Below are 72,089 nucleotides of genomic sequence, written 5' to 3' on the forward strand. Positions count from 1 at the left end.
ACATAATTATTTGGCAGGCGAAACCTCGAGGACAAACCCTCCAGAATATATTTTTAGGTCACTCTCTTTTCAATGGGTTTTCTATGTGGATCTAGATTTCTAAGGCACTTGCTTGCAGTTCCTATCGCTTCCACTAGATGTCAGCAGTCTTTAGAAATTGGTTGATGTTTTTCCTTTGAGAAATTAAGAAGTTGCCATTTCCTATCTGGGAGGATAGCCTAGTGTACTGTTGTGGTTGGGCGGGCGACCTGAAAGCTCGCTCCACATTGTTTTTGTCTGGTATTGAACACAGTTTATTCCGGCTTAAATTTTATCGATTATTTACGTTTAAAAATACCTAGAGTTTGATTAGGAAAAATGTTAGAAATGTTTGGATCAAGTTTACAGGTAATTTATTAGATACTTTGTCATGTATTTTCTGAATCAAACGCGTCAAATAAATGGACAATTTGGAGATATAACGACGGAATTAACTACTATAGGGTAGGGGGCAGCATTCGGAATTTTGGATGAAAAGCATGCCCAAATTAAACGGCCTGCTACTCCGGCCCAGAAGATATGATATGCATATATGGCAGGTGAAAACCTGAGAAAAATCCATTCAGGAAGTAGTTTTCTATTCAATGCCATTACAGTATCCATTGACTTAGGACTCAAATTGCAGTTCCTATGCCTTCCACTAGATGTCAACAGTCTTTAGAAATTGTTTCAGGCTTGTATTTTGATAAATTAAGGAGTAAGACCAGTCTGAACGAGTGGACCCTACCGTGTCACAGAGCTTTTTCATGCGCAATCCCGAGAGAGTGCCTTTCTTGTTTACCTTTTATATTGACAACGTTATTGTCCGGTTTAAATATTATAGATAATTTAGGTTTAAAACAACTTGAGGATTGAATATGAACATCGTTTGACATGTTTCTATGAACTTTACGGATACAATTTCGATTTTGTTTGACTGCCTGTTTTGACTGCGTTTGAGCCTGTGGACTACTGAAGAAAACACGCGAACAAAACTGAAGTTTTTGGATATAAAGACACTTTATCGAACAAAAGGAACATTTCTTGAGTAAACTAATGTCTTCTGAGTGTCACCATATGAAGATCATCAAAGGTAAGGGTTTCATTTTATCTCTATTTCTGACTTGTGTAACTCTTCTACTTGGCTGGTTACTGATGATTTGTCTGGGCTAAGGTATGCTTTCGCCATAAAGCATATTTTAAATCTGACACCGTGGTTGGATTCACAAGAAGTTAATCTTTTAACACATGTAAAATATGTTTTGTTTTCTGAATTTTTACCATGAGTATTTCTGTATTTGAATTGGGCGCTCTGCAATCTCACTGGATGTTGGCCAGGTGGGATGCTAGCATCCCACATACCCTAGAGAGGTTAATCAAACAAAATGACTATTTGTGATGTTTAATGGACATATTGGAGTGGCAACAGAAGAAAATCTTCAAAGGTAAGGCATGAATTATATAGTTATTTCTGACTTTTGTGTCGTGCCTGGCGGGTTGAAATATGATTTTCATGTGTTTGTTTGATGGGGTGCTGTCCTCAGATAATAGCATGGTTTGCTTTTGCCGTAAAGCCTTTTTGAAATTAATCTTTAAACCGATGTATAACACTTGTATGATTTATGAATTATTATTATGAGTGTTTCTGTTTAAGAATTTGGCGCACTGCTATTTCACTGAGTGTTGTCAGGTCAATCCCGTTAACAGGATTGGCGTGCGAAGGGATCACTAAGAAGTTAATATGTAATAAAAGAACAAATTTAAGACGGAAGGTAGTATGTTCAATACCGGAGATAAATAACAAAGTGCACGCCCTCACAAGACGACAGTCCAAATGAGAGCCACCCTGAAAAACTATAACTACTAACTCATTTTTCAAAAAACAAGACTGAAACCATTTCTAAAGACTGTTGACATCTAGTGGGAGCCATAGGAACTGCAATCTGGGAGGAATTCCTTTGAATATCCCATAGACAAGAATTTGAATGGCCTGCCATATAAGTTCTGTTATACCCACAGACATTATTTTAACATGTTTTAGAAACTTCAGAGTGTTTTCTATCCAATGCTAATTTCTATCCAACGCTAATTATATGCATATCCTAGCTTCTGGGCCTGTCACGGTCATCATAATGAGGAGACCAAGGTGCAGCGTGATAGGGCGTACATAACTCTTTTAATGAAAAGAACAAACACTGAGCAAGACTATACAAAACCACAAAACAAATCGGGAAGCTATATGACTAGAGCAAACAGGCAACTAAACATAGAATAACAACCCACAAACTATCCAAGGAATATGGCTACCTAAATATGGTCCCCAATCAGAGACAACGATAAACAGCTGCCTCTAATTGAGATCCAATCTAGGCAACCATAGACATAAAAACACCTAGACTAGAAAAACCCCATAAACATACAAAACCCCCTAGACAATACCAAAATACACAAACCACCCTGGTCACACCGTGACCTAACCATAAATAAAGAAAACACAGATGACTAAGGTCAGGGCGTGACAGGGCCTGAGTAACAGGCAGTTTACTTTGGGCACGTCAGTCATCAGAACTTCCGAAAACTACCCCCTAGCCTTAAGATGGCGCCAAAGAACATGGCTGATGTATTAGATTCTCCCAACCAATTGTGCTATTTTGTCTTTTTTTTGTGCGTTTTGTCTAACTTATTTTATTATTGTGTACATAATGTTGCTGCTACCATCTTTTATGACTGAAAAGATCTTCTGGACATCAGAAAAGCAATTACTCACCGCGGACTGGAAGAAACTTTTTCCTTTAACGAGTTCTCCGAGTTCTCACCTTTTGGGTGAAGATAATACGCCGGAAAAAGGGCCGCAGATTGGGCATCCTTCTGAAAATCCGGACGCAAGTGAGTAAACTCCCACTGCCTTCCATTCTTCTTGCTTACGTGCAATCATTGAAAAATACAATGGATGACCTACGATTAAGATTATCCTACCAACGGGACATTAAAAATTGTAACATCTTACGTTTCACAGAGACGTGGCTGAACGAAGATACGGACAATATAGAGCTAGCGGGAATTTCCATGCACCGGCAGAACAGAGACGCTACCTCTGGTAAGACGAGGGGTGGGAGGTGTGTATTTTTGTCAACAGTTGCTGCGCGAACTCTCGAGGTCTTGCTCGCCTGAGGTAGAGTACCTTATAATAAGCTGTAGACCACACTATCTACTAAGAGTTCTCATCTGTATTATTCATAGGTGTCTATTTAACACCACAAAATGAAGCTGGCACTAAGACTGCTCTCATCCCACTCTATAAGGCCATAAGCAAATGCTCACCCAGAAGCGGCACTCCTAGTAGCCGGGGACTTTAATGCAGGCAAACTTGGACCACCTTTACTCCACAAACAGAGATGCATACAAAGCTTTCCCCCGCTCTCCATTTGGCAAATCTGATAATAATTGTATTCCTGCATACAAGCAAAAACTAAGCAGGAAGTACCAGTGACTCGCTCACTACGGAAGTGGTCAGATGACGCGGATGCTACACTACAGGACTGTTTTGCTAGCACAGACTGGAATGTTCTAGGATTCATCCAATGGCAATGAGGAATACACCACCTCAGTCATTGGCTTCATCAATAAGCGCATTGTTGACGTCATCCCTACAGTGACTGTACATACATATTCCAACCAGAAGCCATGGATTACAGGCAACATCCGCATAGAGCTAAAGGCTAGAGCTGCCGCTTTCAAGGAGCGGAACACTAATCCGGATGCTTATAAGAAATCCCGCCAAGACCTCAGACAAACCATCAAACAAGCAAAGTGTGAATACAGGATTAAGATTGAATCCTACTACACTGGCTCTAACGCCCGTCGGATGTGGCAGGGCTTGAAAACTATTACAAACTACAAAGGGAAACCCAGACCGAGCTGCCCAGTGACGCAAGCCTACCAGACGAGCTAAATGCCTTTTAAGCTCACTACGGGTCTCCTGGCCCCTCCTGGTCAGCCTCCAGTATTTATGCTGCAGTAGTTTATGTGTCGGGGGGCTGGGGTCAGTTTGTTATATCTGGAGTACTTCTCCTGTCCAATTCGGTGTCCTGTGTGAATCTAAGTGTGCGTTCTCTAATTCTCCTCTTCTCTCTCTCTTTCTCTCTCTCAGAGGACCTGAGCCCTAGGACCATGCCCCAGGACTACCTGACATGATGACTCCTTGCTGTCCCCAGTCCACCTGGCCGTGCTGCTGCTCCAGTTTCAACTGTTCTGCCTTATTATTATTTGACCATGCTGGTCATTTATGAACATTTGAACATCTTGGCCATGTTCTGTTATAATCTCTACCCGGCACAGCCAGAAGAGGACTGGCCACCCCACATAGTCTGGTTCCTCTCTAGGTTTCTTCCTAGGTTTTGGCCTTTCTAGGGAGTTTTTCCTAACAACCGTGCTTCTACACCTGCATTGCTTGCTGTTTGGGGTTTTAGGCTGGGTTTCTGTACAGCACTTTGAGATATCAGCTGATGTATGAAGGGCTATATAAATACATTTGATTTGATTTACGAGGCAAGAAACACTGAAGCATGCATGAGACCACCAGCTGTTCTGGATGACGGTAGCCGATGTGAACAAAACCTTTATTAAACAGGTCAACATTCACAAAGCCTCAGGGCCAGATGGATTACCAGGATGTGTACTCAAGGTATGTGATGAACAAACTGTCAAGCGTTTTCACTGGCATTTTCAACCTCTCCCTGATCGTGTCTGTAATACCTACATGTTTCAAGCAAACCACCATAGTCCCTGTGCCCAAGGAAGCAAAGGTAACCTGCCTAAATTATTACCGCCCTGTGGCACTCACGTCGCTAGCGATGAAGTGCTTTGAAATGCTGGTCATGGCTCACATCAACAGCATCCTCCCGGACACCCTAGACCCACTCCAATCCGCATACCGCCCCAACAGATCCACAGATGACGCAATCTCAATTGCACTCCACAGCTGCATCATCGAAGCATCCTGACCGGCTGCATCACCGCCTAGCATGGCAACTGCTCGGAATCTGACCATAAGGCGCTACAGAGGGTAGCGCAAATGGCCTAGTACATCACTGGTGCCAAGCCTTCTGCCATCCAGGACCTATATAATAGGTGGTGTCAATGGAAATCGCATAAAATTGTCAGTGGCTCCAGTCACCCAAGTCATAGACAGTTTTCTCTGCTACCGCACGGCAAGCGGTACGGAGCGCCAAGTGTAGGACCAAAAAGCTCCTCAACAGCTTCTACCCCCAAGCCAAAAGACTGCTGAACAATTCATAAAATCACCACCGGACAATTTATATTGACCCCCCCCTCCCTTTTGTACACTCACTGTTTGTTACCTATGCATAGTCACTTTGACCCCACCTACATGTAGAGATTGCCTCAACTACCCTGTACCCCGGCACACTGACTCTACAGGGGGTACATATAGCCTCGTTATTGTTAATCTTATTGTGTTACTTTTAGTATTACTTTTTATTTTAGTCTACTTGGTAAACATTTTCTCTTTCCTGAACTGCAGTTAGTTAAGGGCTTGTAAGTAAGCATTTCACGGTAAAGTCTACACTTGTTGTATTCGGTGCATGTGAAAAATAAAGTTTGATTTTATTTAGATGTTGTGTAATGTGACTTACATGACTTCAATTTAGAGCGTGTGCCATCCTTCAGCACAAAATGTCATCCTTGTCACATTCGTTATAAAGATGAGACCAAGGCGCAGCGTGAGTAGAGTTCCACATGTTTTTTAATAAAACCGAAACTCAGCAAAACAAAACAAACAAACGAATGAAACGTGAAGCTATACGAATAGTCAGAAAGGCAACTAAACATAGAACAAGATCCCACAAACACCAAAGGGAAATGGCTACCTAAATATGATCCCCAATCAGAAACAACGATAAACAGCTGCCTCTGATTGGGAACCATATCAGGCCACCATAGACATACAAATCACCTAGACCTACAAAACCCCAGACATACAAAAAACCCTAAACAGTACAAAAACTAGCATACCCAAAATATAAAGAAAACAGAGATATCTCAGGTCAGGGCGTGACAATCCTTTATAAAGCACACATTTATATAATATTCGAAAAGGTTGAGTTATGTGACATTTGACATTGGTGATTGTCACAGCTGTGCCACTTATGAACCCTTTATAAAGCATGAAGGAAGGTGATATATCCTTTGTAACACATTTGTAACACATTTATGTGGTGCTTATGAAGGCATTTAGAAGGCTTTATGAAGCCTTTATTACCTGAACGTCTTTTAAAGTGGGACCCTATAGTATAGGTCATGCTTTAATAAGCAATTTTGTGGTCATAGTGTATTAAGGGACAAAACGTGGTATAGATATTGAGGGGGCTGAATAGTAAACGAGGCTCCGGTGGGGTCTTCCCCGGAAATTCTTCTGACATTTTAAAACGCAATTTCCTACAATTCTACACAGTTTGACATGACTTATTATGCCTCTCTTGAGGGGTATATGGAAGACTTTTTCTGAAAACAGTATAAGTGGAAGGATAAGTGGAAAAATGTGTAGTTTTATAATGCAATTCTACACGTCGTCATGAGTCTGAGAGAATATTTTGCCGTTTTAAAGTCAAATTCCTGCTACACATTTTGCCATTGTAATTAATTCTAGGTCATATTTCATAGAAATCTAGAAACACTGGACAGTTACTTTAAAGGTTGACTCAGTCATGGGGCTTTAAAACTTCTTCAGGATCAGTGTCCCTTCCATGGGACGGTTGAGCAAACATAGGTTAATGCGATTAGCATGAGGTTGTGAGTAACAAGAATATTTCCCAGGAATAGACATATCTGATATTGGCAGAAAGCTTAAATTCTTGTTAAACCTTATAAGTGATCACTGCATCATTATCCAATGTACCATCATGCCAGGTCATTTAACACTTAAAACAATGGATGAATAAGATATTTGGCTACAGAAGTGCTTTATGCATTCTGTATAATCTCATTGAAGTGTGTCAGAGAGAGTTTTAATTGCGCAATTGCATGACATTTCACACTCAGAATTTCTACTGAAATGAGCTTTCCATGGTGCCATCGGTCACACAAAAACTCCCACTCCAATAGTCACTTTCCCTGTGATTGATAGGAAACAAATGCATGCTCAGAAATATTAAATTGCTTCTTGGACTAGGATTCAAGGGCAGACCATGAAAACAACCAGTACAGGTAACCGGTTTTAAGCCCCTGGATTCGGTACGGCACACTTGATAAACTTGATAAATCAGTTCAACTGGAAATAACTGGGCTTGGGGAGAAATACACTAGTGTTGTGCCAAAGTGACTGGATTTTAAATAGATTCATTAAAGGGAATGAATCCAATGGGTCAGGGTCGACTGGCAGTAATTTTGCTGCCTGTTATTGTCAGCAGGAACCCCGCGTAGAGAGCGCGCATGAAGAGCAAGCTTGTTGCTGGAAAGCATGATGCTCTGTGGCTCTGTCCAGCGTGCACAGTGCTGAAAATATATTAAAGGACAACAACAAGGCGTCTCAGCAGAGTTTTCAGTGATGAAGACTTCGAGATGGCAAAAGAAACTCATCCTGTATACCTATTTGAAGAGATGCCTACATGAAAATCCCTTTCAAGACTGCTGCTTCCTCTCGGACCTGCCGTGATTGAACTTCATCTTCTTCTATTAGGAGAAAGGGAGAGTGGATCTTTTTAGGTGCAAGAGCGGCTGTCTGCAGAAATGCCAGCCAACCTCACCGTCTCAAACAACACCGTGCTAGTTCTGGGTGCCGAAATTAACACTGCACAAACCCGGGACACCGACTATAACTTCCCTGCTCTGATATTCGGAATATTGCTAATTGTGGTCATCATTTGTGGAAATTTGCTTGTGTGCCTTAGCGTGTACAGGGAAAAAGCTTTGAAAACTACAACCAACTACTTCATAGTCAGTCTGGCTGTGGCTGATTTGATGTTGGCAGTTTTGGTTTTGCCACTGTTTATATATGTTGAGGTGAGTAATATGTCTCAAAATGGTATGGTACCTCAGTCAAAGCCATGCATTTTATTAAGATTAAAACAATGTGACTTTATGATGATGATTCATATTAATAATATTAGTAGTAGTGATAGTATTAATCATTATAATAATTTATGATATTCATTCGAAAGGGCCAATTAATTGTGATTGGAAGCTATTTCAAATTAGAGCACATAATGCAACATTGTTTATAATGTAATATAACATCTATCAATCCAAATCACAGATTATGACAGAAAAGACCACATGTTATTAACCAATAATATCAATTGTCATTGATATTATGCATATATAATAGTATGCCATATTTACACAATTGGTTATTGTCTAACAACCTATCATCTCTTGGGGCCAGGTTAATTTACATGTGTTGCAGCTGATGCAAGGGTGAACACTGCACAGAATGGATGATGTGAATGCTGGATAAACACAGTTAGCTCATTAATCCAATGGTTTGCTAAGGCATGTGTGCCTAGATTGCTGCTGTTCTCATTTGGCTTGCAAACACCACTGAGTATTTGAGACATGACATCACCAGATCATACTGAATTTTCAACTTCACAAATATTTATACTATTTCTAAGTATTTCAGAAATAATCAGATACGCTTAGATCTACTGTCTATAAGTCATTACTTATAGGGGCGGCAGGGTAGCCTAGTGGTGAGAGCGTTGAACTAGTTACCGGGAAGGTTGCAAGTTCAAAAACCCTGAGCTGACAAGGTACAAATCTGTCGTTCTGCCCCTGAACAGGCAGTTAACCCACTGTTCCGAGGCTTCATTGAAAATAAGAATTTGTTCTTAACTGACTTGCCTAATTAAATAAAGGTAAAATTAAAAAATGTAAAAATGACTGTGGATTGGCAGAATTTCCCAAACCTGTAACTCAATCTAACGCCAACAACCACACAGCTGTAAGTACACTGTAGGCATGAACTGTATTTGACCCCTCGGGGGATGCGTGGGTTGCCTCTCCACTGATGGGACCAAAACCCCCTGCAGCGAGTCATTGCACGGCTGCATCCCCATCCGTTCTGCCACAGCACATGCCTCAACAATCGCAGCACAATACACACATTTGTCCCAGCAGGCAGTCAACACTGGGCCGGGGAAATGAGGCTGACTAGCGCCTCCTCTCAGCCCCTTCCCCCCTCCCTCAGCCAGACAGCCACTGGTAGCCAAGAGACCCAGCATAGGAACAATGGTTTTTCACTGACAGAACATTCCATTCCCAGGGTCACTGTCCCAAGCATCACACTGGGCACCACTATGGCCCCTTCAAGAGTGCTTGATATAGCAACCAACTGGCCAGTAGGAAAGAGACCATGGATGAGTCGATGGATGAAATTGGGGGGTCCTGTTCTAATTCTTTGAGAATGCATCCATCATGCCTCGCATCCCTCCTTTCCTCCTTTCCTTGGGGGGAGTGCTGATTTAACATGACTGGTGTAAGATACAATTTATGCTTGATCCGGAAATGTGGTCCGGAGACTCCGTACGTTGGGTGTGAAGCAATTGCGGAGCCTCCGAAGTCCAAGTCAAGCGCCATACCGCATTGCAGTGCACAACCCAAATTTTGTAACAATGTGGAGGGCTCCATATAACTCCGCATTGACATGATTGGTTGACGGTAGGTGGGGGCGGTACGTCCTGTATAAACACAAACTCACTTGCTAGACAACTTCCTTCACAACAGCTCTGCTTTGCTCAACGATGAGCAAGACTTTGAATGCCCTGATTTCTGCAGAGGCCACATCGCAGTAAATGCTGTTTGACTAATACAGAAACTAGATTGACCATAAATCGGCCTTATGATGGAATCTTCGCTTTCAGTGATTACTTCAAGGACTTAAAGAAGGAAACTTACAGAATTTTTTTTGTGATCACGTGAAAACATGTGACAACATGTTAAAAGCAACATGCAATAACATAAAACTACACATGTGAAAACATGATCTCGTGAAATAAGCGTGACAACATGGGGATGCAATCTTTCAACATGTGATATCATGAAACTTTCACAAGATCATGTCTTCACATGTGCTCAAATGTTGTCTCGTGTAAAGATCTGATAACATGGGGGATGCAAAATTATAACATGATAAAATTAAACTACACATGACAACATTTGAACATGTGAAAGCCCAGGTACCAAATTCAATTTAAAATGTTTCATTTTAAAAAGCATAATTGACATTAATTCAATTTAAACAGTCATGGTCCCCTGGAGGTTTTGCCTAGTTCCCGGTTTGTTTCAGGGTCGCCCCCAAGGATGTTTTTAGGACTTCTCTGAACATTGTATCATGGTCCCCTGGAGGAGGGGAGGAGACCATGACACAACATCCCAAGAATGTCCTAAAAACATCCCTTGGTGTTGTTTTTGTTTAGTTCCCGAACTAAACAAAAACCTCCAGGGGACCATGACACAAGATCCCAATAACGTCCAATAACGTCCAAAATCTCCAGGGAACCATGACACGTTTCGAGAAGGTAGTAGAAACGTCTTTGGGAATGTTACTGGAACAAAATGGAAACTTGACAAAAAAGCTCCAGGGGACCATGACACATCAACCCAAGAACATAACTGGATGAGCATGTTAGGACGTTTGTAAGATGTTTTCAAGACATTTGTTTTACCAGTCGTCAAGAAATCATGTGATGGTCCCAGATGGTCCTAAACCATGATAAGTAATGCAATGGTCTGGGGAGGTTTAAAGTAAGTGCATGCTGTTCAGCAGAAATAATGTAAAAATCTTTAATCAATGACAATATGATTACATTTGACATGATCACTTAGTACTGACTTGTCAATATGACCCCACCTGGGATTTTAACTCACAGCCTCTGCGATTGGGGTACTCTGATTTTCCTGCTTCCCCACAAAGTCCCTTACACATTCATTAACAACAGTGCCTTCAGAAAGTACTCATACCCCGTGACTTCAAAATGCATGAAAATTATATGTTTTATCACCCATTTACACACAACAGCCCATAATGACAGAGTGAAAACATGTTTTTAGATTTACAGAAATATCTCATTTACATAAGTATTCACAACCCTGAGTCAATACATGTTACAATCACTATGGCAGCGAATACTGATTTGAATCTTTCTGGGTAAGTCTCAAAGAGCTTTGCACAACTGCGTTGTACAATATTTGCACATTATTCTTCAAATAATTATTTAAGCTCTGTCAAGTTGGTTGTTGGTCATTGCTAGAAAGTCATTTTCAAGTCTTAACATAGATTTTTAAGACAATTTAAGTCAAAACTGTAACTAGGCCACTCAGAAACATTCAATGTGGTCTTGGTAAGCAACACCAGTGTATATTTGGCCTTGTGTTTTAGGTTATTGTCCTGCTGAAAAGTGAATTTCAGTGTCTCCCAGTGTCTGTTGAAAAGCAGACAACCAGGTTTTCCTCTAGGATTTTGCCTGTGCTTAGCTCTATTCTGTTTCTTTTTATCCTACAAAAATCCATAGTCCTTGCCAATGACAAGCATACACATAACATGATGCAGACACTCCCATGCTTGAAAATATGAAGAGTGTCACTCAGTGATTTATTTTGTTGGATTTGGCCCAAACATAACGCTTTGTATTCAGGACATAAAGTACATTTCTTTTCCACATTTATTGCAGTTTTACTTTAGTGCCTATTTGTGACGTAACTACAATGTTGTTGATCCATCCTGTTTTCTCTTATTACAGCCATTAAACTTTTTAAGTCACCATTAGGCTCATGGTGAAATCCCTGAGTGGTTTCCTTCCTCTATGGAAACCGAGTTAGGAAGGACACCTTTGTCTTTGTAGTAACTGGGTGTATTGATACACCATCCAAAATGGAATTAAAAGCTTCAGCATGCTCAAAGGAATATTCAAAGTCTACTTCTTGTATTTTTACCCATCTACCAATAGGTACCCTTCTTTGTGAGGCATTGAAAAACCTCCCTGGTCTTTGTGGTTGAATCTGTGTTTGAAATTCACTGCTCAACTGACCTTATGTGGGAGATGAGGTAGTCATTCAAAAATCATGTTAAATACTATTATTGCACATAGTGTGTCTATGCAACTTATTATGTGACATGTTAAGAAAAGTTTAGTCCTGGATTTACAGTATTTATTCGCTTGCCACATCAGAGGGGTTGAACACTTAATGACTCAAGACCTTTTAGCATTTCATTTTTAATTCATTTGTAGAAAATTTGAAAAACATAATTCCACCTTGACATTAATGGGATATTGTGTTCATGCCAGTGGCAAAATCTCAATTCAATATATTTTTAATCCAGACTGTATGTAACACTACAGAATGTGGAAAAAGTCAAGGGGTGTGAATACTTTCTGAAGGCACTGTATAATACATCTCTGCACTTAGCAATTAACAGTCAGTTAATAGTCAGTTAATCTGACTATTCTTTCATCATTGATATAATTTACTTATTTGTAGCAATTTGAGGGTTTTCTGTATTTTTAACCAAGCTAAGATTTAGTTTTAAGTCCAAAGTGTCGGAATACAGGTGAAATCAGTCATTGTCACAGACATGGTGGCGTAGCAGGAAGATCGGAATGCCGTAAACCAAGAGATTCAAATCCCAGGTGAGGACATGTTCAATAATAATTGCTGTATAAATTATGGCTGGGCAGTAAACTGTATTTTACTACATAGCAGTAGGCCTATTGATGCAGATAGGACTGTACTGTGCAGCAGGGCACGAGCAAAGAGCTCAGCTTCAAAATGTTAGTGATCCAATTAGAGATAGGCTACCTGAGCCCTGCCCATACACTAGTTATTGATGAAAAAAGGTCATCTACCTAGAAATCGGCACAATTCCCCGTGTGGCGAAACTAAAGACTGCCATTGAATCTATTGAAAATAAACTGAACAAAAATATAAATTCAAAATGTAATAATTTCAAATATTTTACTGAGTTGAAGTTCATATAAGGAAATTAGTCAATTGAAATAAATGCATTAGTCCCTAATCCATGGATGTCACATGACTGGGAATACAGATATGCATCTGCTGGTCACAGATACCTAAAAAGGGTAGGGGTACACACTGTCGTACATGTCGATACAGAGCATCCCAAACATGCTCAATGGGTGACATGTCTGGTGAGTATGCAGGCCATGGAAGAACTGGAAAATGTTCAGCTTCCAGGAATTGTGTACAGATCCTTGCAACATGGGGTTGTGCATTATGTTGAAACCTGAGGTGATGTCAGCGGATGAATGGCACAACAACAGGCCTCATGACCTGGTCATGCTATCCCTGTGCATTCAAATTGCCATTGATAAAATGCAATTGTGTTCATTGTCCGTAGCATATGCCTGCACATACCATAACCCCACCGCCACCATGGGGCACTCTGTTCACAATGTTGCCATCAGCAAACTGCCCGCCCACAAGACGCTTTGCACGCTGTCTGCCATCTGCCTGGTACAGTTGAAACCAGGATTCATCCTTGAAGAGCACATTTCTCCAACATGCCAGTGGCCATTGAAGGTGAGCATTTGCCCACTAAAGTTGATTATGACGTTAACGAGCACGGAGATGAGCTTCTATGAGACTGTATCTGACAGTTTGTGCAGAAATTCTTCTATTGTGCCAATCCAGTTTCATCAGCTGTCCAGGTGGCTGGTCTCAGACGATTCCGCTGGTGAAGAAACTTGAGACATCTGTGGCATTGTGTTATGCCAACCCTGTTAGGTGGATTGATTATCTTGATAAATGAGAAATGCTCAAAATAGATGAAAATGCAGAGAAAGATTTTTGGTTGAAGTTTGATTGATAAAACAATCTGAAGAGAGAGAGACCCATTAAAACAACTTAGAATTTATTTGTTGCCACCCTATGGTCATGCACTACTCTTATAAATAGCTCTTATTATTCAAAACATAAAATAACATCATACTGTCAAAAATTAGAACAATATTGTGATATATTTTGGACATCGTCCAGCCCTAGTATAAATAATAATACACAATGTAATCATGTATGTCAAAGTGAGTCAAATATGCAATTTGAAAACACTCTAAATTAAACACTGTTTGTGTGTTTTCTAACGACTCATTTTAGTTTGCAGGGCATCACAAAAGTGTGCATGTGAAAATTTGAATCCACATTTGAAAGGTTAGGTTCATAAACATGTGAAAATCCATGTGAAGTTTCATGTGAATTGTCATCACCTGAGAAATATTCAAAAAACGCATGCCTTTACATGATATCACATGAGAATTCATGTAATTTTTCACGTGAAATTCATGTGGTTTTTCCGTAATGGGAATGATGGAAGGAGAAATGTGTTTTTACATGTTATTGGAACAGAGCCACATGTTACACGTTACATGACAGTGAACACATGTCCCCAACCTGGCAGCCAAATCAGAGAGAAAGAAGTTATTAATAACAAGACAATTAAAATATGTGATTAGTATACCATTAAAATCATCTAAATTGTGTCAAGGCCAAAACTTGTCATAACTGACATGTGCTCCACGCCTGCAATTTCCAATCAGCCAGAGGGGCTTCACTCTGCTCAGCTCTATGATAGAGCTGCAGCAGCGCTAATGAGGAAATTGATTTCACACACAGCCAATCTGGTGGGTGCAGAACGCTAGCCAAGGGCGAGACCTTGTGGAAGTCATCAGAGGGCAGGGAGGGGCAAAGGGTAGTCAGTAGACCTTGGCTTTATCTCAATTAATCTTTCCGTGATTCCTTGTATCCTATGTCCTTGCCTCCTTCTCAACCATACCGAAGGAGCATATCGAAGGTCATTACCCTATCACATTCTTTCATGTGTTTTGAGAAAGAGATGAGGAGAAAGGCAGCTTGGAATCAAGGAAATATTGAGAAAGAGACAAACGTTATTTTTAAGTTCAGTGATGTTGCCTGTCTGACCGTGTGTGTTTGCTGCTCTGTTTCAGTTCCAGGGTGGTCTGTGGTCACTGAACATGCATGTCTGCGACGGCCTGATGACAATGGACGTGATGCTGTGTACGGCCTCCATATTCAACCTCTGCGCCATCAGCATCGACAGGTTATCAACCTTTAACTCTCTGTTAACATTCGGTCCGACCTCTCAGGTGGTGGTCAAAGAGCTAACATCAAGTGTAACTTATGACAGAAACAGCCCTGCAATACAAGCATGAGTCGATTCATTGATATCCCCCCCATGATGTTTGAGCTAGGTCAAGTTCACTAAAATAATCTATGGATTCCAATTAACTTTCCTACCCTGTGTCCGAATGTTTGAGCCATTGAATACCAATACTAACATGTTCTCTCCCAAAGCACTTTGCTGGGAGTTGTGCTGGCAGCGTTAGCAGCACAAGGGAGGAGACCCCTGCTGCTTTCGCTATCAGCCCAAGTCATAGGTCATAGTGTCTCCTCAACTAGATCGGATTAGGAAAATAACCATATCTCCAGCAATGACCTGTCATCTCTCTCTTCCCCCATCCTTCCTGAAACCAATCAGTGTTAACGGAAAGCACAAATGACGCAGAGAGAGACAAACTTACAAGACATAAAACCTCAGGATAAAATATGTTTCCATTTGATAAACTAGTAGCATTTGCATGGGAACATTAGCTGATATGATTATCCTTTTCATTGCTCACTGTTACGCCTATCATTGACATTAAGATATATAGGGCCTGTTGAGGTATTTGTTGCCTCTGTGTTGCCTGTAGCCAAGAAAACCTCATTAGCATTCACACAAATGGGAATAATATAATTTTTTAAAATAAATTAATGCCTACTTGTCACGCCCTGGTCTTAGTATTTTGTGTTTTCTTTATTAATTTGGTCAGGCCAGGGTGTGACATGGGTTTATTGAGGTGTGTTTTGTCTTGGGGTTTTGTTAGGTATTGGGTTTGTGGCTTAGTGGGGGTATCTAGCATAGTCTATTGCTGTCTGGAGTGGTTCTCAATCAGAGGCAGGTGTTTATCGTTGTCTCTGATTGGGAACCATATTGAGGCAGCCATATTCTTTGAGTGTTTTGTTGGGTGATTGTCCTTAGTGTCCTTTTGTTCCTGTCTCTGTGTTTGTTGTCACCAGATAGGCTGTTTAGGTTTTCATGTTATGTTTGTTGTTTTGTATTGTTCGTGTTTATTCGTTCATTAAACATGTATGAAAATTACCACGACGCATTTTGGTCCGATCCTTGCTACACCTCTTCGTCAGAGGAGGAGTTAGAAGAAAACCGTAACAGAATCACCCACCACAACAGGACCAAGCGGCGTGGTAAACAGCAGCTGCAGCAAAAGCAGCAGCAGGAGAAGGAATGGACATGGGAGGACGAACTGGACGGTAAAGGACCCTGGGTTCAGCCTGGAGAATATCGCCGCCCCAAGGAAGAACTGAAGGTGACGAAAGCGGATTGGCACTGGTATGAAGAGGCAGCACGGCGACGCGGATGGAAGCCCGAGAGTCAGCCCCAAAAAGTTCTTGGGGGGGGCTCACAGGAAGTATTGCGAAGCCAGGTAGGAGACCTGCGTCAACTTCCTGTGGTTACCTAGAGAGACCGGGCAGGCACCGTGTTATGCTGTGGTGCGCACGGTGTCTCCAGTGCGGGTGCATAGCCCGGTGCGGTATATTCCAGCTCCGCGTATCGACCAGGCTAGATTGAGTGTCGAGCCAAATGCCATGAAGCCGGCTCTATGCATCTGGTCCCCAGTGCGTCTCCTTGGGCCGACTTACATGGCACCAGCCTTGCGCACGGTGTCCCCGGTTCGCCTACATAGCCCAGTGCGGGCTATTCCACCTCGCCGCACTGGCAGAGCGACCGGGAGTATTCAACCAGGTAAGGTTGGGCAGGCTCGGTGCTCAAGAGCTCCAGTGCGCCTGCACGGTCCGGTCTACCCTGTACCACCTCCACACACCAGCCCTCCGGTGGCAGCTCCCCGCACCAGGCTTCCTGTGCGTGTCCTCGGCGCAGTACCACCAGTGCCAGCACCACGCATCAGGCCTACAGTGCGCCCCGCCTCTCCAGCGCAGCCCGAGCCTTCCTCCTCTCCTGCGCTGCCGGAGTCTCCCACCTGTTCATCGCAGCCAGAGCCTTCCTCCTCTACAGCGCTGCTGGAGTCTCCTGCCTGTTCGGCGCAGCCAGAGCTGCCAGCCTGCATGGAGCAGCCTGAGCTGTCAGTCTGCATGGAGCAGCCTGAGCTGCCAGTCTGCATGGAGCAGCCAGAGCTGCCAGTCTGCATGGAGCAGCCAGAGCTGTCGGTCTGCATGGAGCAGCCAGAGCAGTCAGTCTGCATGGAGCAGCCAGAGCTGTCGGTCTGCATGGAGCAGCCAGAGCTGTCAGTCTGCAAGGAGCTGCCAATCTGCAAGGAGCTGCCAATCTGCAAGGAGCTGCCAGAGCTGCCAGTCTGCATGGAGCTGCCAGTCTGCAAGAAGCCGCCAGAGCTGCCAGTCTGCAAGAAGCCGCCAGAGCTGCCAGTCTGCATGGAGCAGCCAGAGCCGTCAGTCAGTATGGAGCAGCCAGAGCCGCCAGTCAGCATGGAGCAGCCAGAGCCGCCAGTCAGCATGGAGCAGCCAGATCCGCCAGTCAGCCAGGATCTGCCAGTAAGCCAGACTCTTCCAGATCCGCCAATCAGCCAGACTCTTCCAGATCCGCCAGTCAGCCAGACTCTTCCAGATCCGCCAGTCAGCCAGACTCTTCCAGATCCGCCAGTCAGCCAGGATCTGCCAGTCAGCCAGACTCTTCCAGATCTGCCAGACAGCCAGACTCTTCCAGATCCGCCAGTCAGCCAGACTCTTCCAGATCTGCCAGTCAGCCAGACTCTTCCAGATCCGCCAGTCAGCCAGACCCTTCCAGATCCGCCAGTCAGACAGTATCTGCCAGAACCGCCAGCCAGCCAGGATCTGCCAGATCCAACCACCTGCCTGAGCTTCCTCTCAGTGCTGAGCTACCCCTCAGTCCCGAGCTTCCCCTCAGTCCCGAGCTACCCCTCAGTCCCGAGCTAACACTTAGTCCCGAGCTGCCTCAGTCCTGAGCTGCCAGACAGTCCAGTGGGGTTCTGGGTGAGGACTACTAATTTGGTCAGGCCAGGGTGTGAAATGGGTTTATTGTGGTGTTTTTTGTCTTGGGGTTTTGTTAGGTATTGGGTTTGTGGCTTAGTGGGGGAATCTAGCATAGTCTATGGCTGTCTGGAGTGGTTCTCAATCAGAGGCAGGTGTTTATCGTTGTCTCTGATTGGGATCCATATTTAGGCAGCCATATTCTTTGAGTGTTTTGTTGGGTGATTGTCCTTAGTGTCCTTTTGTTCCTGTCTCTGTGTTTGTTGTCACCAGATAGGCTGTTTAGGTTTTCACGTTACGTTTGTTGTTTTGTATTGTTCGTGTTTATTCGTTCATTAAACATGTATGAAAATTACCACGCCGCATTTTGGTCCGATCCTTGCTACACCTCTTCGTCAGAGGAGGAGTTAGAAGAAAACCGTAACAGAATCACCCACCACAACAGGACCAAGAGGCGTGGTAAACAGCAGCTGCAGCAAAAGCAGCAGCAGGAGAAGGAATGGACATGGGAGGACGAACTGGACGGTAAAGGACCCTGGGTTCAGCCTGGAGAATATCGCCGCCCCAAGGAAGAACTGGAGGCGAAGAAAGCGGAGAGGCGCTGGTATGAAGAGGCAGCACGGCGACGCGGATGGAAGCCCGAGAGTCAGCCCCAAAAATGTCTTGGGGGGAGGGGCTCACAGGAAGTATTGCGAAGCCAGGTAGGAGACCTGCGTCAACTTCCTGTGGTTACCTAGAGAGACCGGGCAGGCACCGTGTTATGCTGTGGTGCGCACGGTGTCTCCAGTGCGGGTGCATAGCCCGGTGCGGTATATTCCAGCTCCGCGTATCGACCAGGCTAGATTGAGTGTCGAGCCAAATGCCATGAAGCCGGCTCTATGCATCTGGTCCCCAGTGCGTCTCCTTGGGCCGACTTACATGGCACCAGCCTTGCGCACGGTGTCCCCGGTTCGCCTACATAGCCCAGTGCGGGCTATTCCACCTCGCCGCACTGGCAGAGCGACCGGGAGTATTCAACCAGGTAAGGTTGGGCAGGCTCGGTGCTCAAGAGCTCCAGTGCGCCTGCACGGTCCGGTCTACCCTGTACCACCTCCACACACCAGCCCTCCGGTGGCAGCTCCCCGCACCAGGCTTCCTGTGCGTGTCCTCGGCGCAGTACCACCAGTGCCAGCACCACGCATCAGGCCTACAGTGCGCCCCGCCTCTCCAGCGCAGCCCGAGCCTTCCTCCTCTCCTGCGCTGCCGGAGTCTCCCGCCTGTTCAGCGCTGCCAGAGCCTTCCTCCTCTCCTGCGCTGCCGGAGTCTCCAACCTGTTCATCGCAGCCAGAGCCTTCCTCCTCTACAGCGCTGCTGGAGTCTCCTGCCTGTTCGGCGCAGCCAGGGCTGCCAGCCTGCATGGAGCAGCCTGAGCTGTCAGTCTGCATGGAGCAGCCTGAGCTGCCAGTCTGCATGGAGCAGCCAGAGCTGCCAGTCTGCATGGAGCAGCCAGAGCTGTCGGTCTGCATGGAGCAGCCAGAGCAGTCAGTCTGCATGGAGCAGCCAGAGCTGTCGGTCTGCATGGAGCAGCCAGAGCAGTCAGTATGCATGGAGCAGCCAGAGCTGTCAGTCTGCAAGGAGCTGCCAGTCTGCAAGGAGCTGCCAGTCTGCAAGGAGCTGCCAGTCTGCATGGAGCTGCCAGAGCTGCCAGAGCTGCCAGTCTGCAAGAAGCCGCCAGAGCTGCCAGTCTGCAAGAAGCCGCCAGAGCTGCCAGTCTGCAAGAAGCCGCCAGAGCTGCCAGTCAGTAAGGAGCAGCCAGAGCCGCCAGTCAGCATGGAGCAGCCAGAGCTGCCAGTCAGCATGGAGCAGCCAGATCCGTCAGTCTGCCAGATCCGCCAGTCAGCCTGACTCTTCCAGATCTGCCAGTCAGCCAGACTCTTCCAGATCTGCCAGTCAGCCAGACTCTACCAGATCCGCCAGTCAGCCAGACTCTTCCAGATCCGCCAGTCAGCCAGACTCTTCCAGATCCGCCAGTCAGCCAGACTCTTCCAGATCCACCAGTCAGCCAGACTCTTCCACATCCGCCAGTCAGCCAGACTCTTCCAGATCCGCCAGTCAGCCAGACTCTTCCAGATCCGCCAGTCAGCCAGGATCTGCCAGTCAGCCAGACTCTTCCAGATCTGTCAGTCAGCCAGACTCTTCCAGATCCGCCAGTCAGCCAGACCCTTCCAGATCCTCCAGTCAGCCAGGATCTGCCAGAACCGCCAGCCAGCCAGGATCTGCCAGATCCAACCACCTGCCTGAGCTTCCTCTCAGTGCTGAGCTTCCTCTCAGTGCTGAGCTTCCCCTCAGTTCCGAGCTACCCCTCAGTCCCTAGCATCCCCTCAGTCCCGAGCTACCCCTCAGTCCCGAGCTACCCCTTAGTCCCGAGCTGCCTCACTCCCGAGCTGCCCCTCAGTCCCGAGCTGCCCCTCAGTCCAGTGGGGTTCTTGGTGAGGACTACTAGGCCTTGGTCGGCGGCGAGGGTGGACTATCCAAGGACGCGAGGATGATGGACTAAGACTTTGATAGAGTGGGGTCCACGTCCCGCGCCGAAGCCGCCACCATGGACAGACGCCCACCCGGACCCTTCCCTATGGTTTTTGGTGTGAGTCCGGGAGTCCGCACTTTGGGGGGGTTCTGTCACGCCCTGGTCTTAGTATTTTGTGTTTTCTTTATTAATTTGGTCAGGCCAGGGTGTGACATGGGTTTATTGTGGTGTGTTTTGTCTTGGGGTTTTGTTAGGTATTGGGTTTGTGGCTTCGTGGGGGTATCTAGCATAGTCTATGGCTGTCTGGAGTGGTTCTCTATCAGAGGCAGGTGTTTATCATTGTCTCTGATTGGGAACCATATTTAGGCAGCCATATTCTTTGAGTGTTTTGTTGGGTGATTGTCCTTAGTGTCCTTTTGTTCCTGTCTCTGTGTTTGTTGTCACCAGATAGGCTGTTTAGGTTGTCACATTACGTTTGTTGTTTTGTATTGTTCGTGTTTATTTGTTCATTAAACATGTATGAAAATTACCACGCCGCATTTTGGTCCGATCCTTGCTACACCTCTTCGTCAGAGGAGGAGTTAGAAGAAAACCGTAACACTATCAAAGGATCCAAACACATGCCCCTTTCCATAAAAGACTGACCAGGTGAATTCAGGTGAAGGCTATGATCCCTTATTGATGTCCACTTCAATCAGTGTAGATGAAGAGGAGGAGACAGGCTAAAGAAGGATTTTTAAGCCTTGAGACCAATGACACATTGGTTTTGTATGTGTGCTATTAGGAGGGTGAATGGGCAAGACAAATGATTTAAGTGCCTTTGAACGGCTAATGGTAGTAGGTGCCAGGCGCACCAGTTTGACAGTTTGAGTGTCAAGAACTGCAACGCTGCTGGGGTTTTCACGCTCAACAGTGTCCCGTGTGCATCAAGAATGGTCCACCACCCAAAGGACATCCAGCCAACTTGAGACAAATGTGGGAAGCATTGGAGTCAACATGGGCCAGCATCCCTGTGGAACACTTTTGACACCTTGTAGAGTCCATGTCCCGAAGAATTGAGGCTGTTCTGAAGGTGTTCCTAATGTTTTTTGCACTCAGTGTACATAATATATTTGTGTCAAAGGTAATGTACTAGAACACATGTATCAAATGCATTCCACAGAAGGCAGAGTGTCTGTTTTCGGTCCTCCCTTGTACTTGATTGATGAGTTAAGGTTGCTGATTAGTTAAAAACTTCCCTCACCTGGTTGTACAGGTCTTAATTGGACACAAATTGAAAGGGAAAAACCGCAGACACCCTGCCCTCAATGGAATGAGTTTGACACCCCTGTACTATATAAACAAAAATATAAACGCACCATGGAAAGTGTTGGTCCCATGTTTCATGAACTGAAATAAAAGATTACAGAAATGTTCCATATGCACCAAAAATATTATTTATCTCAAATTGTGTGCACACATTAGTTTTCATCCCTGTTAGTGAGCATTTCTCCTTTGCCAAACAGCATGATCATTACACAGGTACACCTTGTGCTGGGGACAATAAAAGGCCACTCTAAAATGTGCAGTTTTGTCACACAACACAGTGCACAGATGTTCTGAGGGAGCGTGACATTGACATGCTGACTAGGAATGTCCACCGAGCTGTTGCCAGAGAATGTCATGTTCATTTATCTATCCGTAAGCCATCTCCGTTGTTTTCGATAATTTAGCAGTAGCTCCAACCGGCCTCACAACCGCAGACCATGTGTAACCATGCCAGCCCAGGCCCTACACATCCTGCTTCTTCAGCTGCGGGATCGTCTGAAACCAGCCAACCAGACAGCTCGTGAAACTGAGGAGTACTTTCGTCTGTAATAGAGACCAGCCCTAAAAACTCATTATGATTGGCTGGTCCTCCCAGGCCTCCCCATGGCTGTGCCCCTGCTCAGCTATGTCAAATTCATAGATTAAGGCATAATGAATTAATTTTAGTTGACTGATTTCCTTCTATGAAATGAAACTCAGTAAAATCTTTGAAATTGTTGCTTGGTGCATTTATATTTTTGTTTAGTATATAATGATAGATCAAAGGAAATCATTAATGAATGTCTCTCTTCTACAAAGTGAAAACATAGTGAATACAGCTCCTCTCAATCTTTTCTCTGGTTGATATGATTAATTCAGGTTCATCGCTGTCTCCATTCCACTCAACTACAACCTTAAGCATGTTGATCAGAGACAGATCTTCCTGCTCTCCGCCACGTGGATCCTGGCCTTGGCAGTGGCCTCACCCGTCATGTTTGGCATCCAAAACGTCCCGCAGCGGGACTCTACAGAGTGTAAACTGGAGGACGACAACTTCGTGGTCTACTCCTCTGTCTGCTCTTTCTTCATTCCCTGTCCCATCATGCTCCTCCTCTACTGCGGCATGTTCCGGGGATTAAGGAGGTGGGAGGAGGCACGCAAGGCCAAGCTGAGGAGCAGCATCCTGGTCTGTAGGAAGTTCCAGGACGCAACTGCCTCCCTGCCCCCGCTGGACTCCTTGCCTCCTCCTCTACCCCCCATTATCAAGAGGAAGGAGCTCACAGACATGAAGCCAGAGCTAAAGGATATTAATCTGGAAGAGCTGGACCCTTACCCCCTAGAGTCTCCAGACGGCCCCTATAATAACTCCTCACCAGACACACCAGACCGCCCCTATAACAACTCGTTAACAACTACAGAGTACAAGGACGGCCCTGTGCCCACTGTGGTGGCCTACTCTAACATTAGGTACAACCTCCACCCCCAAACCGACCCTCACCAGAAGAAGAGGGCCAAGATTAATTGCCGAGAGAGGAAGGCCATGAAGGTGCTTCCTGTCGTTGTGGGTGAGTTGGATCATTTTTGTTCTCTTATCTGTTTGGTTGGCACTTTGCACTTGTTCTATTATGGTAACACTGTTGGTTGTGCACTGATGCAACTGTTAATGTAACTGTTGTAATAACTAAATGTACTCTGAACAAACAAAGCCACACAACAACCGCAAAATATTAATTGTAAATATGTTCATGGTCAATCTTCTGTGCATTGTGCGGTCTGAGTCATCACCAAGAGAACTAGCCAGATGATTCCGACCCTACTGTTACGCTTGTTTACACTGAGCTGCACTGGGGTCGGAACGCCATTATGGTTATATTAAGATACCACAAAGCAGGCGCGAGATATGGGTCGAGAGAAGTACACTACATGACCAAAAGTATGTGGACACCTTCTTGTCGAACACCAAAATCATGGTCATTAATATGGAGTTGGTCTGCCTTTGCTGCTGTAACAGCCTCCACTCTTCTGGGTAGGCTTTCCACTAGATGTTTGAACATTGCTGCAGTGACTTGCTTCCATTCAGCCACAAGAGTATTAGTGAAGTCGGACACTGATGTTGGATGATTATGTCTGGCTCACAGACAGCATTCCAATTAATCCCAAAGATGTATGATTGAGTTAAGGTCATGGCTCTGTGCAGGCCAGTCAAGTTCTTCCACACTGATCTCGACAAACCTCGCTTTGTGCATTGTCATACTGAAACAGGAAAGGGCCTTCCCCAAACTTTTGCCACAAAGTTGGAAGCACAGAATTGTCTAGAATGTCATTGTATGCTGTAGCATTAAGATGTCCCTTCATTGGAACTAAGGGGCCTAGCCCAAACCACAAAAAACAGTCCCAGACCATTATACCTCCTCCACCAAACTTTACAGTCGGCACTATGCATTTGAGCAGGTAGCGTTCTCCTGGCATCCTCCAAACCCAGATTAGTCCGTTGGACTGCCAGATGGTGAAGAGTGATTCATCACTCCAGAAAACACATTCCACTGAAAGTCCAATGGCTGTGAGCTTTACGGCCCTCCAGCCGATGCTTGGCATTGTGTATGGTGATCTTAGGCTTCTGTGAGGCTGTTCGGCCATGGAAACCAATTTCATGAAGCTACCGGCGAACAGTTCTTGTGCTGACGTGGCTTCCAGAGGCAGTTTAGAACTCAGTAGTGAGTGTTGCAACAGAGGACTGATGATTTTAACGCGCTACAAGCTTCAGCACTCAATGGTCCCCGTGAAAAGGGTATATTTCCAGAATTTTGTTTTGTATTTCTGCCTTCTTCATGTAAGTTTAGAAAAGTTAAAATGTGGGGTACAGTGGCATATCCCATCCCGGCATTGAGGTACAGTTGAAATCGGAAGTTTACATACACCTTAGCCAAATACATTTAAACTCAGTTTTTCACAATTCCTGACATTTCATCCTAGTAAGAATTCCCTGTCTTAGGTCTGTTAGGATCACCACTTTATTTTAAGAATGTCAGAATAATAGTAGAGAGAATGATTTATTTCAGATTTATTTATTTTATCACATTCTCAGTGGGTCAGAAGTTTACATACACTCAATTAGTATTTGGAGCATTGCCTTTAAATTGTTTAAATTAGGTCAAACATTTCAGGTAGCCTTCCACAAGCTTACCACAATAAGTTGGGTGAATTTTGGCCCATTCCTCCTGACAGAGCTGGTGTAACTGAGTCAGGTTTGTAGGCCTCCTTGCTCGCGCACTTTCTCAGTTCTGCCCACACATTTTCTATGGGATTGAGGTCAGGGCTTTGTGATGGCCACTCCAATACCTAGACTTTGTTGTCCTTAAGCCATTTCGCCACAACTTTGGAAGTATGCTTGGGGTCGTTGTCCATTTGGAAGACCCATTTCCACATAATTTTCCTGACACATGATGCCATCTATTTTGCACCAGTCGCTCCTGCAGCAAAGCACCCCCACAACATGATGCTGCCACCCCCGTGCTTCACGGTTGGGATGGTGTTCTTCGGCTTGCAAGCCTCCCCCTTTTTCCTCCAAACATAACGATGGTCATTATGGCCAAACAGTTCTATTTTTGTTTCATCAGACCAGAGGACATTTCTCCAAAAAGTACAATCTTTGTCCCCATGTATATTTGCAAACCGTAGTCTGGTTTTTTTTATGGTGGTTTTGGAGCAGTGGCTTCTTCCTTGTTGAGCAGCCTTTCAGGTTACGTTGATATAGGACTCGTTTTACTGTGGATATAGATAATTTTGTACATGTTTCCTCCAGCATCTTCACAGGGTCCTTTGCTGTTGTTCTGGGATTGATTTGCACTTTTCGCAAGTATGTTCATCTCTAGGAGCCAGAATGCGTCTCTTCCTGAGCGGTACGACAGCTGCATGGTCCCATGGTGTTCATACTTGTGTACTATTGTTTGTACAGATGAACGTGGTACATTCAGGCGGTTGGAAATTTCCCCCAAGGATGAACATGTGGAGGTCTTACATTTTTTTCTTCTGAGGTCTTGGCTGATTTCTTTTGATTTTCCCATGATGTCAAGCAAAGAGGCACTGAGTTTGAAGGTAGGCCTTGGAAAACATCCACAGGTACACCTCCAATTGACTAAAATTATGTCAATTAGCCTATCAGAAGCTTCTAAAGCCATGACAGTTACATCTTTCTTACGTCTAAATAAACAGGGTCATTATTGGGCCTAACAAGTCATTATAATACCATTTAGCGAATACTGGCTAATTAACTTAAACAGAATCCTTTATCCAATCATCATGTAAGGTTTATCTGTGCCCTTAAGACCTAGAAATGATGTTATCCCTACAGCATCACCATTTTGTTGGTAGAGTGTTCAGCCTTCTGACTGGGAGTATGGAACCATAAATACACCAGAGCAAAGATACTTGTACAGGATAATGTATTATCAAAATTGAATGACAATTATCCGGGGCATGGCCATTTCTAGCATTTCACACAGTTTCATGCCTGTACCCTGTGAGAACTTGTGCAACTGCTTTAAGCCAGAGAGCCAATCCTGTAGTCTGTTCCAGTAGACAACCCCCCCCCCCACACACACACACACACACACAACCCCACAGGGTACAGGCAGAGGGCATGACAGGAAATTATTCTGGATGATCCTTCCCTTCCCCATGCCAGAATCATCCATACTGCAGAGTCTTACACTAAAGGAACAGCACACACACACACACACACACACACACATATATATAAATACTGAGCAAAATGTCTACTAGGGCAGATGGAGAACAAGGGAAAGGGGGAGAAAGATAAGGGGGGAGGAGAGGGGAGAAAGAGAGAGAAACACTCAAAGTGACCTCGATCAGCCTTGTTTCCTTGTGCCATCTTTGAGTCCATCTGTCCTGGAATGGTGTGGATTAATGGAGTTGGTGTATTTATTGAAAAGGCAGAACTGAAGCATGGCCTATATACTATGGCATTTGAAGATAAAACCCGGTGTTCAAGAAAGTCAATTAAATAGATCTGACATACAGGTTGATCATATCTAAATCATGCGACAAACAGAAGAAGTCGTCCAGACCAAGGTTTCCTCAAAGTGGGATCAGTGGCGGTACTGCATTTCATTTCATATTTTTTATGAATATTACTAACAGATGAAATTACTTTCAACCAACGGATCCATGAAATACGTTTCAAGGGTTTCATACAATACAGTGTAACATTATTCATCTACAATTTTGATGGGAGACTGTTACAGAGGAGCGTAAATGTTTTTTTTTAGGCAGAATCATGTTGTTGAATTGTATTTAATTGTTGTACGTTTTAATTCTGTAAGGTATTGATTGTTGCTGCCTTCTTGAAAAAGAGATTCTGGATCTCAATGGGCTTTTCCTGGTTAAATAAATGTTAAATAAAAATGTCTAAATTATGTTCTTAACCCTGGGCCTGGTTGGCTCACAGGGATATTGGTATCCACACTACTCAATTATCAGTTTTTCAACTCAAAACTAATACCCCAAAATGTTATATATATATATATATATATATATATATATATATATATATATATATATATATATATATATATATATATATATATATATATATATATATATACAGTACCAGTCAAAAGTTTGGACACACCTACTCATTCATGTTTTTTCTTTATTTTTTACTATTTTCTACATTGATGAATATTAGTGTTAGACATCAAAACTATGAAATAATGCATATGGAATCATGTAGTATTCAAACAAAAAAGTGTTAAAAACAAATCCAAAATATATTTTGCACACTTTTGGCATTCTCTCAACCAGCTGAACTACTCACCTGTAATGCATTTCAATTAACAGATGTGCCTTGTTAAAAGTTAATTTGTGGAAATTCTTTCCTTCCTAATGCATTTGAGCCAATAATTTTTGTGACAAAGTAGAGGTGGTATACAGAAGATTGTCCTATTTGGTAAAAGACCAAGTCCATGTTATATTGAAACTGGCTCTCATGAGGACCGCCACAGGAAAGGAAAACCTGCTGTAGAGGATTAGTTCCTTGGAGTTAACTGCACCTCAGATTGCAGCCCAATTAAATGCTTCACACAGTTCAAGTAGCAGACACATCTCAACATCAACTGTTCAGAGGAGACTGTGTGAATCAGGATTTCATGGTTGATTTGCTGCAAAGAATCCACTACGAAAGGACACCAATAAGAAGAAGAGACTTGCTTGAGCCAAAAAACACGAGCAATAGACATTAGATGGGTGGAAATCTGTCCTTTGGTCTGATGAGTCCAAATGTGAGATTTTTGGTTCCAACTGCCATGTCTTTGTGAGACGCAGAGTATGTGAACCGTGAAGCATGGAGGAGGAGGTATGATGTGTGGAGGTGCTTTGCCTGTGACACTGTCAGTGATTTATTTAGAATTCAAGGCACAATAACCAGCATGGCTACCACAGAATTCTGCAGCGATACGCAATCCCATCTGGTTTGCGCTTAGGGGACTATCATTTGTTTTTTTATCAGGACAATTATCCAAAACACACCTCTAGGCTGTGTAAGGGCTCTTTGACCAATAAGGAGAGTGATGGAGTTCTGCATCAGATGACCTGACCTTCGCAATCACTTGACCTCAACCCAATTGAGATGGTTTTGGATGCGTGTGACCCCAGAGTGAAGGAAAAGCAGCCAAGAAGTGCTCAGCATATGTGGGAACTCCTTCAAGACTGCTGGAAAAGCATTCCAGGTTTTTTATTTAATTTATTTAACTAGGCAAGTCAGTTAAGAACAAATTCTTATTTACCCAGACAATTATTTACAATAACCCCGACAACGCTGAGCCAATTGTGCGCCGCCCTATGGCACTCCCAATCATAGCCGGTTGTGATACAGCCTTGATTTGAACCAGTGCCTCCAGCACTGAGATAGAGTGCCATTTACCGCTGCGCCACAGGTGAAGCTGGTTGAGAGAATGCCAAGAGTGTGAAAAACTGTCAACAAGGCAAAGGGTGGCTACTTTCAAGAATCTCAAATTTAAAATATATTTTGATTTGTGTTATAGCACATTTTTGGTTACTACATGATTCCATATGTGTTATTTCATAGTTTTGATGTCTTTACTACCATTCTACAATGTAGAAAATATTAAAAGAAAGAAAGATCAAGTAGGTGTGTCCAAACTTTGGACTTCTACTGTATATATACATAAACGCACTGTAATTTAAGCTTTAAAACTGCAAAGTTTTCTCTCTGCCTCACAGCAAAATGTGTATAATTGCAGGATATTAGCTTTAAAGCAGCAACAACAAAACATCTCTTTGCCCAGTGACAAAATGTGTAGAATTGCAAGATATTAGCTTGAAAATGGCAACATTTTCTCTCCAATGCCAAGAGGCGGGCCTTTTAAATGTTCTCTCCCAGGACCTGAGATTTGGTTCGTCCAGTCTTGCACTGTAGACGTCATAGTAAAACTCCTTGTAGACCATTTGTATTACACTCAAGTTGTTTTCTGTCTATGAGGGGGTCCCTGATGAATTTGCAATCACAAACGGGGTCCCCGGAACCAAACAGTTTGAGAACCCCTGATGTAGACTGCAAAGAGTTATGTGGGTAAAATACAGTGCCTTGCGAAAGTATTCGGCCCCCTTGAACTTTGCGACCTTTTGCCACATTTCAGGCTTCAAACATAAAGATATAAAACTGTATTTTTTTGTGAAGAATCAACAACAAGTGGGACACAATCATGAAGTGGAACGACAATTATTGAATATTTCAAATTTTTTTAACAAATCAAAAACTGAAAAATTGGGCGTGCAAAATTATTCAGCCACTTTACTTTCAGTGCAGCAAACTCTCTCCAGAAGTTCAGTGAGGATCTCTGAATGATCCAATGTTGACCTAAATGACTAATGATGATAAATACAATCCACCTGTGTGTAATCAAGTCTCCGTATAAATGCACCTGCACTGTGATAGTCTCAGAGGTCCGTTAAAAGCGCAGAGAGCATCATGAAGAACAAGGAACACACCAGGCAGGTCCGAGATACTGTTGTGAAGAAGTTTAAAGCCGGATTTGGATACAAAAAGATTTCCCAAGCTTTAAACATCCCAAGGAGCACTGTGCAAGCGATAATATTGAAATGGAAGGAGTATCAGACCACTGCAAATCTACCAAGACCTGGCCGTCCCTCTAAACTTTCAGCTCATACAAGGAGAAGACTGATCAGAGATACAGCCAAGAGGCCCATGATCACTCTGGATGAACTGCAGAGATCTACAGCTGAGGTGGGAGACTCTGTCCATAGGACAACAATCAGTCGTATATTGCACAAATCTGGCCTTTATGGAAGAGTGGCAAGAAGAAAGCCATTTCTTAAAGATATCCATAAAAAATGTTGTTTAAAGTTTGCCACAAGCCACCTGGGAGACACACCAAACATGTGGAAGAAGGTGCTCTGGTCAGATTAAACCAAAATTTAACTTTTTGGCAACAATGCAAAACGTTATGTTTGGCGTAAAAGCAACACAGCGCATCACCCTGAACACACCATACCCACTGTCAAACATGGTGGTGGCAGCATCATGGTTTGGGCCTGCTTTTCTTCAGCAGGGACAGGGAAGATGGTTAAAATTGATGGGAAGATGGATGGAGCCAAATACAGGACCATTCTGGAAGAAAACCTGATGGAGTCTGCAAAAGACCTGAGACTGGGACGGAGATTTGTCTTCCAACAAGACAATGATCCAAAACATAAAGCAAAATCTACAATGGAATGGTTCAAAAATAAACATATCCAGGTGTTAGAATGGCCAAGTCAAAGTCCAGACCTGAATCCAATCGAGAATCTGTGGAAAGAACTGAAAACTGCTGTTCACAAATGCTCTCCATCCAACCTTACTGAGCTCGAGCTGTTTTGCAAGGAGGAATGGGAAAACATTTCAGTCTCTTGATGTGCAAAACTGATAGAGACATACCCCAAGCAACTTACAGCTGTCATCGCAGCAAAAGGTGGCGCTACAAAGTATTAACTTAAGGGGGCTGAATAATTTTGCACGCCCAATTTTTCAGTTTTTGATTTGTTAAAAAAGTTTGAAATATCCAATAAATGTCGTTCCACTTCATGATTGTGTCCCACTTGTTGTTGATTCTTCACAAAAAATTACAGTTTTATATCTTTATGTTTGAAGCCTGAAATGTGGCAAAAGTTCGCAAAGTTCAAGGGGGCCGAATACTTTCGCAAGGCACTGTACTTATACATGCCTCAAAGTTAGGGGGTGTCTGACAATAAGGGACTCTCCTTTGAGAGACGACACCATTCCAACCAGCCTCACTCAATCCTCATATCCCTCCCTTTATTTAATAGTCAAATCAAATTGCATGTCACATGCGCCGAATACAACAGATGTAGATCTTACAGTGAAATGCTTACTTACAAGCCCTTAATTAACCAACAATGCTGTTTTAAGAAAGATAAGTGTTGATAATTGATAAGTAAATGTTTTCTTTATTTTTATAATTAAAGAGCAGCAATAAGATTACAGTAGCCTCACTACTGTATATACAAGAGGTACGGGCACAGAGTCAATGTGCGGGGGCACAGGTTAGTCGAGGTAATTGAGTTAAGGTAATTCAAGGTAACTGTATATGTAGGTATATGTATATGTAGGTAGAGTTAAAGTGACTATGCATAGATAATAAATAGAGAATATCAGCAGTGTAAAAGAGGGGGGGCAATGCAAATAGTCTGGGTAGCCATTTGATTAGCTGTTCAAGAGTCTTATGGCTTGGGGGTAGAAGCTGTTAAGAAGCCTTTTGGACCTAGACTAGGTGCCCCGGTACCCTTTGACGTGCGGTATTAGAGAGAACAGTCTATGACTAGGGTGGCTGGAGTCTTTGGCATTTTGTAGGGTCTTCCTCTGCACTATAAGGAATAGAGTGACATCTGGGACCCAACCCAGACCTACCCAGCATGCAACAGTTAGTGTCTATCTATCTATCACTCATCCTAATGTTCATTCTAGATATTAATAGAAATCCCATCAGCATTTCTGAATTATTCAGCCAAGCAGGGGGCTAGGCAGGGAAGCTGCCTGGCAGGTGTACTTCTTTACATACAAACATAATTCGATCTGGCACAGTTCTATCAAGCTTAACTGATGGATCTCTATCTGAAGTATTCCTTGTGCGTTTTGCTCATGTATGAGCAATTGGTTCATGTATGGGCAAGTGTATTATTTTAAATGCCGTTTGTCAATTTACAATACAGAATGGGGCTGACTTCCCCCTACTGTATATCCACCATTAGCATAGTTCTAACAACCCTTGCTATCCCTCTGATATGGAAATGACCTGTTGTAAGTATTTCTGTAAATAGCACTGTTTTACCTACAGTATATCATTAGGATATGATCACACTTCATGATGCAGATGTAATTTAGGCTCAGTGGAAGAAAAGAAAACGTAATCCTATCAGCAGGGTCTCTTCAGACTTCTTCAATCTGAAATACAGCCATCTGAATGGAGCCCTAAGAGGGTAAACTGTATTTATAGGGCCCAATCTTTGATTTTGATTGCGTTTGACTTATTGCTAGCTAGATCTATTCCCACTCGCCACTCAATGATGTCCTCAAAGTAAGACTCATGATATATTTAGCAATTCCAGTTTTATTAAATTTGTTTTGAGTCCCAAATGGCACCCCATTTCCTATAAATTGCACTACTTTTTACCATGGGCCCCGGTCAAAAGTGGTGCATTGTAAAGGGAATAGGGTGCCATTTGAGACTGAATGTGATCTTATTTTGAGCCAATTTGCTACAGCAGGAGAATAATCTGGCAGCAACAGGAAATGTTAATTGTTATGTGGATTATAATATTACTGGACATTTTTGTAGGGGAAAATCAAGTTTGAAATTTCTAAGTGGAAATTACACATTTCAGAAGCATTTTTAAACCTCAAATGCACTACACGTTTAAAATGTTCTGCATTGCAGGAAAGTTAAGATCCTACATATGTAGTAATAAAGAGTTTCAAGCCTGTGTCGGCCTGACATATTATCATTTCATAAATGAGAGAAGTCTCAGGGGTGTCATTTTACTGCTATCTCTGTGGTTTACGATTTCTTAAGCAGAAATCTAAAGAGCCTCAGTATAAACCTCCCACTTTGTGGTGTGTGTGTGTGTGTGTGTGTGTGTGTGTGTGTGTGTGTGTGTGTGTGTGTGTGTGTGTGTGTGTGTGTGTGTGTGTGTGTGTGTGTGTGTGTGTGTGTGTGTGTGTGTGTGTGTGTGTGTGTGTGTACCGTGTACCGTGTACCTATGTTCCTACGTTTGTGAGTACCGCGTACCTGTTTTCCTACGTGTGTGTGTACCTTGTGTGTCTGCTTGTGTATGTGCCTGACTGCCTGTATGTGTGTGTCTATTCCATCCCAGGTGCCTTCCTGTTCTGCTGGACCCCGTTCTTCGTGGTCCACACCATGCGGGCCCTGTGTGCCACCTGTTACATCCCCCCATGGCTGATGAGCATCGTCACCTGGCTGGGCTACGTCAACAGCGCCCTCAACCCCATCATCTACACAGTTTTCAACACAGAGTTCAGGAACTACTTCAATAAATTCCTCCACAGCTGCTGTATATACCAATAGACAAGATGAGCACAACTAGCCTGGTCCCAGATTTGTCATCATGACAAGGAACTCCTATGGTCATTGTCATTTCTATTGTCGTTGTAACTCCAATGGTCATTGACAACACAGCAAAAACAGATCTGGGACCAGGCTGAGGCACCACCGCTGATGAATGGACAAAAAAGCACAATGAACAATACCATTGTAAGATGTTACAATATCAAATTTGTGCTTTGCTGTACAGAAAATCTTGCGATTGCATATTTTTCTCCCACTTGGGATTTTATTTTTTTCTGTTGATAAATGCTTGTGATTTATCCTATTGTGACAGCAATGTTGTTTGTCAGCTTGCCATATGTTGTTTCCATGTTTTATGTGGAAAGCTTTGTGATAAGGAATTGCATTGAATCCCTCCAACTAAAAAAGGTGCTAAGAAATACCAGCAAGGCATCAATTTCTTAGATTATTAGTGGTAATTAAATTGTATCTTTGAGATGACTTATTTTTCTCACTTAAATTAGGACTTCTGTCCCTAAACTGTGTGGACATTAAGGACCGGGGTTAGAACACTGCGTCATTGACAAAAATAAAAATAAAACACTTCTCCACACAACCATGATTATACTGCAAATCCTAATCCAACTCCTGACTGAGTCTGATAAAGATCCCCACGACAAAATTAAACCTCTTTCAAAAATATCCCTCTCGCCCATACGGAAATTGAGGCTTTTGACAAACGGACAAAGTGATTAAAAAAAGGGCTAAATAACAAATACAGTTTCCTCTCTGTTGCCTAGCAGCACAAATCATGTATCCAATACAAGAAAAGAAAAAAAACAACAAGAGTTTCATGGTTCAAATCCAAGGAGAAAGCTTTAAGAGGGAGGATGAAATATGATGGAGCAATTTCAGGCACCGTCTGCTTGCAATGTGACAAGTATTGACAGAGTAAATTACATTCGCAAACTTCTCCCCCAGGATGATTGGTCCATCAGCCACAGGTGGGGGACAGAGGTTAGCCTAGCAACAACAACAGGTGGAGAAAGAATTAAAAACAGTAGACCTATTTCAAATCAGGGCAGGGAAAACTAGCTCTGCAGCATTTATGAGCTAACATAAATGTCAAATGCAATTCAGGGCATTTAGAGGAGTGACTGGAAATGGTAATCACCCTGTGTATCTATGACTCAGATTACACAATAGGTGTGTGAGTTGGAAGATTTAATGTCATTCCTTCCATAAACGTTGTTTTTCACAAACCCCCTTATGACAAGTCTCCCTTACACTATGACCCAAATGAGCTAAGATATTCTCCTTCAGTCTCCTCCAAGACATCAGACGCAAATTATATTCAAAGATATTCAAGTCTATCTCAACTAGGAGAATGGAGATGGCCGTTCTAGAGTTGTTTCAAGGACAGGAGAGACAGCCGAGTGGAAACGTACTTTGGGTCCACTTTGGATAGGACTGCTGTAAAATGTGATTATGGAGGTGAAATTTGGAAGGTGGATGGACAGACAAGAAAGAGGGATGCATGTCTCTCCCAAGCCAATGCCTTTATGTAGATCTGAGTGTGTCATCTCTCATTACAGTCAGAAACCCACAAAGTATTGGACTGTCTGTCAATAGATGGCCCTCGACAACTCCTCTAACTCCCCGTGATCCAAAAGTAACTACTGGAGTGGGGGTGATTGTTTATGTCAGCAATGTAGAGGGAAGCTTCTCTCAAAATAAACAAGGCAACAGTAAACATGTAGTCCCACATGAATGATGCAGCGCAAGGGCTTGACATTAAGGTAAATTTGCCAGTGGCACTCTTAGCCAATAACAAGTGAAAATTACTGGCCCGAATGAGACATTTCTGTCCCAGGCCAAGATCACAGGAAAGCAAGTTATGCTAGCAGAGTTTCAATTGTAGGTGATTTCATGTTTCATTTGTAGTCTGGGCAAGTACCTTATAGCCAACCATAAAATCTGATATTTACACTAATTATTTGGAAAACAGATATAAAAGCATCCCCCTTTCAATGATGACATATAGCCTGTATTAAATCTTTAAAATAAATATTCCCCTTCAGAAATTTGTCCAATAACATATTGATGAAAAGCAATATTATCAGACAAGTGTGTTATTCTGTCAATAAGCATTATCACCCATCTGATGCAGCATCGTGACTACATGGCTGAAGCATGGGGTTGCTTCTCTGTATTGTCTACCACAATGGGTTAATCATTAGCTCGATCACAGACTCTAAATGTGATCTTGTCGCTTGTTAAGTGTCCTAAAAAAAAACTGAGCAGGCACTAATAAAATCATGTGATTTTTACAGTGTTTATAACTATAGTGTAATTGTGTGAATTTTACAGTGAATATAGGCCTACCGTTTATGCATTCAAATGACTGGTGCGCTTCCCGCGGTTACTTTTATGTTGTCATGCCAGACAATCAAGATTGTAAAACGCTGCCAATTGCTCAAAAAATGTAAGTTGAGAAATAAATAATTCAGCACATAAAAACTGGGGTTCCGCCATTGTATTTTCCCGAGATTGCATATTGCGCAGTGACTGGGTTTATTAGAACACATTTCTTTCTGCAATCAGCTGTGTGAGAAGGTGTGTGCTCTTGGCACCCTACAGTTGATATTCAGATGATAGTGTAAATAAACATCATAGTGTTAAGAGTCAACGTGCAGCAAGTGGGATAGAGTCAGGTGCAGGACACAGAGAATGAGTAATAACAGACTTTACTCAACAAAACAACAAAATATTCCATGCAGGGAAAATATACCAGCTCACAAATATAAGCGACCTCTTAACACAGAACAAACACACACAAACGCATGGGGGGAACCAGAAGGTAAAATAAGGAACATAATTATGGGAATGGAAACCAGGTGTGTACAATGAAGACAAAACAAATGGAAAATGAAATGTAGATCGATGGCGGATAGAAAACCGGTGAAGTTGACCACCGAACGCCGCCCGAACAAGGAGAGGGACCAACTTCGGCGGAAGTCGTGACACATAGCTTCGGGAAATATGTTTTCTAAACAATTATATAGGTCTAGACTACTGAATAGCATTACTAAAATAGTCTTTTTGTATTTAACCAATAAGTGATTTGTGTAAATAATGTTCATGTCTTGACAAGCAAACAGCTCCACAGTGTAGGCCTCTATAAAACCTTATTTTCTAGTAATGAAATTGCTGTATCTGATATAAAAAAAGACTGTAAAGCAGGTGGAGGACATTTGAATGGGCAAGTAGACCTATCCAGGACACAGCCAACTGAGGCTGTGCTAAATCGAGATGGAGAGGGAAGGTTTTGAAATGCTTGCCTCTGCTTGGTACCCGAATGCTGGTTGATAACAGGTGTGAAGCATTGGGAAGAATGTGAAGGATTAAATACACTCACACACATACTGTATATACAATGCATTCGGAAAGTATTCAGACGCCATCCCTTTTTCCACATTTTGTTATGTTACAGCCTTGTTCTAAAATTGATTAAATAAATAAAAATAATCATCAATTGTCACACACAATACCCCATAATGACGAACCAAAAATGGGTTTTTAGAATATGTTTGCAAATGTAGTAAAAATAAAAAACAGATACCTTATTTACATCAGTATTCAGACCCTTTGCTATGACGCTCGAAATTGAGCTCAGGTGTATCCTGTTTTCATTGATCATCCTTGAGATGTTTCTACAACTTGATTGGAGTCTACATGTGGTAAATTCAATTGATCGGACATGACTTGGAAAGGCACACACCTGTCTATATGTGGTGTCGTGTCTGGACTATCATTAAATGTGAAGACTGTTATTTTATCAAATCAACATGTAGCACCTGCTCCATATTTTCTGGTCTAATGGTCTATTGAATTGTAGCCATTCCAACATGGGGACTCCATCCTGGCGCTCTATGACTTCATGTAAATTTTGTAGGAAGTGAAAAAGGGGCGATTCCATGGCGCCTGATGTAATGTCTGGCCTCACTGGGGCGTGGCCACTGACTAGTTAAAGCTTTACATCTTAACAATTATCTTGTTTAGAAGGCCAACATCTCATTACATCTTCTCACAAATAGTTTCATATTTACTCATTAATTTTATCCAACATCTATATGTAAATATGATCATTGAAAAGTGTACACAAACAAAGACACAGTAATGAGTGTTTCCTGTCCTTCATGAGATCACCAAATGAACCACACTTGTCATGATTGTTCTTTAAATACCCACAGACCATTACCACATTCTCAAAAATAGAAATGTTGTTTAATTATTCAAACTTTTGATTGCTCAGGTGTCACTCTGTGTTCCACAGTTTATATTCCAATCTCGAACACTACAGAGCATGCGGCAGCGTATTTTACGACCGCAATAAAACAGCCAACTTCCCACTCTCCCCTCTACGAGAGAGAGCACGCTGTAGAGCGGACTCACTGTAACCTGATCCTTCAGATCTTCACAGGACAGTTATGACAGTCCCCCTCTGGTGGATTAAACCCGGACTCTTCAATTTGCAAACCAACAATAACTACCACGTGATGTCCTGGTTGTGGATCATCATTGCTGTCCCCCTCTGGTGGTGGACCTTGGTAGGATTTCTGAAAGTGGAGCAATCCATCACAAGAATGGGCAGTGGATGTCCGGTTGGTGATCGCCGTTGCGGTCCCCCTCTGGTGGTTTACATTGGTATGCATATCTAATTGGACTCTATTCTATTCACGTCAAAGGTCCTGGCAAAATGGCCCTATTATGGCATTGTCTAATGCCATATCTAGGGCGTTCCTAATTTGCGGTGTGTTGCTTAGGGCACTATCCAAAGTTGATAACTACATGATAAGTCTACATATGTAAGGCCCCAGCTTCAGGCAGACTACAGGGATGACCTTATGGACCTCTATGGAGAAACCGGTGAGTACTGTAGCGGTAGAGTCAAAGGCCTCAGAGTAAATTTTCAACTTTACTAAGGCTGGTATTTTGTTCGGACCCTTAAGTGAACCAAGCATAAATCCTCATTAAATGTTCTGTTGTACGTGTACGTTTATGCTTACATAAACGCACATGCCAAGGGAAATAACCAAGTATTCTAGTAGGTTCGGGAATGAGTCTGACGTCATCAGATCATTTCCAGGTCAATGCCTGGAGGTCAGTAAGAATTGATGTTGACCTCAAGACATGTGTTAAGGGGACATGTAGTAGTTTTACTACACGTCAATGTGTCTTACACCATTGTAGTGGTGATAGGTATGAAGGAGTCTATTTCATATCTATGTCATCCACGGAGGAGCTAACCTCACGTCTGAAGTACTCTCTAAGCACTGAACCAGTCATACGCAGTGTGATCATGGTTCATGACTTCTAATAACGTTCCTCCTGAATGGAGGGTTCTATTTATTAGTGGCATGTGTGTTGACCATCAGAAGAGTGTTCTGGGGATTCCCTTACTTGTGTTGCAATCTGAGTGACTACTAACTCCTCTGTCGCTGTTATCAATGTGCTGTCAATATGTTGACTGTGCTGGCATTGGTACTGGTACTCAAGGGGACCAGTTGTCCTACCGATTTATTCTGAAATGTTATCCTACCAGAACACATGATTAGAGCACTTTACTAGTTGTATTGTAGTTGAAGCTACACATGGCAAGGCATGACTATTTTTGCCATTTGTTTTGGAGATGGAAGTCCACTGGACTTCTTTCACGAAGAGTGTGGGACCCCTCAGTAATATCCTAGATATGTTCTAAGATTAACCCCATCTAGGGGCCTGTCTGCTGCTCACTGTTCTCATAGGGAAGTATCCAACTAGATTTGTTTTCTGCTCTGGCGGTCTCGTATGGTGTTGCACGCAGTCTCGACCTCCCACCGGCCTCGATGAGGCTCATCATGGGTCTGGGCTACTATCCCCCCTTAGTGTCTAGGGACCCCCCTACCAGCGGTTGGTGTTGGTATCCGAGTCACAAACAAAAAGGTCAGACCCTATGTACGAGTTGTCACAGTGTCCATGTGTAGCAACAACTTCAGTACCTGCGAACTGAGACGAGGATATCTGTCTATGATATCGCAAAGTGTTTCACCAGTGGGAGTCATCGGGTCAGTTGCGGGACTGACACCCAATAGTGTCAATGGCAGGGGTGACAGTCCCCCACAAAGCGGAAGATGTATCATCAGAAACAGAGTTCACTCTGCTCGTCAATGTTTTTCTTGCTGAGACAGCCACAGTGCTTGCGGCAGTGTCCGAAGGGCAAGGTAAGTTCTTCTCAACTCCAGTATTGGACGATTTCAAGGAGGAGGGAAGTTGCTCATTCACAGACACAGCTGGCTTGAATGTGTCGAGATATCGTAATATCTCCTTGGATTGGATCCTGCACCAAGAAGTTTCGAAACGTCTTTTTCCCAAGGGGTGCTTTCGACAGAGGTAGTCTGAGTGACCCCTCGAAGTGTAGTTTCGCGTCGTTCCACTTTTAACCAACGTTTAGTTGGCTTCAAAGCCGTTTTGAGATCATTGAACAATGTTTGAGAGATGAGCGATAATGTCATGCCCGAATCAATTAGTGCATGACAAGTTAAGCAGTCTTCCTGGACTGTTTCCAGGTATGGCCGTTTAGAGTTGCGTTTAGTGGACATATTCCCCACAAAGTGGAGTGGTCATTCACAATGACGTTATGTGCCATTTATGTTCAAGTTGAAGGCAGATCAACTTTTCGGATTTTGAGTGGGATGGGCTTTAACGAAGCTTTTTACTTTTTTCTTTGCATCCTTTGTATCAGAGTCTATAGACAAAGCCTGTGGGCTTGTTTCTTGATTGAGCGGGCCGTGGATAGGGTCTCGAGTGAGAGTGGGAGAAATTAGATTAACTTCCTTGCTAAGGGTGTTAGTTCCTGCGGACCTGATGTCCGGCCATTCCTCGTCTAGTCCTTGTGAATGATCTTTTACCCTTTTCTCAAGGTGCTATATTACTCAGTGCCCGAATGATTAAGAGGAGAAGACTGAGGGACACATGAGGGAAGCAAAGTCTGAAACCTTCTATCGTCTTTACTCCTTTTGAGTACCGGGCTCCGGTTGCTCAGGTTGCTTGGTTGGGTAGTCATGCGTGTGACCGTTATGGAATTCCACCAGATTGTGCCTAAGGGTGGTATTCTGATGCATTGCCGAGTTCACTTGAGTGCTTAGAGTACTGATTTTGGACACGGGAGTGTCGCACTTGCTCCTTTCGGTCTCATACTTATCTGCCATGGTTTGCAGATAGAGGTATTGTGTACAGAGCAAGAGATTCAGTGATGAGATTTCCTCCACTTGCTGAGGCATCAATATTTCTATCTTCATCACCTGCGTCCTCTCATCATTCATGAGGTTAGTGACTTCAATGAGTTCTGCTGATTTGTCATTCAAATTAGTCATTGTGTTCATTAGTTGATCGTCTTTAGTCTGCAGCATTTGGAGAAGAACATTGTTACTTTGAGTGACGTTCAACCAAACTGCATGCATGTTATCAAGTTGCGCGCTCGTGTTTGTAGATAAATCGACAGATTTATCTAGTTTGGAGTAGACATTGTCATATTTAGTTTTGGCTAAATCAAGTTGTTCCTGTAGAAGACGATTTTGTTTCCGTAGAGGACGATTTTGTTGAAGAATTTGTGCTCGTTCTTCGTCATAAGTTTTTGCAATTACATTAAATTGTTCCGTTTTCAAACTCAGTTCTATAGCTAGCAGAATGTTTTCCTTTTCTGCTTTTGTCATTGGTTTCCCGGTTCTCTCCACCTGTCCCTTTATGTCTACCGTTTCCTGCTCGTGCTTTAGCTGTGCACTGCAGTATTGGACCAATGTCAATCTTGGATGGCAAGACATCAGGGCTAAACTGGAGAGAACCTTTACAAGGCCTGCGCCCGTAGGTTGATTTTGGAGAGCGTTTGTCGTGATTTCTACTGTTTTCCGCTAATGGCATAGTTACGGTTGGTATCGCTGCTGAGGTCGGAGATCAATCCTTTTATGGGTGAGGGTTCACTAATTAGCAGGGGAGTGGGGACCACTCCCTCGGATAGCTTGCACATTATTCGAACATTTGAGAGGAATTTTTTTAAAGTTTGGGTTTGGATTCGTTGGAAGCTGCAAAAACTATTTTAATATATTTATAGACGTTAATGAACCATCAATACTGTATCAGCAATGTGGGAGTTGGACATGAATGAATTTGAAAAAACAAATTTACATGATTACTCAATGAAAATGAGTCACCTGTATAGGCTATTTGGGAATTAAACTTGAATTAACCAGAGAGTGTTTCTTCATCTTGGTTAATATGGAAAGTTGAATAATGTCTCATTTAATTGGAAGAACCTGAAAAGGTATGTTCGGCAATTTAACTTATTCTATTGAATTAATTACCATAAGTGTAACTAGTAGTTCAAATGTAAGGGTACATTCACCACCAGGGTCACTTATCCCTAAGGCCGGACTTCCGTCAGTACTGGGGGTTTCTACAGAATGAGATTTGCAAAAGCAAATTTTACTGATAAATCAATGTCAATGAAAAATCAAACCTGTACAGGCTATTTGGGAATTCAACTTGAATTAACCTGACAGCCTTGTTGATCTTGGTTAATGTGGAAAACTGTCTCATTTGTAGAAAACCAATCAATTTGGATATTATTTAAAAGATCCACCTGAAAAGGGAAGTCTGGCAAGTTTAACTTTAGTTAAAATTGAATGAGACTGATATCCAATCAGTTTAAATTGGTCGATGTTTCAGAACAAATATACACTTCCGTGTTTGGGGTCACTTAGAAATGTCCTTGTTTTTTAAAGAAGATCACATTTTTTGTCCATTAAAATAACATCAAATTGATCAGAAATACAGTGTAGGCATTGTTAATGTTGCAAATGACTATTGTGGCTGTAAACGGCCTACAGAGGCCCATTATCAGAAACCATCAGTCCCAGAAACCATCAGTCCTGTGTTCCAATGGCACGTTGTGTTAGCTAATCCAAGTTTATCATTTTAAAAGGCTAATTATCATTAGAAAACCCTTTTTCAATTATGTTAGCACAGCTGAAAACCTTTGTTCTGTCACACCCTGGTCTTAGTATTTTGTGTTTTCTTTATTTATTTGGTCAGGCCAGGGTGTGACATGGGTTTTGGTATGTGGTGTGTTTTGTCTTGGGGTTTTTCATAGGTATTGGGATTGTGGCTTAGTGGGGTTTGCTAGCAAAGTCTATGGCTGTCTGAAGTGGTTCTCAATCAGAGGCAGGTGTTTATCGTTGTCTCTGATTGGGAACCATATTTAGGCAGCCATATTCTTTGAGTGTGTCGTGGGTGATTGTCCTTGTTTCTGTCACTGTGTTACTTTGCACCAGTATAGGCTGTTTCGTGTTACGTTTCTTGTTTTTGTATTGATTCGTGTTTCCTTTGTTTTATTAAACATGAATCTCAATAGCCACGCTGCATTTTGGTCAGACTCTCCTTCACATAAAGAAAGCCGTTACAGAATCACCCACCCCCAACAGGACCAAGAGGCGTGACAACAGGCAACAGCAACAGCGGCGCAATGAGGATTGGACATGGGACGATGTATTGGATGGCAAGGGTACACATGGGAGGAGATCCTGGCGGGAAAGGATCGCCTTCCATGGGAACAGGTGGAGGCAGCGAGGAGAGCAGAGGCAGCCGGAGAGAGGAGCCGGCGATATGAGGGAACACGGTTGGCGAGGAAGCCCGGGAGTCAGCCCCAAAAATGTATTGAGGGGGAGGCTCACGGTGAGTATGGCGACGCCAGGTAGGAGACCTACGCCAACTTCCTGTGCTTACCGGGGGGCTAGAGAGCACGGGCAGGCACCGTGTTATGCTGTGGTGCGCACGGTGTCCCCAGTGCGGGTGCGTAGCCCGGTGCGGTACATTCCAGCTCCGCGTATCGGCCGGGCTAGAGTGAGCGTCGAGCCAAATGCCATGAAGCCGGCTCTACGCATCTGGTCCCCAGTGCATCTCCTTGGGCCGGCTTACATGGCACCAGCCTTGCGCACGGTGTCCCTGGTTCGCCTGCATAGCCCAGTGCGGGCTATTCCACCTCGCCGCACTGGCAGGGCGACCGGGACTATTCAACCAGGTAAGGTTGGGCAGGCTCGGTGCTCAAGAGCTCCAGTGCGCCTGAACGGTCCGGTCTACCCAGTACCACCTCCAAGCACCAGCCCTCCGGTGGCAGCTCCCCGCACCAGGCTTCCTGTGCGTGTCCTCGGCCCAGTACCACCAGTGCCAGCACCACGCATCAGGCCTACAGTGCGCCTCGCCTCTCCAGCGCTGCCGGAGTCTCCCGCCTGTTCAGCGCAGTCAGAGCCTTCCTCCTCTACAGCGCTGCCGGAGTCTCCCGCCTGTTTAGCGCTGCCAGAGCCTTCCTCCTCTACAGCGTTGCTGGAGTCTCCTGCCTGTTCAGCGCAGCCAGAGCTGCCAGTCTGCATGGAGTAGCCAGAGCTGCCAGTCTGCATGGAGCTGCCAGTCTGCATGGAGCAGCCAGTCTGCAAGGAGCTGCCAGTCTGCAAGGAGCTGCCAGAGCTGCCAGTCTGCATGGAGCAGCCAGAGCTGCCAGTCTGCATGAAGCCATCAGAGCTGCCAGTCTGCATGAAGCCATCAGAGCTGCCAGTCTGCATGAAGCCGTCAGAGCTGCCAGTCTGCATGAAGCCGTCAGAGCTGCCAGTCTGCATGAAGCCGTCAGAGCTGCCAGTCTGCATGAAGCCGCCAGAGCTGCCAGTCTGCAAGAAGCCGCCAGAGCTGCCAGTCTGCAAGAAGCCGCCAGAGCCATCAGTCAGCATGGAGCAGCCAGAGCCGTCAGTCAGCATGGAGCAGCCAGAGCCGTCAGTCAGCATGGAGCAGCCATAGCCGTCAGTCAGCATGGAGCAGCCAGAGCTGTCAGTCAGCATGGAGCAGCCATAGCCGTCAGTCAGCATGGAGCAGCCAGAGCCGTCAGTCTGCCAGGACTTGCCAGTCAGCCAGACTCTTCCAGATCCGCCAGTCAGCCAGGATCTTCCAGATCCGCCAGTCAGCCAGGATCTTCCAGACCCGCCAGTCAGCCAGGATCCGCCAGTCAGCCAGACTCTTCCAGATCCGCCAGTCAGCCAGGATCTTCCAGATCCGCCAGTCTGCCAGACTCTTCCAGATCCACCAGTCAGCCAGGATCTGCCAGAACCAACTACCTGCCTGAGCTTCCTCTCATTGCTGAGCTTCCTCTCAGTGCTGAGCTACCCCTCAGTGCCGAGCTACCCCTCAGTCCCGAGCTACCCCTCAGTCCCGAGCTCCCCCTCAGTCCCGAGCTCCCCCTCAGTCCAGTGGGGTCCTTGGTGAGGGCTACTAGGCCAAGGTCGGCGGCGAGGGTTGCCTATCTAAGGATGCGAGGAAGATGACTAAGACTTTGTTTGTCACGCCCTGGTCTTAGTATTTTGTGTTTTCTTTATTTATTTGGTCAGGCCAGGGTGTGACATGGGTTTTGGTATGTGGTGTGTTTTGTCTTGGGGTTTTTCATAGGTACTGGGATTGTGGCTGAGTGGGGTTTGCTAGCAAAGTCTATGGCTGTCTGATGTGGTTCTCAATCAGAGGCAGGTGTTTATCGTTGTCTCTGATTGGGAACCATATTTAGGCAGCCATATTCTTTGAGTGTGTCGTGGGTGATTGTCCTTGTTTCTGTCACTGTGTTACTTTGCACCAGTATAGGCTGTTTCGGTTTCTTGTTTTTGTATTGATTCGTGTTTCCTTTGTTTTATTAAACATGAATCTCAATAGCCACGCTGCATTTTGGTCAGACTCTCCTTCACATAAAGAAAGCCGTTACATGTTCTGATTAAAGAAGCAATAAAACTAGACTTCTTTAGACTAGTTGAGTATCTGGATCATCAGCATTTGTGGGTTCGATTACAGGCTCAAAATGGACAGAAAACAAAGGACTTTCTTCTGAAACTCATCAGTCTATTCTTGTTCTGAGAAATGAAAGCTATTCCATGTGAAAAATTACCAAGAAACTGAAGATCATGTACAACGCTGTGTACTACTCCCTTCAAAGACTAGTGCAAACGGGCTCTAACCAGAACAGTAAGAGGAGTGGGAGGCCCCGGTGCCCAACTGAGCAAGAGGACTAGTACATTAGAGTGTATAGTTTGAGAAACAGACGCCTCACAAGTGCTCAACTGGCAGCTTCATTAAATAGAACACGCAAAACACCAGTCTCAACGTCAACAGTGAAGAGGCGACTCCGTGATGCTGGCCTTCTAGGCAGAGTTGCAAAGAAAAAGCCATATCTCAGACTGACCAATAAAAAGAAAAGATTAAGATGGGCAAAAGAACACAGACACTGGACAGAGGAACTCTGCCTAGAATGCCAGCATCCCGGAGTCGCCTCTTCACTCTTGACACTTTTTTGGTTGCTACATGATACCATATGTGTAATTTCATAATTTTGATGTCTTCACTATTATTCTAGAATGTATGGTACTGTATGTATATGTATGTTTTCTGTTTTGGAGATACCGGCCATGTGATTAACTGGCCCGGTGAGCCTGGCAGATGTTGGCAGGCCAATGGGCAAGCCCTGAATGTCAAGCTCTGCAGTCTCTTTAGCTAATCCAGTCCCAGTACTTCATATCATGTGTCAAAGAAAAAACACCGCCTGCTGAGGAAGACAGATTTTGGGCCCAGTTATCCCTCTCGCTTTGCCTCTCCTCTGGTGTGACTCAAATTTCACTTAATTAATAGCTCTCGCCTTGGGCACATCAGTGTAATTTTTTTAATGCTCTATGGCAAGACACATCATTCATCGAAGTTTCTTCAAAATTGGGCTTGTGCTGTCTGAGATATCATGTGTGACTAATGGACAGACTGATGGAGAACCTCAGACCCGGATTTCATCGTGGGGGACAATGATGAACATCAAATGACAGCTGGGATACTCCACACTGCATAGCCAACACAGACAAGGTGATGTCCAAGTCCAAACTCTCCTTCAAAACCCCTGGCTCCCGAAGACCAACGTTTAGAGGAAGGTTCCTGTCTCTATTTTGAAAATGAACAGTGTCACTCATTTTGTAAACCAGATAGGTTTCCAGCTGGGTTTATCAGACTACAGTCACTGAGAACTGGGATAAATGCTCAGACACATTCTGAAAAAAAGCCTAAGGCACTTTTCCTGAGTAGCAAATTCAGTGTCCAAACCCATAAAAACATACCTAGTCTCAGAAGAGTTAGGAGTGAGGCATCAAACTTGAATGAGAGCAGTGAAGGGTGCATCCTCCTACACCCAGGGCTCTCTCCACTAAAAAACAATTTTCATGAAACTGAACGAGCAAAGAAACTGTAGCGTCAGCAGCAGCACAGTTTGGGCTGCCTCACACTGGTAGAAGTGACCTTCTTCTCCTGGGATCAAATCTTGCCCGCGGCCTGGACCTCTAATAGACCACAAATCTTGCCACAGGTGCCCCTGGCCGGGACCACAAATAGATCACAAATCTTACCACAGGTGCCAGCCCAAAATATAAATCTCAAATTGCAGCTGTAAAGATAGTGTGATTGACTCACTGCAATGTTGTTGTTGTTGTTTTTAACCTGGTGTTCTGAATAGGTGTTCATCATCAGAGGCAGTGGTGGAAAAAGTACCCAATTGTCATACTTGAGTAAAAGTAAAGATACCTTTATAAAATGACTCAAGTAAAAGTGAAAGTCGTCTAGTAAAATACTACTTGAGTAAAAGTCTAAAAGTATTTATTTTTAAATATACTTGAGTATCAAAATGAAATGTAATAGCTAAAATATATTTAAGTATGAAAAGTAAAAGTATAAATAATTTCAAATTCATTATATTAAACAAAACAGATGGCACCATTTTCTTTTTTTTCTGGATAGCCCGGGGCACACTCCAACACTCAGACCACATTTACAAACGAAGCATGTGTTTAGTGAGTCCGCCAGATCAGAGGCAGTAGGGATACCCAGGGTTGTTCTCCTGATAAGTGTGTGAATTAGAAAATGTCCTGTCCTCCTAAGCATTCAAAATGTAACAAGTACTTTTTGGTGTCATTGGAAATGTATGGAGTAAAAAGTATATTATTTTCTTTAGAAATATAGTGAAGTAAAAGTAAAAGTAGTCAAAAATATAAATATTAGAGTAAGGTACAGATACCCCCAAAAAATACTTTCAAAGTACTTTCAAGTATTTTTTACTTAAGCACTTTACACCACTGATCAGAGGCATACAAAGAGCATCATGACATGACGACGGGAATTCATAGGCGCTCCCAGAGCCAGACAATGGGCAGATAACCCCAACCAGAGCCTTATATTGAAAGACTAACACAAGGCTCTGATCCTAACCATTATATTTGGAATGGCTGCCCAATCTCACATCCATCTATTGAAGGAGCAAAATGGCCAAACAACCCTGTAATAGTGGTTTGTATTTCAGGGCAATTTTCTATGGTCAGGTTTCTTATTAGCCATTTCGATTTATACTCCTGGCTTGGACCTTTTTTTGAGATGTGCAACATTCCACAGACAGAAATTCAACCTTGAGAAAAGGATTCGAGGGTTAGAGGGGAAGGACAGGAGAAAGTAAAACATTGCAGAGGGCTTACACATTATCCAGAGGTGAGACTGACTAGACAGACTAGGAGAGCTCTGGAGACACAAGGACGGATGGACAGACAGACCAAGCCTTTGGGTGTAGATCTTCGATAGGAAACGCATGCAAATATAAGGGGATTGCTTAGTTCATCTTTCCCCATTTCTATTTTGTTAACAATTAAATGATGGTACACCCTCAATAACAGTATCATCCATTCTGAGCTTAGACCAGGTAATTTTTACTAGATAGATCAGAGATGAACTAGGGGATCTATTCAATCAGGTCCGCTTTAGCTGACATCCACATAGCGTCTGTTTTGGCGGTGTCAGAGGTGGAACTGAGCTGTCAAATCCACAAGTTGGCATCTGGCATTATACCTAAAGCGGACATTGCCATTGGCTGCACAAAGTCACATTAAGAGAAATCCCAAGCAGCCTTGTTTACAAGTTCGAACACTGGAATGTGAGATGCAATCTACACCTTGATTAGGCTGATAGAAATCCTCATTAATTGGTTGAATGATTTTCAATTTGAGCGTCATTATTTCTATATAGCCTACACTTTGTCTTTCTGAACTTCTAACTCAGGTAGAAGGGGTGGGGCTTCGTGACAATGATCAAGAGCAGCTGCTGGCCGATTTGACAGCTCCAACACAGTTACTCCTCTGATTGTCACACCTTGATCTGTTTCACCTGTCTTTGTGCTTGTCTCCACCCCTCCAGGTGCCGCCCATCTTCCCCATTATCCCCAGTGCATTTATACCTGTGTTCTCTGTTTGTCTGTTGGCAGTTTTTTTTAACATCAAGCCTTCCAGCGATTTTCCCATATGCCTATATATTTTTTTCTTTCTTTCTTCACTAGTTTTCTAGTTTTCCTGGTTTTGACCATTCTGCCTGCCCTGAGCCTGCCTGCCTGCCCAGAGCCTGCCTGCCTGCTGATGTTCTATACATTGTGATACTAGCCTGAATTACTGACCTCTGCCTTCCCTGATCCTGAGCCTGCCTGCTGTTCTGTACCTTTTGGACTCTGCTCTGGATTACTGACCTCTGCCTGCCCTTGATCTGTCATTTGTCTGCCACCTGTTTTTGTCAAACTTTTGTTTCTTCGAAATGCCTGCACCTGGGTCTTCTTCTGAGCCGTGATACTGACACCGGCAAAACGTCAGCTATGCAAGTGTCGGCTATCACCCATTAATGCTTGATCTGAATCGCATTAAGTAGCAGGGATTGAGCATGCTCCTCTGATAGACCTACACCTGCATTTCTGAGAGAAGTGCCAATCAGCCAGCCACCTCTCTAGGACTCGACAGTCTACACTAAAGAATCAATTAGAATGAAATTATGTTCAGGAAGAGAGAGGGCTTAAAGACAGAGCAGAAAATTAGTAGTGGTTGGTGTAGAGAGTGGCAGGGAATTGTAGTGGCAGATGGGAAACTCTTCATCTGCTAAATGGGCTCTGAGAGTTCTCACAGCTAGAAGGCTAGAGGGGGTGGAAAGGGTGGTGGGGTGGAATTTTCTCGCCACATGGACACCTGCAATTTCCTCCAAATTTCTCCTCTTCGTCCACTTTTCCCTTCACCCTCTACTCATCTTCTCTGCAGCTGAAGCCCTTGTGAAATATGTAAAATTGGACACATGCGATGGAGGGGTTATCCACTCCAGGGCATCAGATAAGAGCCGCTGTTCATTTCCTCCCTCTCTTCATTCATCAGCCCTCGATTCAGGCTCAGCCCAGAAGTGGTGGTGGTAGCATTGTGCGCTACGGCAGTGACATTACATGCCTGACACAGAGAGTGACGCATGAGGTTTGACAGATGCAGGGGATTATGACGCTTGAGAGGACAAGGCTGTCTGCTGTCTGAGGTCATCGTACAGTGCTCTCTTATATACAGAACGATGTCATTATATTGAGTACCACAGTATTAGTCATAAAGCCCATTAAACCAAGCAGTAAAAAAACGAAATGGTTCTACTAATTTTCACCATAACAGTGTAACTTTTATCAATATATTTGCCTGTAATTACTCCCCAAAACTGTGCTAATTAGCAGATCCAGTCTCTAGCTTTGACGTCATCCCGCAAGTCACATTTCTCCATGCAAACCCTCATCGACAAGTAGCAAGTAACATAGCAAGTAAATATTATAGCCTCTTTAGTTTCTCATGTAAATTATTTATATTGTGTTTTTCTCGTGTGTATTCTTGTTTAGCATTTTTCAAATTACCTAGCTAGCTACCTTAGTATTTGGAAATTACTATAATTTTCTGAATTACCCTCTGGCCTTCGTCGAACTTGATAACCTTAGGTGTCTCTGTCGATCAGAAGCAAGGACAGTTATGTGCTATAATTGTAACCACTACTCCAATAAGCATTTTGTTGTTTTCTGACCTCTGTAATTTAAGAGGCATAGCTGGAGCTATGTGATAAGGTAAGCCCTGTTTGCTAGCTGCTAACTGTCACACCCTGACCATAGTTTACTTTGTATGTTTCTATGTTTGGTTGGTCAGGGTGTGATCTGAGTGGGCATTCTATGTTGGATGTCTTGTTTGTCTATTTCTATGTCTGGCCTGATATGGTTCTCAATCAGAGGCAGGTGTTAGTCATTGTCTCTGATTGGGAACCATATTTAGGTAGCCTGGGTTTCACTGTGTGTTTGTGGGTGATTGTTCCTGTCTCTGTGTTTTGCACCAGATAGGGCTGTTTTCGGTTTTCGCACGTTTGTTATTTTGTTAGTTTATCGTGTATAGTTTCTTTAATTAAATAAAATTAATAACAATCACGCTGCATTTTGGTCCTCTCCTCCTTCCCACAACGAATGCCATGACACTAACATCTATTTTGGTTAGGTCAAAGATCTGTGGTTAGCCAGGTGCTTATGAAAATGAGCTAGATAACAATAGACTAGTTACGTTTACAACGCATGTTACCTTCTTTACAAGTAAAATGAAAACCAGCATAGGCTAGCATGACTATTGTGACATTTGTATTGACAAGTCCAGCTAGTTAACATTAGCTCACGGTTTGTGTAGTCATACCTTTTCACGTGGTGACATGCTAGCTAATGTTAGTCCACCAGGGAAGGGATATTTAGCTAGCTAGTTAATGTTAACTCACAGTTCATGTAGGCAGACTTGCTAGCTAACGCTAGGCCGGTACCATGGCAAGGTTAGTTGGTTAGCTAGCATGTCACCACTTAGAAAAGTCTGACTAAACAAACGGTGAGTTAATGTTAACTAGATAGCTAGCTAAATATTGCCTGTGAGATAGGTAGTTACGCACCTTGGTTGGCTAGTTAGCTACATTAGCTAAAGTTGGCTAGCTAGCTCACAAAGTACTTTTGGGCTCAATGTTTTCCCCATACAAACACACAGAAACAATTGTGTTCCACAAGTCCATCTGTTGTACATGACTAATCAAATGACCTGTGAAATCAGCCCGGGTGGCGCAGCGGTCTAAGGCACTGCATCTCAGTGCAAGAGGCATCACTACAGTCCTTGGATCGATTCCAGGTTGTATCACATCCAGTCATGTTTGGGAGTCCCATAGGGTGGTGCACAATTGGCCCAGCGTCGCCGGGGTAGGCCATCATTGTAAATAAGAATTTGTTCTTAACTGACTTTCCTAGTTTAATAAAGGTTCCATTTTTTAAATTAAGCTAGCCCGAGGCTAGTACTTTTCACACTGGGCTAGTAGACTTGACACAGCAGTGAAATGGCTAGTAGAAAATGTGCCAAACTAGCCTGACACAGCAGTGAAATTTTGCCTTTACAAACATCGCATTACACAGATTTAGGACCTGAATGTTACCTGGGCTATTAGAAATTGTGGTCTATTGGCCAGTGCCCAGAATCCTTATGTTCCATCCCTGCATGTCAGTCTTTTTCAGACAACCCTCCTACCGCTGTTGGTCCTCCTCAGTGACCTCACGGCTGAGGGTTTTAACTTTTTACTTGAGAATTAAAATTAAAATTAAAATTAAAATCACAATACTTCCCCCTCTTCGGGCAAATAGTACCCTAGACTGTCCTGATCATCTAGTTGAGCATTCCAGATAATTCCTCCATCCCAGCAGAGATCTCCCATCCACATAGAAGGATTTTAGATGCAGATGGACCAAAGCAGTCTATTTTACCATTACTATAGTCAAGTCTGTGGGTTATGGTATTGAAATATAGATGTTACCATTTTAGTAATCTAGCTAGCTAGTAAGTTACTTTTTTGTCTTTCAGATGGGCAGAACGTAAACCCAGGGACAACAGTCGGGTCTGTAGCTGCCGTTTTCCATTGGGAAAGAGAAATGGCCTTATATTTACCAGAAGCTCATCCAACATGGCGGAAGAGGAAAATTCAGACTGATGATTGGGAAACAAGAACAAACAATGAGACATGAGGATTGGGTGTTGAGGGAACACTTTGTCCAAGGTGGGTTTGTGTTATGATAAACAATGCATTTTCTGTCCAGATAAATGTTGATACAACATTAAAAAGGACCTAAGACTGACCAAATGTCTGTTTTCCAGTCTAACAGCAGTGCGTCCCTCAGACCATCCTGTGCATGGACATCCTGTGCCAGTGTGATCCAAGTGCAAGCGCCCAGTTGTAGAGACTACAGCAGATTGAGCCTGTGGATGGACAGGTCAGTAATTCACCAAATGGTAAAAACAATTCATTTGTAGATACTGTGTATCTGCACAGTATGTTTGTGTATGTTTCTCATGACTTAAGATTGGGTGTTGAGGGACCACCTGTCACAATGCCCATGGTGGGTTTGTGTTACGATAAAGAATGTGTTTTCTGTCCAGATAAAATTGGTGATACAGCATTGAAAATGACCTACCACTGAGCGAATGTGTCTTTGTTTTCCAGTCCAATAGGACTGCATCCTTCAGGACATCTGTTGGACGTTATGTACTCTCTCACTCTCTCATTCTGGGGGTAAGACATCATTTAAACACCACAGATATAAATTCCCACTGTGCCCATGATAAAATGCAATGTGAATTGTGCTGTATTACTGAATGAAAATGAGGAGATGAACTACATGACTTTAGTTGGCTGCTTTGAGCAAAACGTGAATGTAATAGGTACAGGCAGGGATGACTGGGTCCTTCAGCAAGTAAGACACAGGGGGTAAGAAATAATTTGAACATCACAGATATACATTCCCACTCTGCCCATGATAAAGTTGACTACATTACTTTAGTTGGCTGCTATAATATAACCTATTCTGGGAGCCTAGTGTGTGTACGAACTATGTGGAATATTTTTGGACCATTGGCTTCCCTGAAAACATGTACTGATAGGAGGAGCAATATGAGTCTGTCAGAGGTCGTCAAGCTGGATGGGGATGCTGATGGAGGCTTTGGTGGTCCACACAACAAAGAAGCAGGTGTCCCTTCCAGTGATACTGGCTACTTCCGGCGCCGACAGAGATGGCCGCCTCGCTTTGCGTTCCTAGGACACTATGCAGTATTTTTTTTTACGTGTTATTTCTTACATTGTTACCCCAGGAAATCTTAGGTTTTATTACATACAGTCAGGAGGAACTATTGGATGTCAACTCACCAACATTACGACCAGGAATACGACTTTCCCGAAGTGGATCCTCTGTTTGGCCCACCACCCAGGACAATGGATCGGATCCTAGCCGGCAACCCAAAACGATGCCGTAGAAGGGACAGACAGAGCGGTCTTCTGGTCAGGCTCCGTAGACGGGCACGTCGCGCACCGCTCCTGAGCATACTACTCGCCAATGTCCAGTCTCTTGACAACAAGATAGACAAAATCCTTGCAAGGGTATCCTTACAGAGAGACATCAGAGACTGTAACGTTCTTTGTTTCACGGAAACATGGCTCACTCCAGACACACTATCGGAGTCAGTACAGCCAGCTGTTTTCTTCACGCATCGCGCCGACAGAAACAAGCTCTGTCTGGTAGGAAGAAGGGCGTGGTGTGATCATAACAACATACAGGAACTCAAGTCCTTCTGTTCACCTGACTTAGAATTCCTCACAATCAAATGCCGACTGCATAATCTACCTAGAGAATTCTCTTTGATTATAATCACAGCCGCATATATCCCCCCAAGCAGACACATCGATGGCCCTGAACGAACTTCAGTTGACTCTATGTAAACTGGAAACCACATATCCCAAGGCTACATTTATTGTGTCTGGGGATTTTAACAAGGCTAATCTGAAAACAAGGCTCCCTAAATATCAGCATATCGATTGTGCAACCAGGGCTGGCAAAACCCTAGATCACGACGCATATAAGGCCCTCCCCGCGACGCATATAAGGCCCTCCTCCACCCTCCTTTCGGAAAAGCTGACCACGACTCCATTTTGTTGCTCCCAGTCTATAGACAGAAACTAAAACAGTAAGGATTACAAGCTTCAAGATTGCTTCGATCACGTGGACTGGGATATGTTATGCATTGGGGTGAACAACAACATTGATGTATACGCTGATTCGGTGAGCGGGTTTATTAGCAAGTGCATTGGTGATGTCGTACCCACAGCGTTTATCGAAACATTCCCAAACCAGAAACCATGGATTGATGGCAACATTAGCGCAAAATTGAAAGCGGAAACCACTGCATTTAATCAGGGCAAGGTGACCGGAAACATGACCGAATACAAACAGTGTAGCTATTCCCTCCGCAAGGCAATCAAACAAGCTAAGCGTCAGTATAGAGACAAAGTAGAGTCGCAATTCAACGGCTCAGAAATGAGAGGTATGTGGCAGCGTCTACAGCCAATCACGGACTATAAAAGTAAAACCAGTCCCGTCGCGGACCAGGATGTCTTGCTCCCAGACAGACTAAACAACTTCTTTGCTCGCTTTGAGGACACTACAGTGCCACTGACACAGCCTGCTACCAAAACCTGCGGGCTCTCCTTCACTGCAGCCGATGTGAGCAAAACATTTAAATGTGTCAACCCTCGCTCGCAAGGCTGCAGGCCCAGACGGCATCCCCAGCCGCGTCCTCAGAGCATGCGCAGACCAGCTGGCTGGTGTGTTTACGGACATATTCAATCAAACCTTATCCCAGTCTGCTGTCCTCACATGCTTCAAGAGGGCCACCATTGTTCCTGTTACCAAGAAAGCTAAGGTAACTGAGCTAAATTACTACCGCCCGGTAGCACTCACTTCCGTCATCATGAAGTGCTTTGAGAGACTAGTCAAGGACAATGCTACCTCCACCATACCTAACACCCTAGACCCACTCTAATTTTCTTACCGCCCAACCGGTCCACACGACACAATCGCAATCACACTGCACACTGCCCTATTACCAACAACGACGAGATGGCCTACAGGGAGGAGGTGAGGGTCCTCGGTGTGTGGTGTCAGGAAAATAACCTCACACTCAACGTCAACAAAACAAAGGAGATGATCGTGGACTTCAGGAAACAGCAGAGGGGGATTTAAGTTCCTCGGTGTACATTACATTTAACATTTTACATTTAAGTCCCCTTATCCACATCGACTGGCCAATAGTGTAGTGGAGAGGGTGCTTTATCCTATCCTAGGTAGAAAGATTTAAGTTCCTCGGTGTACACATCACAGACAAGCTGAAATGGTCCACCCACACAGACAGCGTGGTGAAGAAGGCGCAGCAGCGCCTCTTCAAGCTCAGGAGGCTGAAGAAATTCGGCTTGTCACCAAAAACAAACAAACAAACTTTTACAGATGCACATTCGAGAGCATCTTGTCGGGCTGTATCACCGCCTGGTACAGCAACTGCTCCGCCCATAACCGTAAGGCTCTCCAGAGGGTAGTGAGGTCTGCACAAAGCATCACCGGGGGCAAACTATCTGCCCTCCAGGACACCTACACCACTCGATGTCACAGGAAGGCCAAAAATATCATCAAGGACAACAACCACCCAAGCCACTGCCTGTTCACCCCGTTATCATCCAGAAGGCAAGGTTAGTACAGGTGCATCAAAGCAGGGACCGAGAGACTGAAAAACAGCTTCTATCTCAAGGCCATCAGACTGTTATTAAACAGCCATCACTAACATTGAGTGGCTGCTGCCAACATACTGATTCAAGGGCCAACTCCAGCCACTTTAATAATGGAAAAATTTATGTCATAAATATATCACTAGCCACTTTAAACAATGCCACTTCATATAATGTTTACATACCCTACATTACTCATCGCATATGTATATACTGTACTCTATACCATCTACTGCATCTTGCCGTCTTGATGTAATGTATCACTAGCCACTTTAAACAATGCCACTTTTATATGTTTACATACCCTACATTACTCATCTCATATGTATATACAGTACTCTATACCATCCACTGCATCTTGCCTATGCCGTTCTGTACCATCACTCATTCATATATTTTTTTATGTACACATTCTTATTCATTCCTTTACACTTGTGTGTGTATAAGGTAGTTGTTGTGAAATTGTTAGATTACTTGTCGGATTTTACTGCATTGTTGGAACTAGAAGCACAAGCATTTCGCTACACTCACTTTAGCATCTGCTAACCATGTGTATGTGACAAATAAAATTGGATTTGATATGGAGCTCACCTTGGACTTGGTGCCAGTAAGGATGGTCTTCACGGAAGCTGTAAGACCCTCCCTCATTGACATAGAAATCCTTCGAATTTACTGCCTCGATGTCCTCCTATTCATCATTTGTGCCCCACTTTACACACAACATACCATCCAATGACTGTGATCTGAGGACCCTTTTTAGCAGTGATAGAGTAATGCACTTGGCCCTAACCACTGCTACATAATTGCTGGCCGTCAACTTCCCTCTCCTCATGGTTTGCCAGTTGCGGTTGGTGCGCTGCCCAACTGTTGTCTGGCGTATAGCCTCCTGCTGCTCCACCGACAGCGCCATGCCAGCCAAGAGGCCTGCAGGTGCCCTTGTTTTTTAACATTGTCCGGTATAGACAGGGATGATATTGGGGGTAGCGGTTGTTCTGGCTCAGGTTCAAGGAGACATGTCATGTTGATTCCTTAACCACTGAAGATCCTCCTCTGTGGGCTCCCGGGAGGGTTGTAGTCTTCGGCCGGGTACAGGGCCTCCACTGACTGCACCTGGTTGGGCACAGCTGACTTCCTCCACTCGCATTCCACATTCCACACCACAATAGCAACCAAAGCCCATATAAACTGACTTACAACAGCATTGTTTACTCAGAGTTCTGCGTATTGACATTAGCTATGGTGCTAACCTTGGAAAAGTAATTCAAATTTCTCCTTCCTCTTATTATTAATAGGGATAGACCAAATGGTGCAGTTCTATTCAATCTTATAGCCATACCAAATATATCAATATCAACCTTCAGACAGGGCCTGCAACTGCCTATTGAACATAGCGTGTTTGAGTTGGAGACTCCATGTGAAATCGTAAAGATTAAATCTTAAACTGGATTACATCAAGATCTGGGCTATGGAGAAGAATCTGGACATTGTGGTATTGACTGAACCTTGGATCTCTGGGGACATTCTAGACACTGATATTAATATTGAGAGTAGAAGTGGTAGAGTGGCCATTCTTTTAAAAACATTTTTATCTTTGCTGAAATCCATTTCACTGCCCAAAAATGTTAGCTAAAAAATGGAAGCCTTTGTCTGGGGAAAAATGTATCCATAACTCTTATAGGTGTCTACCGTCCTCCCTTGGCTAACTCACCTGTTTGTTGTCTTCTTTTACTAAATCAGAAGTTAATATCCTGGGTGACCTAAATTATGATTGGGAAATACAGGCTTCAGACAATCTAAAAGACGTGTAATGATCTAAACCTAACCCAGCTGGTGACTAAGCCTACACGTCCCAACCCTAAAGATCTTTCAAAGTCAGCTCTTATTGATGTTATTTTAACGAATACAGCAGAGAAATATGTGACCTATTTCAAGAAACTAAGCGTACGTCACACATCACTACTTAACAGATGAGGCATTTTAATTCCTTTTTATTTAAAAAATTTTTTGGCATAAATGTCTTCTGGCACGTGAACTTTCCTGTGCCTTAATAACAAACTTGTATTCCATATGTAAATACAAATAAAATGGTTAAATTACAAGCCTAGTTAGTTTAGCCACGAACAAAGGCAGGAACCTTGCCCCTAGCCATGATTGGTTAAGATAATTGGATGGTTGGACATGCCTGGAGATGGATTTGGATTGGTCTGCCATGTAGTATGCTTTGGTCTATAACATCAGCTTGCTCAGTGGGTGTTGATATTCCTTTCTACAGCAGCATTTTTGAAAGATATAACGTTAGTCATCGAGAACTACCAAAGTTTTGCAGGTGCTATCGACAGATCCGTTGGAAAAAGCTGTAATGGGCTACTTTCTGCACACGCCATGGTCAGTGTGAACCGGAGTGACTTGACACAATGCTGGCCAAACAAGATGTAGCTACAAAAAAAGTGAAATGGTTCCAGTCTGCCATGAAGCGTTCATCTGTGTACATGGGTAAGAGTCTAGCTGCAATTTCAGATATTCTAAGTCTCTAATTTTGTCAAAGTATTTTTAATTGCAAGTTTAAGCATTTTGTTAGGTAGCTAGTGAACATTAGCTTGCTGGCTAACATTACATGTAGGATCTGTATAGTAGTATTATCAGAAACCATTTGCATCGCTAGTTATAGCATAATGTTAGCTAGCTAACATTGGACATAGTTGGTTATCCTTTGCTACCTGCAGATTCATAGTACAGCTATGACAATGCTTGTATTGGTAGAAGTACGAGTTGGGATTATGCTGAATCATTGTTTAGCTAACTAAGTAGCTACATGTCTAAACAAAAGACTCCACTTTTCCAGATAACATGACCCATCAAGTTAGCCAGGTGTGTCTACGGCCATCTATTGTATTTCATGAACATGTGCACGTCTAGAGAATAGTGACCCATCCATTTAGCTATATGTGGCTGGGGGGTGGTTACAGCATTTCTTTCACATGACCCATCAATTTAGACAAGTGTGTCTGGTAAGCGTCATCTAATAATTAAATAATATTTATAAAACATTTTTATCTAGACACTTTCTGTTTTTGATATTGCTACTATACAAGTAAACATTTCACTGTACTGTTCACACTTTCTGTATCCTGTGCATGTGACAAATACACTTTTATTTGATATAGTGTGTGTTTACCAGAGACGGTGATGTAAAGAACCTGCACCAAAGTCAGATTAGGATATAGGCCAAGGACTAGATAAAGTGTATTTTTACCTGTAGTTTTTCCCTATTGTAGGCTACTACTTTTAACACTTTCAGTCTTGAAATCTTAGGTTGTTTACTACACTATTCTCTCCATTTAGAAAATGGTCTCACATGTGAATCCTTAAAGCGATTGGTGGGGCTAAGGTTTAACAGGGTGTGAACAATGCTGAAATGGTGTAGACAAAGAGAGCTCTCCAGTAGGTGTACCAAAGCATTCAATGGTCATTTACAAGTTCATCAACTTTCAAAGCAGAATTACTTTCCCATTGTTCCTCAACTGCAGTGTATGCTATATAATTTCTATAGCATACAGTCTACTTTTATTCAATGTGAACATCACCATTTCAAATGTTGCTACATAAGACCAAATCCAGATGGTGGATAACATACAGAAGCATTCGGAAGTATTCATATCCCTTCACTTTTTTCACTTTTTGTTAGGTAACAGCCTTACTCTAAAATTGATTAAATAGTTTTTGTGTGTAGATTGATTTAAAAAATATATTTTCTATTTTAGAATAAGGCTTTCCTGAATGCACTGTGTGTTTCTACTGGTGTCTTTGCCGAACACATTAGTGACCATTGCCCAAATATCTCAGCCTTGTATCATCACAAAGGGGAACTTTAACTTCAGTAAACCGGCTTTTGACACTATCTTTAATATATTAACCTTGATAGTATTTCAGCTATCCCTGAGCGTGATTTAGCTTCGAGCCTATTTGATTTTGTATTCAATACTATTGTGGATAATCATGCTCCATTAAAAGCATTACGGGTTAAAGGAAGATCGAATGCCTTGTACACTCCAGAATTATCCAAAGTTATTCCATAAAAGAAACGACGCTTGGGTCAAGTCCAGGATCACATGTTTAAGCCCAGACTGGCAAGCTTTTAAGCAACTGAGGAATCATTGTTTAATACAAATCAGATTGGCTAAATCTGATTATTATCTAACCGCTCTTTCAGATTGTAATGGGAACCCGGATAAATTCTAGCTACAGTAGCTACATGTCAAATCCCTGAAGGGAAATCAAAACTGTCAAATCCCTGAAGGGTTCTATTTTCTCCTCTCTGCCATAACACATTCATTCAGACACTGGACTCATTACGTAAAACAAAGTTCCATCATTGATGCATTTAATGCATTTATTTCAGCGGCCTATCTCTTTGAAATAACTTCTCAGCCTATTCACAATGACATTGGGCTGGATGCTGATAGGGGAAACTTTCTGAGGGATAATAGTCAAAGCTTTTCTTAGAGGTTATTTACAGAAAAAGAAGTCCTTGATGCTTTCCTAGCAATAGACAATAAGAAATCCACAGGATCTTATCAATTGGATCCTGGTCTGCTTAAGTGTGCCGTGCCCATCAATGTTGGCTCAATAACCCACATTTTTTTATTAAACATTGTTATCGGGAAATATTCCAAAAGTATGGAAATCAACTCTTGCGCTTCCACTCCTTGAGGGCGGGGATGGTAGTGATCATCATTATCACCCCATTTCAAGGCTTCCTTGTCTAGCTAAGATTATTGAATCCTTGGTAAATGTACAACTTTGCTTTTTTTAGCAGAGAAATTGACTTAGAATGTAAACCAATCAGGTGTTAGGCGTGGGCATAGTACTATTACAGCAAACACTTTAGTTGTTAATGATCTTCTCATGGCGTTAGACACTACAATGAAATGTGCTGCTTTGTTTGTGGACCTGCAAAAAGCTTTTGATGCTTTTGATCATGCTATTTTACTGAATATCCTCGATAGGCCGGAGCTCTGACTCCTGTTCATGGTTTCCTGATCTTCTTAGTGACAGAACTCAGGCCATAGTGATTGATCGGGTTAGGTCTGGATTTCTTGAAGTACATAGAAGTGCACCACGGGTCGATTTTTGAATTTTAAACTTAATCTACAGTACCATTTGTAAGAATATTTTAAGATAATACACAACGCGGAGGACTAGAGGTCAATAGAGAATTACCGATCAATGGAAATAGTTGATTTTATGTTCAACATCTGGTGCAACTCCTCCTCATGGACTGCATCAGATTCGCCAGTTCTTGCTGTGAGATGTTACCCCACTTCCACCAAGGCACCTGAAAGTTCCCGGACATTTCTGGGGGGGAATAGCCCTAGCCCTCACCCTCCGATCCAACAGGTCCCAGATGTGCGAAATGGGATTGAGATCTGGGCTCTTCACTGGCCATTGCAGAACACTGACATTCCTGTCTTGCAGGAAATCACGCACAGAACGAGCAGTATGGCTGGTGGCATTGTCATGCTGGAGGGTCATGTCAGGATGAGCCTGTAGGAAGGGTACCACATGAGGGAGGAGCATGTCTTCCTTGTACTGTAATGCACAGCGTTGAGATTGCCTGCAATGACAACAAGCTCAGTCCGATGATGCTGTGACACACAGCCCCAGACCATGACGGACTCTCCACCTCCAAATTGATCCCACTCCAGAGTACATTCCTCGACGTAACGCTCATTCCTTCGACAATAAACGCAAATCCGACCATCACCCCTGGCGAGATAAAACCGCGACTCGCGAAAGAACACTTTTTGCCAGTCCTGTCTGTTCCAGCGACGGCTGATTTCTGCCCATAGGTGACTTTTTGCCAGTGATGTCTGGTGAGGACTTGCCTTACAATAGGCCTATAAGGCCTCAGTCCAGCCTCTCTCAGCCTGTTGCGGACAGTCTGAGCACTGGTGGAGGGATTGTGAATTCCTGGTATAACTCAGGTAGTTGTTGTTACCATCCTGCAGGTGCCATCCCTGTAGCGCTGTCTTAGGTGTCTAGCAGTATTTCAATTTATTGCCCTGGCCACATCTGCAGTCCTCATGCCTCCTTGCAGCATGCCTAAGGCACGTTCACGCAGGTGAGCAGGGACCCTGGGCATCTTTCTTTTGGTGTTTTTCAGAGGCATTAGAAAGGCCTCTTTTAGTGTCCTAAGTTTTCATAACTGTGACCTTAATTACCTACCGTCTGTAAATGTCAGTGTCTTAACGACCGTTCCACAGGTGCATGTTTATTAATTGTTTCTGATTCATTGAACAAGCATGGGAAACAGTGTGTAAACCCTTTATAATGAAGATCTGTGAAGTTATTTGGATTTTTACAAATTGTTTTTGAAAGACAGTGTCCTGAAAAAGGGAAAAGGGGAGTTTATTATGTTGATCTAGCTGTGTCAAAACCACAGTCAGATTTCATAGCTATGTCGAAATCCCTTGCTGATTTAAAACTTGTGCTGAACACATGCTAAATGAAATCCATGTTGTTTTTAAACTCTTATAAGAATGTTTCAGGTGAACTACATGTTCACTCATTAGATGGTTCTTCAATCAAATATGTTCCTGCATACAAATACTTAGGTATTAGGATTCATATGGATTTGACGTTTAAAATACATATATGAGCTGGTTAAACCTGTTGGGGCTAGGGGGCACAAGGAGTTCCCTAAAGGGAACACCCCCTCCCATTCAGCTGAAAAAAATATTCTTTAGAAATATTTATCTTTCACACATTAACAAGTCCAATACAGCAAATGAAAGATAAACATCTTGTTAATCTACCCATCGTGTCTGATTTTTAACATGTTTTACAGCGAAAACACAACATATATTTATATATTTTTCTATGACACTCATAGGACATCATGTTATACATGTATTGTGTGTTTTGTTCGATAATGTGCATATATATATATATGTATGTATGTATGTATGTATGTATGTATGTATGTATGTATGTATGTATGTATGTATGTATGTATGTATGTATGTAATGTATGTATGTATGTGTGTGGCAAAGAAGGGGGTCGAGTGGTAAATGGCAGATGTGAGAGCAGAACTAATAAACGGGCTCTGCCCGATCACTAAAATGGCCACCCCTGTCAGAACTACAGATCACAAAATGGCCGACCACCAAAACTACAAGTCTCAGAAGCAAGGGGAACCCTCAGAAGGTGGAGCCAACCCACAGATAAAGGGTCAAGAAAAACCAGGAAGAGAAGAAGAGAGTGCTGGAAGGATCTATGAACAATAGAGAAAGAGACAATAGAGATTGGCTGGATTTACCGTGTATGAGCTGGACTGTTTTGGACTTACCTGTTGGCATTTGGACCTGGACCTACCGAGAACCCGATTCGTGTACCGAACCCTGCAATCCTTGACCTCGCCTACGGCCTGGGTGGACCAGGACGGAGAAACAAACACACAGGTACTGTCCTGTTCGAAAGAACTCTTATTCTTGGGTGATTTGGTGACAGTTTACCACTTAGTTTGTGACAAACGCTCCTAACCTTGAAGAGGTTTGCCACAATATATATAAAAAAATCTCAGTTTACATTGGCGCGTTACCTGCAGTAATGTTTTGATTCCAAAACATCCGGTGATTTTGCAGAAATACTCACAATAAACATTGATAAAAGATGCAAGTGTTATTCACAGAATTAAAGATAGACGTATCCTCTATGCAACCGCTGTGTCAGATTTTAAAAAAAAAACTTTATGGAAAAAGAATAATCTGAGAACAGCGCTCAGAACCCAAAGAAATATTCTCCATTTTGGCGTCAACAGAAGCTACAAAAAAACACTAAATATTCACTTACCTTTGAATATCTTCATCAGAAGGCAGTTCCAGGAATCCCAGTTCGACAATAAATGACTGATTTGTTCCAAAAAGCCAATAATTTAGCCAGTTGTTGTTAGCTTGTTCAGCCCAGCATTCAATCTTCAAAAAGCACAAAAAATTCCTCTAGACAAAAACTCAAAAGGTTCCGTTACAGGTCGTAGAAACAAGTCAAATGATGTATGCAATCCATATTTAGGATGTTTTAAACATTAATCAGCAATAAGGTTCCAACTGGAGAATTTCATTGTCTGAAGAAACGCATTGGAACGCAAGAACAATCTCTCGCGACCACACGCAATGAGACCGAGGCTTTCTGCCAGACCACCTACTCAAAGAGCTATTATGAGCCCCTCCATTTATAGTAGAATCATACAACCAGATTCTAAAGACGGTGACATCTTGTGGAAGACCTAGGAAGTGCATGCTCATCCATATCTAAGATGGACATCAAATGGCACTGTTTTCAAAATTGAGTTCTCACTTCTTGTTTGGATTTCTTCTCAGGCTTTTGCCTGCCATATGAGTTCTGTTATACTCACAGACATAATTCAAACAGTCTATCCACCAGTAATATTTCTATCCACCAGTATATATATATATATATATGGGAAAGAGTAGGAGGCAGTTTACTCTGGGCACGCCTTTCATCCAAAAGTGAAAATGCTGCCCCCTAGCCCCAACAGGTTTAAGAAGCTAAGATTTCAAGTTGGCTTTTTCTACAGAAACAGATTGTGCCTTTCTCTAAGCAGTAGTAAGAAGATAATTCAATCAACCTTTTTCTCTGCTCTTGAGATGGTGATATTATTTATCAAAGTGCAGCTGCTACTACTCTTAAACGTTTGGATGTCATCAATCATAGTGCACTTAATGGCAACAGTTTTGATACTCATCACTCATGCATCCTGTATCAAAAGGTTGGCTGGACTTCGTTAAAGACTTCTGTCTTATCTATACTGTTGAAGTATAGACACCTGAGTTGCCTAACCCACTTAAGTGGCACCTTGGGAGCGGCGACCCTCACCTCGGACTGGGGACCCTTGCCGCGGGTCCCGAATGGACGGGAGATTCCGGCAGCACCGGACGGACGGAGTGAAGGGAGACTCCGGCAGCGCCAGAGTGAAGGGAGACTCCGACAGCGCCAGAGTGACGGGCAGCTCCGGCCGCTCCTGACTGACGGGCGGCTCTGGCAGCTCCAGACAAGAGGGAGAACCTGGAGGAAGGAGACTGGGAAACAGCCTGGTCCTTGGAGGAGGCACAGGATAGACCGTGCCGTGGAGGCGCCGTGGAGGCGCACTGGAGTTCTCGAACTAAGGGCCTGCACAACCCGTCCTGGCTGGATGGTGATTTTAGCCCGGCACGTGCAGGACGCAGGCACAGGACGCACTGGGCTGTGCAGACACACGGGAGACCCAGTGCGGGGCACCCAGTGCGCAGAGCCGACGCAGGATATCTGGAGAGCAGGGCTTTGGCAGCTCAGGACAGACTGGTGGCTTTGGCAGCTCAGGACAGACTGGTGGCTCTGGCAGCTCCTGACTGACTTGCAGCTCTGGCAGCTCCTGACTGACTTGCGGCTCTGGCAGCGCTGGACAGGAGGGTGGCTCTGGCAGCGCTGGACAGGAGGGCGGCTCTGGCAGCGCTGGACAGGAGGGCGGCTCTGGCAGCGCTGGACAGGAGGGAGACTCTGGCAGCGCTGGACATGAGGGAGGAGACGGAGAGACAACCTGGTGCATGGGGCTTCCACCGGAGGCCTGGTGCGTGGAGGAGGCACCGGATGGACTGGACCGTGGAGACGCACAGGAGGTCTCGAGCACCGAGCCTGCACAACCTGTCCTGGCTGGATACTCCCCGTAGCCCGGCCAGTGCGGCGGGGTGGAACAGACCGCACTGGGCTGTGCTGGCGAACCGGGGACACCGTGTGTAGGGCTGGTGCCATATACCCCAGGCCGAGGAGATGCACTGGAGACCAGATGCGCTGAGCACGCTTCATAGCACCTGTATTCTGCCCTTGAGTTGCGTTCCCATGCAAAACTAGACAGATAGCTAACAACTAAGTCTTCAATAAAACTCCCAAGGCGTGACTTTTCTTGAATGAATATATTGAAAACATTTATGGTGTGAAACTGCAAAATACAGAAAAGAATATACTTTAGTAGTCAATTCACACCGACATACTGTAGTTGTACATTAAACATTTGAAGTTGCATAAATACAAAGCACGCGCTAAGGTACCATGCATCTGGCATGATGCCAAACAACATAGCTAATTGTTAACCATATGGTAATTGGCTCCTTTCATTACTCTAATGTATAACCATCTATGTAGAATAACAAAGCATATTACCTTCCCCCCTACTCACAAGGCAGGCAATACGCTCGACCTCATCTTTACTAGATGCTGTTCTTCCACTAACCTCATTGCAACTCCCCTCCAAGTCTCCGACCACTACCTTGTATCCTTTTCCCTCTCGCTCTCATCCAACACTTCCCACACTGCCCCGGCCGGATGGTATCGCGCCGTCCCAACCTTTGCTCTCTCTCCCCCGCTACTCTCTCCTCTTCCATCCTATCATCTCTTCCCTCTGCTCAAACCTTCTCCAACCTATCTCCTGATTCTGCCTCCTCAACCCTCCTCTCTTCCCTTTCTGCATCCTTTGACTCTCTATGTCCCCTATCCTCCAGGCCGGCTCGGTCCTCCCCTCCCGCTCCATGGCTCGACAACTCATTGCGAGCTCACAGAACAGGGCTCCGGGCAGCCGAGCGGAAATGGAGGAAAACTCGCCTCCCTGCGGACCTGGCATCCTTTCACTCCCTCCTCTCTACATTTTCCTCCTCTGTCTCTGCTGCTAAAGCCACTTTCTACCACTCCAAATTCCAAGCATCTGCCTCTAACCCTAGGAAGCTCTTTGCCACCTTCTCCTCCCTCCTGAATCCTCCTCCCCCTCCCCCCTCCTCCCTCTCTGCAGATGACTTCGTCAACCATTTTGAAAAGAAGGTCGACGACATCCGATCCTCGTTTGCTAAGTCAAACGACACCGCTGGTTCTGCTCACACTGCCCTACCCTGTGCTCTGACCTCTTTCTCCCCTCTCTCTCCAGATGAAATCTCGCTTCTTGTGACGGCCGGCCGCCCAACAACCTGCCCGCTTGACCCTATTCCCTCCTCACTTCTCCAGACCATTTCCGGAGACCTTCTCCCTTACCTCACCTCGCTCATCAACTCATCCCTGACCGCTGGCTACGTCCCTTCCGTCTTCAAGAGAGCGAGAGTTGCACCCCTTCTGAAAAAACCTACACTCGATCCCTCCGATGTCAACAACTACAGACCAGTATCCCTTCTTTCTTTTCTCTCCAAAACTCTTGAACGTGCCGTCCTTGGCCAGTTCTCCCGCTATCTCTCTCAGAATGACCTTCTTGATCCAAATCAGTCAGGTTTCAAGACTAGTCATTCAACTGAGACTGCTCTTCTCTGTATCACGGAGGCGCTCCGCACTGCTAAAGCTAACTCTCTCTCCTCTGCTCTCATCCTTCTAGACCTATCGGCTGCCTTCGATACTGTGAACCATCAGATCCTCCTCTCCACCCTCTCCGAGTTGGGCATCTCCGGCGCGGCCCACGCTTGGATTGCGTCCTACCTGACAGGTCGCTCCTACCAGGTGGCGTGGCGAGACTCTGTCTCCTCACCACGCGCTCTCACCACTGGTGTCCCCCAGGGCTCTGTTCTAGGCCCTCTCCTATTCTCGCTATACACCAAGTCACTTGGCTCTGTCATATAACCTCACATGGTCTCTCCTATCATTGCTATGCAGATGACACACAATTAATCTTCTCCTTTCCCCCTTCTGATGACCAGGTGGCGAATCGCATCTCTGCATGTCTGGCAGACATATCAGTGTGGATGACGGATCACCACCTCAAGCTGAACCTCGGCAAGACGGAGCTGCTCTTCCTCCCGGGGAAGGACTGCCCGTTCCATGATCTCGCCATCACGGTTGACAACTCCATTGTGTCCTCCTCCCAGAGCGCTAAGAACCTTGGCGTGATCCTGGACAACACCCTGTCGTTCTCAACTAACATCAAGGCGGTGGCCCGTTCCTGTAGGTTCATGCTCTACAACATCCGCAGAGTACGACCCTGCCTCACACAGGAAGCGGCGCAGGTCCTAATCCAGGCACTTGTCATCTCCCGTCTGGATTACTGCAACTCGCTGTTGGCTGGGCTCCCTGCCTGTGCCATTAAACCCCTACAACTCATCCAGAACGCCGCAGCCCGTCTGGTGTTCAACCTTCCCAAGTTCTCTCCCGTCACCCCGCTCCTCCGCTCTCTCCACTGGCTTCCAGTTGAAGCTCGCATCCGCTACAAGACCATGGTGCTTGCCTACGGAGCAGTACCTCCAGGCTCTGATCAGGCCCTACACCCAAACAAGGGCATTGCGTTCATCCACCTCTGGCCTGCTCGCCTCCCTACCACTGAGGAAGTACAGTTCCCGCTCAGCCCAGTCAAAACTGTTCGCTGCTCTGGCCCCCCAATGGTGGAACAAACTCCCTCACGACGCCAGGACAGCGGAGTCAATCACCACCTTCCGGAGACACCTGAAACCCCACCTCTTTAAGGAATACCTAGGATAGGACAAAGTAATCCTTCTCACCCCCCCTTAAATGATTTAGATGCACTATTGTAAAGTGGCTGTTCCACTGGATGTCATAAGGTGAATTCACCAATTTGTAAGTCGCTCTGGATAAGAGCGTCTGCCAAATGACTTAAATGTTAAATGATATTACACTAGAAACAGTAACAAAACTACAGTATTGTATATTTTACAATTCTTTTGCATGACGCATGAGCAAAGTAATACAGCTAACGACATACATTAAAGGCATTGCAATTTGTGAGTAAATGCAACCAACATTGATATGTAAGCAATTCTATCAATAACAAGATTATCATCATTAGCTAAATGCTTGAATCGAACTTACAAACAAATATTTTTCCAAGGCTGAAGCGTGACAAGAAATAACTACATTGAAAGACCTGCACCGTAGCGTTGTTTGTAGCTCCTTCTATGCGTACAAAACAAATTCTGTACTTCCTGTTTGCGTCGTCTTTCTAAGTACCAGAAAGCGCCACTAGGGGGCAAATAACACCATTGAACACAATGAAAATCCAATTTAACCATTGTGATAAAATAATCTGTTACCTTCTAACAGGATGGCAGCACAACCTGGCTCGATGCCCACTCTAGCCCGGCCGATATGAAGCGCTGCGAACACGCTGCCTGCCCGGTCCACCTCTCTCCACGGTAAGCACGGGGAGTTGGCTCAGGTCTCCTACCTGACTTAGCCACACTCCCTGTGTGCCTCCCCACCCCAAGAAATTTTGGGGCTGCCTCTCGTCCCTGTTGCGCTGCCGTGCTAGCTCCTCATAATGCCGCCTCTCTGCTTTGGCTGCCTCCAGCTCTTCCCTAGCCTGTGCCCAGAGTCCCTTTTCCGTCCAAAATCTCCTCCCATGTCCTGGAGTCCAGAACCCTCTGCTCCTGGTGACCATGCTGCTTGGTCCGGTTGTGGTGGTTGATTCTGTAACGGTTGTTTTCGGTGGAAGGAGAGGAGGACCAAAGCGCAGCCTGGTAAGTGTTCATGATCATATTTATTTAAAATCAGAACACTAAACACAATAACAAAGAGAATGAAACGAAACCGTAACAGTTCTGTAAGGTGAAGAAATAAACTAAACAGAAAATAATCATCCACAACTAAAATGGGGAAAACAGGCTACCTAAGTATGATTCTCAATCAGAGACAACGGACGACACCTGCCTCTGATTGAGAACCATACCAGGCCAAACACATAAACACAACATAGACTACCCACCCCAACTCACACCCTGACCAAACTAAAACAAAGACATAAAACAAAGGAACTAAGGTCAGAACGTGACATTATTGCTGGAACAAAATTCAAAATACATTTAATCTTTATGTTCTGTTGCCATTCGGACAGTTTAACCTGTTGCGTCGCGCAATCCCGGATCCGGGATTCTATTTATAGCCTCAAGCTCATTAGCATAACGCAACGTTAACTATTCATGAAAATCGCAAATGAAATGAAATAAATATATTTGCTCTCAAGCTTCGACTTTTGTTAACAACACTGTCATCTCAGATTTTCAAAATATGCTTTTCAACCATAGCTAAACAAGCATTTGTGTAAGAGTATTGATGGCTAACATAGCTATAAGCCTAGAATTCAGCCAGCAACATTTTCACAAAAACAAGAAAATAATTCAAATAAAATCATTTACCTTTGAAGAACTTCAGATGTTTTCAATGAGGAGACTCTCAGTTAGATAGCAAATGTTCAGTTTTTCAAAAAAATATTATTTGTGTAGGACAAATCGCTCCATTTTGTTCACGTTTGGCTATGAAAAAAACCTGTATACAGTTATAGCCTCAAGCTCATTAGCATAATGTAAAGTTAACGATTTCTGCTCTAAAGCTTAGCCTTTTCTTAACAACACTGTCATCTCAGATTTTCAAAATATGCTTTTGAACCATCGCTATTCACTAATTTGTGTAAGAGTATGCTAAGCTAGCTTAGCATTTTGAGTAGCATTTAGCACGCAACATTTTCACAAAAACAAGAAAATAATTCAAATAAAATCATTTACCTTTGAATAACTTCAGATGTTTTCAATGAGGAGACTCTCAGTTACATAGCAAATGTTCAGTTTTTCCTGAAAGCATCTTTGTGTAGGAGAAATCGCTCCGTTTTGTACATCACATTTGGCTACCGAAACGAACCGAAAATTCAGTCACAAACAACGTCAAACTTTTTCCGAATTAACTCCATAATATCGACCGAAACATGGCAAACGTTGTTTGGAATCAATCCTCAAGGTGTTTTTTCACATATCTCTTCATTGATATATCATTCGTGGAAGCCTGCTTTCTTCTCTGAATTCCATGGAAAAATACTTGCAGCTGAGATTTGCGAACCAATTTCGGCGCAGGACACCGGGCGGACACCTGGTAAATGTGGTCTCTTATGGTCAATCTTCCAATGATATGCCTACAAATACGTCACAATGCTGCAGACACCTTGGGGAATCGACAGAAAGGGCAGACTCATTCCTCTCGCATTCACAGCCATATAAGGAGACAATGGAAAACGGAGCCTCAAAAATCCTGCTCATTTCCTGGATGCCGTTTCATCTTGGTTTTGCCTGTAGCTCACGTTCTAGGGCACGCACAGAAAATATCTTTGCAGTTCTGGAAACGTCAGAGTGTTTTCTTTCCAAAGCTACCAATTATATGCATAGTCGAGCATCTTTTTGTGACAAAATATTGCGCTTAAAATGGGAACGTCTTTTTATCCAAAAATGATATAGCGCCCCTAGAGTTTCAAGAGGTTAAAGTATTGATTGGGGACTTATAAAATGTAACTGATTTGTGATGTTTTATTTGTGCTTACCATATACCATGTCATACAGGGCATTTGGAAAAAAGACTGTCGTGGAAATTAACACCTAAGGACTCCAAGTCAAAGTTAAATGAACAGATCTTTATTGATATCTGCCGGAAAGGTTACAATAATCTCTGTCAGAACCTCTGAATGGGTGCTTCCCCTTCAGCTCTCTTTATACTCGTGCACAAACTAGGCGTCTCTGCTCTCAGGGTGCAATAAGCTGATAATGACCTTGCACACGTAGTTTCTAGACGTTGTGCCAAAGTAGCAATGTGTTCCCTTCTTTCTGCTCTTCTTCTAGCAGTCCCCTCCCTGACAGCAAAGTCACAGAACACAATAATCAGGAAACAACATGCTACATGTAGAGACACAGAGGACACAAAATGTTTCACTCTAAGACCTCGGTCTCAATACGTTTTCCCTATTAAAGAAAAGGTTAAACCAAAAAATAAAATAACATACTGGATGATGTCATTTCATAGCCTGTTTTGTAGGGCTTGCTGTGAATTACTTCATAAGGAGGTCGTTGTGGGTCTCAAAGCTCTTCCAATCTCTCAACAGGCAATCCAGTAAATCAATGTAATGGACCCACTTTTGGACGGGTAGCTGTTGGTCAAATTGACCCTCATTTTTCACACCAGTTCTCCGGTGAATAGTGGTGGTGTGTACCAGTTAGTCTTC

At 43.7% G+C, this 72,089-nt stretch overlaps 1 protein-coding gene across 1 annotated transcript; it reads left to right on the top strand.

The window, feature by feature from the left end:
* Positions 1–7,559: 7,559 nt before the first annotated feature.
* Positions 7,560–33,522, top strand: LOC135508851 (D(4) dopamine receptor-like). The gene is made up of 4 exons (XM_064929056.1): positions 7,560–8,037; positions 14,994–15,106; positions 22,763–23,448; positions 33,311–33,522. Exons 1-4 carry the CDS (start codon positions 7,765–7,767, stop codon positions 33,520–33,522), a joined length of 1,284 nt encoding a protein of 427 aa, XP_064785128.1. The 5' UTR covers positions 7,560–7,764.
* The last annotated feature ends 38,567 nt before the right edge of the window (positions 33,523–72,089 follow it).

Source organism: Oncorhynchus masou, chromosome 22 (assembly GCF_036934945.1).
Source record: "Oncorhynchus masou masou isolate Uvic2021 chromosome 22, UVic_Omas_1.1, whole genome shotgun sequence".
NCBI lineage: Eukaryota > Metazoa > Chordata > Actinopteri > Salmoniformes > Salmonidae > Oncorhynchus > Oncorhynchus masou.

Coding starts and splice junctions, on each gene's coding strand:
- LOC135508851 (XM_064929056.1), top strand. CDS start 7,765: ATGCCAGCCAACCTCACCGTCTCAAACAACACCGTGCTAGTTCTGGGT. Junction 15,107..22,762: donor TGCGCCATCAGCATCGACAG/GTTATCAACCTT, acceptor TGATTAATTCAG/GTTCATCGCTGTCTCCATTC. Junction 23,449..33,310: donor GGTGCTTCCTGTCGTTGTGG/GTGAGTTGGATC, acceptor ATTCCATCCCAG/GTGCCTTCCTGTTCTGCTGG.